The following is a 72,089-nucleotide window of genomic DNA, read 5'->3' as shown; positions in this document are numbered from 1 at the left end:
ACTCTGCAAGAGGTAGTTAGGAATCCCAAATCCCACCAACATCAATAGCATGTGTGACATCCCCAAAATCACGGCCAGAAAAGACCGATTTTGTTTATGCTTTATAAAAATCAGAGTACTTTATTTCATAAAAATTTTGCGGAATTTGTTCCCAGAAAAACATGGTAAATACGTTATTAAAACATTTTCGAAGAAATGTATTTATTTCATTTTAAAACGTTTGGGATGTCATCGTTAATATAGAAACATAAGCATAAACAGAACTTACAATTATTTACACTAGTGATCTACATCTCTTTAAATCTTTCAGTGTAATGTCACTTCATATCGTCACCTGTGATATAAATAAACTGAGTGGGTCAGGTTGGGAAACCTGGTGAGTACATAGGGTTTTCAACCCACAATAATATACTTATTATGTTTAATCATCAAACAATTAACCCAATTACCCATCCCAATTATCTTCTTTAATCTTAAGGGTCTACCCTAAGAATCAGCTATTTCTCGTTCATTCATTCTTAAGGAATAGGTACGAAGTCCATCGTTGTCAATGACACAGCTGTCAAGCACAGCTGCTAGTTCTATCACTTAGGCGCATCTGCCAGAATTGGGACATTTTCTATGAGGCGCTTCTGCCGATATTGACCTTTAAACGCTACTGTCTTGGTCATAAGGCTCCATATTAGGCGCAGCTGCCGATACTGTCCTTAGTGCGCAACTACTAGGACGTTTACCGTAGATCTAAATCATCTACGGGTTGTGGCGCAGCTGCCAGTGCTCATCTATAGGGTACTAGGTCCACTGCTACCAATGTATACCTATAGGGCACTAGGTCCGTACTACTAATGTTCCTCTATTTCAGCTTTTATCCCTCATCATTCATCTACCCATGTTTTACCCAACATATTTTGTAGATATAAAATATTTTATACAGTTTATATCATTTAAAACATGTATAAAAATCTTTCACCAGCATATACAGCAAGTATTCAGACAATATGCACACATAGCACGTAAGTTATAATAAAATACTTCATATCTATGTGTAAGATGAAAGGGACCATGCACTCACCTGAAAGGTGGTGACTCTGCACTCGGACAGCGCTTCGATACTCTCAAAACGATATTCCTTCGATAAAACCTAGTATCGATACCACTAGGGTTTAGTCTAACGATAACCGCGACAAATTAATTGTCTGACTATTATTATTATTATATAAGCGTTAATAATACTCAATATAACTCATAATAATAGCCCACATAATTATTTTAAGGACCTAATAACATTCCTATAATTATTTGAAAGCTATATTAAAAATTGCGTAAGCGTAGCACACTTACAGCGAATTTTATCGAAAACCGGAAATTAATTGGAGCAGCGTTTTGAAACCGCAAAACTCATTTTTCTCGGGACTCCGGGAGCCTCGGGGCTTCCCTAGGGTGATAGGGGGGTTTTCCTAGGGTTTAGGGGGGTTTGGGGGTTAGTGAGAGAAAGTAGAGAGAGAAACTTGTGGTGGAAGGTGTGAAAAATCCGAGACGCTTCACCTCCCTTTTATAGACCGCAGCCTGGGAGTACGCTGAGCATACCGAGGACCTTACGCGGGGCGTAACTTCGGATAAGATGACCAGGTGGCGAAGGCTCGGTGGTGTACGAGACCAAATGTTGGGCGTAGCAAGGGGAGACGCGTCACTCATCCGAGGCAGGTACTGAGTCAGCGATGGAGGGTCCAGATTGCGCCACGTCATCGGATTTGCAACAGACTTCACAATTTCGAGTCTAAACTTTAAAAATTCGTATCTTTCGCATACGATCTCCGTTTTTGACGTTCTTCATATTCACGCGAAGGTGGGAACGTACTCCACAACTTTCGTTTAGATTCCATCGGCTAATTTTGGCTCTATTTTAAATTTTATATTATTAACAGGCCAGGACAGGATTGGTCCGTTAGATCCTCATAACTTCTTCATCCGATATCCGTTTTCGCCCATCTTTTTCTCGTTACACTACTCTCAACGAGATCTTCGATTCTCATTTAGTTCGTGTTGGCTATAAATCACTCGATCTAATATTCGAATTTCGGGTTGTACACTGCTAGTCCGAAACTTCGAAAAATCATAACTTCTTCATACGAAGTCAGGTTTGGCGTTCTTTTTATTGATGTTCTTAGTTTAACATATTCTATGACTTTCCTTTAGATCACTAAGGCTAAATCTTGCTCTATCGTAAATTCACTATTAACCTTCCCGGTATCGTGCCGGTTCCATCGCGAAACTTCAACGGGTCATAACTTCTTCGTTATAACTCGGATTTCGGCGTTCTTTATATGTATGGAAACCTTGAGACATACTCTACAACTTGGTTAAGATTATTTATTCTAAATAATCCTTTGTCAAAAAGTCGTTTTCGACCCCTATTGCCTCTAAATTGACTAGCCCGGATTTGCGGGCGTTACAGCACGGGCCCACAATATATCCTCAAGGGTCTGCATACCATCCCAAGACCGACGGCCAGAGTGAGGGGACGATACTGTTTGACTTTGAATTTCACCAAGTTTGACTAGTTTGACGTTGACTTTAACTTTCACCAAGTTTGATCTTAAGGGTATTTTGGGTATTTTGGGTTTTTTATTTTGATTGATCATTTCGGTGGATAGGTGACTGTTTGAGCTGAGATTCAGAGTCGGGACCTCATCAGTTACTGTTCAGACTGTTTGTTCAGTCTACTAGTTACTGATATGCTAGTCTGGTAGATCTGTAGGACTACTTGTGATTCTATTTGCATGATTATTTGTATATGTTTATTGTCTTATATATGTCAACATATTGTGTTGGGTTGAGGTTGTATTGCTTCGTGCGGTAGCCAACAAACCATGGAGCATTCGATATATGAACTAAGGGCCGGGTAGGGCATACCAGACTCATACTGAGGGCTCATAAGCATTCCAGATACGAATTGAGGACTGGGCGGTATGTCAGACTCGTACTAAGGCCTTGATGGTATTTCATTCTAATGCTTGATCTGGTCAGTAAGAAAGCCAAACATAAAATGTGGGCCCCGAGGGCAAGCTAGAATTATGCTAAGGGCTCATTGGTAATCATGTCCTTTAGCTATGGTGTAACACTCCAAATCAGGTATTACCATTGAAGCCCTTGAAATTTTAAATGTTGCATAATAAGTCCCTTAAGTACGATGGGCGTACTTCATGGGTACACTTAGTGTACTATGTACGGATGTTCGCGGAGGGCCAACACATACGTTGGGCGTACCAAAGAGTACGCGGGGCGTACATGACGGATGTTCAAACCCTAATTTTTGGACTTGAGACCTATATAAGCATCCTTATCTCATTAGAGCTTCACCCTAATCAGCCTCCTTCGCCTTCAAACATCCCTGAAAACCCTAAAATCATTAGAGAGTGTGTTTTGAGCATAAGGAGTGCATTTGTGGCCATTTTATTGTCCATTCAAGAAAAGGGAGTTGCTAAGCAAGCTTGGAGTGGCATTGGGCTTCAAGAATCTGCATCTAGTTCACCTTGAAGAGCTTCTGTAGGTATAAAGCTTTGATCTTGCCATCTTATTCATTAGATCTAGCTAGGATTTTCTACTTGGTCCATTTTGTTAGTTTTGTACCTCCTCTTGAGAGTTAAGCAACTCCATAGGATGAAATGGTTACATCTGAGCCTTGTGAGCATGCTAGATGCATAAAGGTACTAGCTTGGGGAGTATCTAGACTCCATGCATGAGTTTGAAGCCTTATATGAAGTCCTCATGTGAGGAGTGAAGTTTTTAAGTCCTATATAGCATGAAAGCGCATAAAGTTGCCAACTTTATGCCCTAGGACGTCTTAATGAGCTCAGATCAGATAATGGAAGTTAGAACATCGAGTATTACGCACTTAATGGAAGAAAGTTCTTATACTATTTGTACGTCGGGCGTAAGATAGAGTATGAAGCGCATACAACTCAGGGACTCAATACGTTGCGCGTACCTGGGCGGTACGCAAGGCGTACGCACCTTAGATGGGCTTGGACTTGTTTTGGGTTTGTATGCTTTTGGGCCTTAATTATTCATTGAGCCTGGTCACGTTCTTGAGTTAGTGGGTTAGATTATATGTTTTTGGTCATGGATTCTATGGTTGGGCTTTATTGGTCCATGGAGCCCATTAATGATTTTGGACATGGACTTTAGGCCCATTAGCAAAGGAAGACTTTTTGCGCCATTGTGAAAGGACTTTGGATTTGGGTTCTTCAATTGGATTGTGTTTCGACCCTAATCTTTGGTAAGGGTATTATTATTTAGGAGGGGTGGTTACAGACTGTTAGGACTGTAGCTTTCGGATTCGGCAGATAGAGGTGAGTCTCCTCACCATTATTTGTTATGTGATATGCTACTTGGTTATGGAATATGTGATATGCTAGTTATTTGTGATACTTGCGTGAAAGACGTCGAGGGGTTCCCGAGGCACTTATGTGTAAGACCTTGGAGGGTTTCCAAGGCATCCTTAATAAAGACCTTAAGGGTTTCGCAAGGCATTTGGGCTAAGACCTCGGGTTTTCCCGAGGCACCTGGAGTAAGACCCTAGATGGTTTCCAAGGAATCCTTGGGCTAAGACCTCTGGGGGTTCCCGAAGAAACCATAGTAAGACCCTGGAGTGTTTCCAGGGCATCCCTATATGTTGTATGCATGGCTTATGTGATATTTGTAGCTGTTATAGCTAATATGATATGTGTTATGTGGATTGGGTGTAGGGTATGCTATGGGGAACTCACTAAGCATTAGCTTACAGTTTTTGGATTTGTTTCAGGTACATCCGAGCCTAAGGGCAATGTCAAGGCTTGATGGCGTGGCGTGTACTCTCTCTCTGGCGTTTTTATGGGACACTATGATGTTTTGAAATAAAATTGTAACTGATATGAATTTTGAAAACAATTGTATTTGGATTTCATGGTTTATGGAAAAGTGTTTTGGATAATCAAAAATCAAAATTTTCTTTGAAATTCCAAGTTGTTAAAAGTTGCTATCAGAGCCCAGGATTGGTGGGGAGAGGTGACTAGCCGACGTTTTTCTAGGCGTGTGGAGTGTCGTTGTTTTTCGGGGTCAGGGACCCCATCGTTAGCCGACGCTGGGTGGCGAAAATAGAAAGCACCCAGCGCACGAGTTCATGTCCTAATGTGGCGAAGGTGGGGTTTTCCTCATGTACGCTGAGGGATCGATCCCGAGAATCGTGGGGAGAGGTGACTAGCCAGGTAGGAGCAGCCGGTGTGGCTGAGATGACATGCGTCGAGTTTGTTAGGCGGCTCAATTTGGAGGCTTCACCACCAATTAAGGTCCAACTCCTTGTGAGGGAGTTTCATGACCTTTAGCAGACCGCCGAGACTGTGGCGGAGATCACCGCCATGTTTTGGGAACTGGCACTGTTAATCCTACAGTATGCTACATACGAGGATGTGAGGCAGAAATGGTATCATTCCATGTTGAGGGATGATATCTGGGAGTTTGTGAGTTTTACAGGGTGTAAAACCCTTAATGAGATGGTGGAGAAGGCCCGTGAGCGGGAGATGGTGTAACAACCTGTTATTTCAGGTCAATATATTGACTAAAAGTCAAATATTGTAATATCTTTATGAAGTAATAAAATAGCCTCAAAAATGAAATGTTCAAAAACTTCCGTTTGAGTATACTAAGTGGTAGATATCATAACAAGGTTTCCAAAAGTATAAAGAACACTAAAATCCGAGTTATAACGAAGAAGTTATGACCAATCGAAGATCCACGACAATACCTGTAAAACACTGTTAAGCATAAAATACGAAATTCCAAAAAATTACTTTTTGGCCTTAGGTATCTAAATGAAAGTCGTAGATATCCCAAAACCGTAAACATACATAAAAAGAACACCCAAATCTGACTTCATATGAGGAAGTTATGATTTTTCGAAGTTTCAGACATAGCGGTAGACAACTAAAAACTCGAAATAGAGATCAATCGACTTTTAGCCAACACAACCTAACCGAGAATCTAAGATCTCGTCAATGGTATTACAATTGGAAAAAGACTAACGAAAACGAGCATCGGATGAAGAAGTTATGGATTTTTAACGGACTTTTCCAGTCCCGGCCTGTTAAAAATATATTATTAAAAATAAACTCAGAATTAGCCGAATGAGTCTAAACGAGATTTGTAGAGTATATTCTCACATTCGTGTGCATATAAAGAACGTAGAAAACGCAGTGCCTACGTGAAAGTTACGCATTTTACAACATTGAGGCATAAAACCCGAGGCAGGTCTGAGGGAACACCCTGTGTTCCCCCGGGGAACGTCGTGCGTTCGGGGCACAGAGCCAGTCCCATCCGTCTGTCGAGTCAAGAGTACGTAAGCCATGACGACTCAGGGGAATGCCATGCGTTCGTGAGTGCCCCCAGCACTATAAAAGGGAGGCTAGGGCTCCGGTTTGGTTGTCATTCTCTCCCTATTTCCTCTACCGAACACCTCTCGAGTCCCTCTAAGATTACCTGGAAGCCCCGATATTATCCCTAGCACGCAACGCAAGTCCCGATGCTCCCGAGATTCCCAAGAAATCATCTTTTTCTAGTCGAAGTTCAGCTCGATTATTGTCTCTACTTCTTCAAGGTACCACTTCAACCAAGTGAGTTCATACCCCTATCACTACGTTTTTAAATACCTTTTTAAATGCTTTTAAGAGGAGCGGGGGGGGGGGGGGGGGGGATACAAGTAAACACACGGCTAAAATCATGTTAAACGTCAATCTTGGATATATTTTAATACTATTGTTTTAACTAACTTATGAAGTTTTCATCATGCAAAAAATCTCATAACACAACTTTACTCTCTTTGGAAAAACAACATGCTTTATAAATGAAATATGTTTGGTTTATAAGTTTTCACATCATAGAGTAAACATTTCAACGACAACATTGTGTATTCACAAGATCATATCAATCTCTATATATCGTTGAAAAGGATAATCAGTTCAGAAACAAATACATTCATTTTAATACGGGACTTAATTGAGAATTCGTGAGTCGTACATCTTCAATATACCTATTAAGGTACCGCTAGAAGTCTTGTTTATAACCAGAATCTCTCGTCCGGAGAACGTGACAAGTGTGTATAGATCTATACGGGACTAATGATCCCGCGCCCTGACTGTTAGCTACAGTCCCCGGGGTGACAAGTGTCATCTCATTTCGATGCCTGAAGAACGTCGCTACAGGAAAATTATGATAGGACGGTTATAAAAACTCTTTGGGTAGACAATTATTATGGTATTACGTTTTCACGGGAAAAGTAACAGTTACAGTTCTTTTCACATTCAAATACAATCTTCTTATATTTTTGTTTTATAATAAGACTATACATCATTATTTTAAGCATGACATATTTGCTTACATTCATGGTCTTGGTTCATTTAAGACTGCACCTCACCTTTAGGAAAATATAGTATTTTCCTGGTTCAATACATTTAATTTATACACATAACAACTCATGACTAAAATATCGGATTTTCTAGAAAATATACACGAACTTTCGAATCACATACATTTACTTAAATAACTACTTCTGAACTCACCAACTTAAATTTTGACACTTTTTCTTTGAAATAACTTGTATTCTCAGGAAATCATTAAACCAGGTTAGCAACTACTTTTGAAGATTAGCGCTCTGGCATTAATATCATCTTTTGGAATTCATCATACTGTATTTGACTTTTAAACATGTAATAGATACAATCATGTAAACTTTTCAAATATATGTTATGGTGGTGTGTACTTTCCTTACTATTCAATTGTTATGATACTGCACATGATGTCCTCCGCCCCCAAATGTTTCCGCCATCCTGGTTTGGGGATGTGACAGATTGGTATCAGAGCATTGTTTATAGTGAACTAAGTATATCAAAACCATTTTTTATATACAACTATAAACACAACCAGACAAAAACACTCTGACTAATATTTATACTTTTCAAAATAAATCTTTTACAAAAGTATACATGTATTCATTTCATAGCAAGATCAGTATCATAAACCTGTAATCGGGACGAATATAGCCTTATCAATTATATTTATCCGAGAGCCGACCAGCATATGCCAGGGGATGGCTATAGTGGACAAAAACTCTAAAACATACCAAACATACAATATTTAGAATCAAACATAACATTTAGAATACTATAGTAGTATTTTGTAAAGGAAATAGTTTAACCATGATGTTCAAATTATATGCTTTATTGTTTAGACAATTCTCATAACCCTGTTCTCGTACAGACACGATGGTCGGATTCCATCTACCAGGGGACCCTTACTACCCAAACCAAGGTAACGGAGGCTGGGTGGAAGATGATCCAGAAGAGGATCCCGAGGAAATTGTGGATGAAGAGGAAGAAGAGGAGGAACCCATGGAAGAAGAAGAAGAGTCAGAGGGGACCGATACAAAACCTGAAGTGTACAATCCCCCACAAGTCATCCGACCTCTGGCAATCAGGAGAGGTTTTCTAGGACCAACCCCCATGTGGGGAAACCTCATTCAACAATGGAGCCGAAAACAAGGAGTGCGCCCTCCATACGGGATGTGCCGAGACTTCTACGAGGTTCGTAATGGAGGTTCAACTGATAGGGCACTCCCAGTCATCGTGGATAAAATAGCTAATCAAATTGACTAGTTAGGGATCTCGATGACCCGGATTCAAGAAATCAATGCAACGGCACAAAGTAACGCTGTCGACATTCGTCATCTGGACGGGTTGCAAGAAAATACCCAACTCCACACCGATGTACTCCAAGTAATCAGATGTAGAATCTAGCTCCAAGCGCAACCCGCGTCGCAGGTAGTACTTTCCCGACTCCTAAAATTTTGTTATTGAATAGGATCTCGGCTAAAAATATTGCTTTTCTTTAACTTCTATATCGGAGACCTTTAAAAAGGTCAAAAATTTTCCTAACGCTATGATGTAACCCAACTTATATATATATATATATATATATATATATATATATATATATATATATATATATATATATATATAATGAAGTATTTCCTTTACGTGTAAAATTTCTTGGTTATCACTCAAAATCATAAGTTTATCTATTAATATATAAACTCTCTTTATCAATCAAACTCAAAATCTTGTTTAGGTCAAATCCAATTCATGAAATGTTTAAAATAGCTAACTCATTAACACGCAACTATCAATCATTAAAGACTTATTGTCTTCATTGTTATTTCTTTGACAGCATGATGCCGCCTCGCATATCTGCTCGCAGGGTAAACAACATAACACCAACTCCACCACCACCACCTCCCCAATATGACCCCAACATGGTGCAGCTTGCTATTACCCCAGCAGTAGCAGCTGTACTGTCACAAATAAACTCTAACAACAATGGAGGGCCCGAAAGTAGTACCCATCATCTTAACCATGTCACTGGTCATGGTCTTGTCAGGGAATGCACCTACAAAGAGTTCTCAAACGCAAAGCCAAAGATGTTCAACGGCACTGGAGGAGTCATTACACTTATGCAATGGTTCAAAAAGACCGAGATGGTATTTGAAATCTGTTTATGCCAAGAAGCAAGAAAGGTCAAATTTTTTGCTTGCACTTTCACAGACCGAGCCCTCACATGCTGGAAGGGCCATGTGAAATCCGTATCTCTTCCAGTTGCCAAAGCCATGAGTTGGGAGGACTTAAAGGTTCTGCTATTAGAAGAATACTATCCAAGAGGCAAAATTCAAAAACTGGAGCAGGAGTTATGGAACCTAAGGATGACTGGGTCCGACCTAGCCGCCTACACGGCCAGGTTCAGTGACTTGTCAGCCTTGTGCCCGGGCATGCTCAACCTGGAACCAAAGAAAGTCGAAAGATACATATGGGGGCTGTCACTCCAGATTCAAGGGCATGTTTTGGCTTCCAACCCAGTCACATTCAACAGTGTGAAGCACCTGGCACAATGATTAATCGATCACGGGGTTAAACAGGGTACCATCACAGTTGATGACGACCCACCAAAGGAGGTAGAGGACTGAAGGAAACCCTGGAACAAGAGAAAGGGGCAAACCCCACAAGAGAAACCCAAGAGGCAACAGTTAGTGATAGCTCACGTTGTTACTGTCCCTACCACCCCCACACCTCTTGGATAAGGTGTCTAAGTCCATAACTATATTTGGTATGTACTTGACCCGACCCGGGATGGTCCATTTGGGTTGCATGGCATCATGCATTTGGATAGACTTAATGAGAGAAATAACACTTGTGGTTTATTAATATATTATAAGTTCTAATATATTAATAGTATTATTTAATTAGTATTGATCAAGAACTAATTTGGAATTAATTAAGTGATCAAAAGATAACTAATTAGATATATGGGTTGATTATGTAAATCATCCATAACTTGTATAGTGGGCTAAAAGGCTCCATGGATTATCAAGTTGGGTTAAACCTATAAGATGCTCCATGGGAGTTACAAACCCATGGGTCATGGAAATGAAGAGTCACATCACATTAGGGTTTACATGGTGTAACCCTAAATGTGACACACTATATAAAGGACACAATACTAACCAAAATCGGCTACACTAAGAACAAGAGAGGGCAAGTCCATTTTACAAGTGTTAGACATTCTCTCAAAGTTATTCCAAACCTTTTGGTATTGTGTGAAGCATTTGAGGCATCACACTTGTGGTGCTAGGCTCTCAAGGTTTTCAAAGAATCAAATCAACTAAAAGGTATGTAATTCTAACCATCTTTTAGATTAAAAGTTCCCCATGTATGCAAGATAGGATTATGAACCTTGGAAATCAAATTTTGCATGTATTTTAGACAAACATAGATCCACGGTTTTTTAGGGTGGCATGTACACTTAGGGGTGTTAGAATGCTCGAAACCCATCAGTGGTATCAAAGCCTAGGCTTGTTTGTTAATACTTGATGCAAAATAGTGTAAAAATCAAACTTTTGAGCTATCTGCACAGGGGACTCAATGAGTCCAAGTGAAAATGCATCCAACTCGGCAAGTCAGTTCGTGCACTCGACGAGTTGGCCAGGCAGAGTGCACAATTCCAATTTTTGCTGTTCGAAATGGACTAGAAACATTACCCTAAACTATTTTTGTGTTGTTAAACTTGTTTTAGATGGTGTAATGGTTGTTCTAATCCATTTACAATGACTAATATCAATTTTTCATGATCTTATGTGTTCATATGTTCTTGAAACTTTGATATGAATATTCATGTTCTTATGAGTTTTTTGATAGATCATAGTAATTACTTGTTTAAATGTTATTCATGATCTTTATGTGTTTTAATGGAGTCCATAACTTGTCCTCAAGTGATGGATAACCAAAAGTCTTTTTGTGTTAAAAGCCATTAAAAGTACACATAAGTTATAAATGAAGAGTCTTCATTTTAATAACTCATAAGTTATGAATTGAAGAGTTTTGTTAAGTTACAAAACTTGCCCTCAAGTTTTGTAACATGTAAAGTCACTTAATAAACTTTATTTCCAACCCCTAGATTTTTAAAAGTTAAAAATCAACCCTTATACTTTATAATATTATAAGTTACTAATATATATATATATATATATATATATATATATATATATATGAGAAAGTCATCTTACCATTAGTAGGCCTCATTCACGAAGTCGGTCTATAATAGGGGTATAAGGTTGTTGCCTATAAATTGGCACCTTAATGGGTGTCCACTCTCACCTACCACTTCCTTGATTGGTGGAGGGTCGTTAGCCGAATGGGGTAGGACAAGGATTTATAAATTCTCATTAAAAGTAAGATGAATATTATAAACTAACTAAATGTGTTATTAAATTCCCAATCATAGTTACTTTAGGAAAATGTGAATAAGGTGCTAATCCATGAAAATTACACTTTACACTTTGATTAAGTCGTTAGTGGAGCGTGTGTGGTTAACTGGCACACTAACCTGGACTTAATAAGGTAGGTAAAGGGTGACTTAAAGTGTATTATAGGCCGGTGGAGCGCCTGTGGTTAACTGGCACATCAATTGAGTGATAAACTTTAAGGGTACTAAGTGATTTGCATGGTTACTTCACACCTCGTTTTGTGATCCTCGGTATCCCAGTCAAAAAACTTGGAGGGCACACTCGAGATTGAAACATGCCTTTGAAAAGTTCATTGAATCTAAAAAGAATCTAGGAATTTCTAAGAACCAATTAAAACCTAATAATTTATATTTCGGTTTTTGGTGGAAATTGGTGAATCCTCATTCACCTACCTTTCAAATATGTTATAGCTTAGATTACGGCATACCTCTTCTGAGTTATGATATATTGTGATTGGATCCTAGCCTTAATATTACATTTGGGTGTTTTACTAAGGACTATCTTTATATCTAAACTAAACTAATTCTCTTCTTTTTCAGATGTCTTCCAACAACACTGCTTCTGGCTCAAACCCTACTTGTTCCTTTTCCCTCATGAACCTATGTAGGAAGGTCATCTTCGATGGTTCCAACTTTATGGATTGGATCCAGAACATCAGGATGGCGACTCGTTACAAGGACAATGAATATGTCCTCGACAAGGAGCTAAAGGAGATCGATGAGTCCACTACTACTCTACACGAGATCGCTGACTTCCGGACTCATGAAAGAGATGCCACCAAAGTGGCATGCATCATAATGGCCACCATGACAGTTGAACTCCAGAAGTCCTATGAGGACTACTACCCTTTTGAGATGCACCAAGATATGATGGAAAGATACCATCAGAGTGCTCGTCAAGAGCGGTATCAAATAATCTCCTCCATGATAACAACCAGGATGAAGGACGGAGAATCCGTCACGAGCCACATGCAGAAAATCCAAAGGTATGTGGATCGTTTGCTGAAGCTTAATGTGAACTTCCCTAAGGATCCTGCAATAGATATCACTTTGCACTCCTTACCCTCGTGTTATGATCAATTACGCATGACATACCACATGAATAAGGAATAAGTCACACTCAGAAAACTTCAGGGACTCCTTAAGACCGCAGAAACAGGTCTTAAAGGTAAGTCGGTTGTTAACACTCCTACTCCTACTCCAAACTCCACCCCTGTCTTGGCAATCGGTAAAGGTAGAGGGAAGAAGAGGAAGAGCTATTCGAAGGGTACTAAGGCTAGGACCGTTGATGGCTCTTCTTCAAGTGGAACCAAGAAAGGTTTCGTCACTCCTTCTTCTGACCCAAAAGAGGTCGAATGCTTCTATTGCCATGAAAAGTCGCACTGGAAGCGGAACTGCCCAAAGTACCACCAAGATGTGAAGGATGGGAAAGTTAAACCCAACCATGCAGGTATTTACACTATGCTATCTAATAACTCACCCTATTCTAAATCTTGGGTCCTTGATACCGGTTGTGGTATTAATATATGTTCTGATTTGTAGGGATTAAGAAGAAGTGAGAATGTGGAGCACAGAAAGATAAACTTGATCATGGGGAATAGGAAAGCTTCACCTGTCACCAAGATTGGAGTTTATTGTTTGTTGCTAAGTAGTGGGTTTACTTTAGATTTGAATAAATGTTGTTATTCGCCAGAAAAAGAAATATTACTTCCTTTCATGATTTGTACAAACAAGGGTTTACCTTTTCTTTTGATAATGAAAATGGTGGAATAAATGCTTTCTTTAATAATGTTCTTTATTTTAAAGCATTACCTTGTGATGGTGTGTATGAAGTTGTATCTGTTGTAGATAATCTAGGAAATAATGTGTTGTGTATTGATTCTTCGAGTAATAATAAATTGGATAAAGCATCATTATGGAATTGTAGTCTTGGACATGTGAGAAAGAAACGCATAGGCCAACTCCAAAAGGATGGAGTCTTGGAGTCATTTGACCTAAAGTCAGATGATAGTTGTGAATCATGCTTACTTGGAAAAATGACAAAGTCACCCTTTACTGGTTCTTGTGCTAGGGGTGAAGGTTGGTTGGATCTGGTACATACGGATGTGTGTGAACCCTTCAAATCTACCACAAGGGATGCTAATCGTTATTATCTGACTTTTACTAATGATTATAGTAGATATGGATATGTCTATTTAATCAAGCATAAGTCAGAGACTTTTGAAAGGTTTAAAGAGTTTAAACAGTAAGTCGAGAATCAATTGGGTAGGAACATTAAGATGCTTTGATTCGATCGTGGTGGTGAGTATCTTAGTACAGAGTTCCTCGACTATCTTAAGGAATGTGGGATTATCTCGCAATTGACACTACCCAGGACACCACAGCTTAATGGTGTGGCTGAGAGGCACAATTGAACCTTGTTGGATATGGTTCGTTCCGTGATGAGTCGAGCTTCGCTACCAATCTCAATTTTGGGGTATGCCTTAGAGACTATCGCCCATATACTTAATCTAGTCCCTACAAAGAAAGTTGCCAAAACTCCTCATGAGATGTGGACTGCTAAATTCCCAAACTAGACCACATCAAGATTTAGGGTTGTGAGGATTTCGTGAGGCGTGAGACCCATGATAAGCTTGAACCTCAAAGTAAGAGGTGTGTTTTCATTGGCTACCCACAGAAATCCTTTCGTTACCTCTTCTACAGACCTAGTGACAATGTGGTCTTTGTAGCAAGGAGGGGTGTCTTTCAAGAGAGAGAGAAAGAGAGAGAGAGAGAGAGAGAGAGAGAGAGAGAGAGTTCATAAACCAAGAGTGGGAGGAAAATTGACCTTGAAGAAATTCAAGAGTCAAGTGGTGAAGGAACTTCAAACCCCTAGCACTCAACCTGAGGAGGAAACTCCTGTTGAGCCAATTGACAAGTCTGTACGTCTAAGGTGTTCCACAAGGGTTAGGAATGCACCTGAGCATTATTATGGTTTCCATATTACTACGGAAGGTGAGACACTTATCAGTGATGAGACATTGGTAAGTCTGGATGAACCTAACAGTTATGCGGAAGCCATGGCAGGCCCTGAGTCTACCAAATGGAAAGAGGCAATGGACAGCGAAATACAGTCCATGTATGACAATCAAGTTTGGAACTTGGTTGACAATGTACCAAGTCGTAAGACAGTTGGGTGCAAATGGATCTTTAAGAAGAAGACCGACATGGATGGTAATGTACACACATATCAGGCTCGACTGGTTGCAAAGGACTTTTCTCAAACTCCGGGAGTTGATTATGATGAGACCTTTTCACCAGTTACATAGATTAAGTCCATTAGGGTTCTGTTAGCCATAGATGCATTTCATGATTATGAAATATGGCAAATGGATGTCAAAACCGCCTTCCTTAATGGAAGTTTGGCTAAAGATTTTACATGAGTTAGCTAGAGGGTTTTGTCAGTACATAATACCCTAATAGAGTGTGTAAGCTTGAGAAATCCATTTATGGATTGAAACAGGCACCTCGGAGGTGGAATCTTTGCTTTGATGAGAAAGTCAAAGAATTTGGCTTTTCGAGGAGTGAAGATGAATATTGTGTCTATGTCAACGCTAATGGGAGTATAGTCAACTTTTTTGTACTGTATGTGGATGACATACTACTCATAGGAAATGACATCCCAACCCTGCAAGAAGTGAAGTCCTGGCTTGGGAAGTGTTTCTCTATGAAAGACCTAGGAGAGGCTGCCTATATTCTAGGGATAAGGATTATGAGAGACCGGAGTAAAAGACTAATTAGACTTAGTCAGAGTACTTACTTGGAGAAGGTGCTGAAGAGGTTCAACATGCAGGACTCCAAGAAAGGAGAGTTACCCATCCAGTGTAACGCCAGACTGAGTAAAACTCATAGCCCGAGTACTGAGGCCGAGATAGCAGAAATGAGTCAAGTACCTTATTCTTATGCAGTAGGTTCGATCATGTATGCTATGACCTGCGTTCGACCTGATGTAGCCTTTGCTTTGAGCATGGTTAGCAGATATCAGGGGAACCATGGCAAGGCACACTGGACTGCGGTAAAGAATATCCTCAAGTACCTGCAGAGGACTAAGGACTGGGTCCTTACCCTCGGTAGGAGTGATGACTTGAGAGTTTTCGGGTATACTGATGCTAGCTTTCAGATTGATAGGGATAATTTCCCCTCTTAGTCAGGCTGGGTCTTTACCTTAAACAGAGGAGCAATTACTTGGAAGAGTTCCAAGCAAGAGACAGTGGCTGATTCAACTTGCGAATAAGAGTATATAGCAGCAAGCGAGGCAGCAAAGGACGCGATATGGCTGAAGAACTTCATTGGAGATGTTGGAGTTGTACCAGCTATAAAGGAGCCAGTGGAAATTTTCTGTGATAGTGAAAGTATAGTTACCTTAGATAAGGAACCAAGGGATCACGGGAGATCCAGACACATCGACAGAAAATAACATTTCATCAGACATCGAATAGAATAAGGACTCCTCGTGGCAAAGAGGGTATCATCAGATGAGAACCTAGCAGATCCCCTCACGAAGGGACTGAGTCGGGTTAAGCATCTCCAGCATGCTCAGAGCATAGGGCTGAAGGATGATATTAGTTTTAGTAGTTAGATAATTTTGAAATTTGTAGAGTGTAATTGACAATTGATGATGAATAAAACTTGTGTTTATTTATGAGTAAAGTGTTGCTATATTTTTTCAATCATTTACTATATTTCTTTTGCATGTTTTGACTTCCAGAATAATTATGTTTGGTATACCATATTATTCAAATATCCACAGTCGGTGATATGTTGGAAGTAGGTGTGAATCAAGACTGTCATGAGATGGTTGCAGAGGTGTATGTGGTTGGACATGGCTACAACACTGATGAGTGCTCATAAGTTCTGAGTATTGGACTCAACCCACGCTCACTGGTATCACTTCATGGAATTTATCTCGAGTGATCGTGAGATGGTAATATCATATAAGTTTTCAAACCTAGAGATATGACTTGTTGCCTATGAGTTGGTTATGCATTGATCGTACGAAATCGCATTGGTAACTCGATGTTATAAAACGTACTTTTGTGTGTGATTCAACAAGTAGTAGAATAAGCATGTGAGTCGAAGTTTATCTGTTCCTTCTTGGATTAGAAGCGATATACGGGCCCCTCGATGATTTTGTTTTGACCTATGCACTGGGCCCGGTCAGAACTAAATTGATGTGTTCAATTAAGTTCTCTGTCAAACAAATCGGAAATCGGGAAACAAATTGTTGGACAATAAGAAAGACATTGCTCCATGGATTTGTCCGGCTGATATCTAGAACAGAGGATTATATGATCACTTAGCTTAAATGTCGCATCATCATCTTCTCAGTTCCGAGAGACCTTGAAAGAGTTACGATTGCTGATCAGTTCCTGAAGTCATACTTACATATATAGTTATTAGACTTATCCAAGTGGGAGACTGTCGGATAAGGTGTCTAAGTCCATAACTATATTTGGTATGTACTTGACTCGACCCAGCATGGTCCATTTGGGTTGCATGGCATCATGCATTTGGATAGACTTAATGAGAGAAATAACACTTATGGCTTATTAATATATTATAAGTTCTAATACATTAATAGTATTATTTAATTATTATTGATTAAGAATTAATTTGGAATTAATTAAGTGATCAAAAGATAACTAATTAGATATATGGGTGGATTATGTAAATCATCCATAAATTGTATAGTGGGCTAAAAGGCTCCATGGATTATCAAGTTCGGTTAAACCCATAAGATGATCTATGGATGCTTCATGGGAGTTACAAACCCATGGGTCATGGAAATGAAGAGTCATGTCACATTAGGGTTTACATGGTGTAACCCTAAATGTGACACGCTATATAAAGGACACAATACTCACCAAAATCGGCTACACTAAGAACAAGAGAGGGCAAGCCGATTTTACAAGTGTTAGACATTCTCTCAAAGTTATTCCAAAGCTTTTGGTGTTGTGTGAAGCATTTGAGGCATCACACTTGGGGTGTTAGGCTCTCAAGGTTTTCAAGGAATCAAATCAACTACAATGTATGTAATTCTATCCATCTTTTAGATTGAAAGTTCCCCATGTATGCTACATAGGATTATGAACCTTGGAAATCAAATTTTGCATGTATTTTAGACAAACAAAGATCGAAGGTTTTCTAGGATTGCATGTACACTTAGGGGTGTTAGAATGCTCGAAACCCATCAACCAACAAAGTCGTACATCGGCAACCTGCCGAAGTGCAATAGGTGCAACTTTCAACACCATGGACCCTGCCGTGAGATGCGTTGTGACAAGTGCAACCGGAAGGGACACATTGTCCGCTTCTGCAAGGAACCAACCCAACCAGCCGCTCTAGCCGCAAATGTGGGAGTTGGCCGTACTTGTTACAAATGTGGAGAAACGGGACACTTCCAAAGGGACTTCCAGAAAGTAAACAATGAGAATACTTGTGGAAGAGGCCGAGTATTCGCAATAGGCCAAGAGGAAGCCATTGCTGATCCCACGGTAGTTATGGGTACGTTTCTCCTCAATAACTCTTATGCATGCATTCTATTTGATAGTGGAGCGGAGAGGAGTTTCGTGAGCCACAATTTTAAAAATCTACTCAAACAAACCCCTCAATTATTAAGTGAAACCTTTATAATAGAAATGGCTAATGAAAAACAGAAGGCACTAAGGAAATATACTTAAACTGTACCCTCTCACTAAACAATAAATCCTTTCCAATCAACCTCATGCCAGTCTCAATAAAAAAGTTTTGACATCATCATATGCATGGGTTGACTAAGTTCTCATCGTGCGGATATTTTATGTTACGATAAGGTCGTTCGCCTTAATCTGCCAAATAGCAAAGCCCTCGTTATCTATGGCGACAAACCTAGCACCCCTCTTCGTACCATATCTTGCATCAAGGCTCAAAAATATCTATGCAAGGAATGCCACATGTTCGTGGCACATGTTGTGGATGTGAAACGAGGAGTAGAAGACATCAAGAGCGTGTCGGACGCCTGTGACTTTCCCGATGTCTTTCTTGAGGATCTTCCAGGAGTACCTCCCGCAAGACAAGTCGAATTCAGAATCGACTTAATTCCTGGAGCCACCCATGTGGCCAAAGCGTCGTATCGCTTAGCCCCCGCAGAGATGCAAGAACTATCCAGTCAACTGAATGAACTACTTAGCAAAGGATTCATCTGACCAAGCTTCTCACCTTGGGAGCACCAGTGCTTTTCATGAAAAAGATAGATGGATCATTCAGAATGTGCATCGACTACCGAGAACTCAACAAAGTTACCATTAAGAACTGGTACCCCCTACCACGAATAGATGATTTGTTCGATCAACTCCAAGGAGCAAACTACTTTTCCAAGATCGATCTAAGATTGGGATATCACCAGTTGAGACTTCTAGAGAGCGATGTTCCTAAGACGGCCTTCCGAACCAGATATGGTCACTACAAATTTGTAGTGATGCAGTTCGGAATGACCAATCCACCAGCCGTGTTCATAGACTTAATGAATCGGGTATGTCGTTTGTTCCTGGACAAATTTGTGATAGTATTCATAGATGACATACTCATCTATTCAAAAAGTACAGAAGAACATGGTATGCACCTGAGACAAGTCTTAGAGACACTAAGAACTGAGAAGCTTTACGCGAAATTCTCAAAATGCGAGTTTTGGATTAGGAAGGTGGACTTCCTAGGTTACATGGTCAGCAAAGAGGGAATCCACGTGGACCCTTCCAAGATCAAGGCTATCTGGAATTGGTCTGCGCCAACAACGCCAACCGAAATTTGCCAATTTCTAGGCCTTGCTGGCTATTACCACAGGTTCATACAAAACTTCTCCAATATTGAAAAACCTCTTACCTCCCTGACTCAGAAGGGTGTAACCTACAACTGGGGGAAAAGCAAGATACTGCATTCCAAACCTTGAAGCAAGCCCTGTGCAGTCCACCCATTTTGTATCTTCCAGAGGGGATAGAAGACTTTGTAGTATATTGCGATGTATCCAAACAAGGGTTGGGTTGTGTACTAATGCCGCGAGGAAAGGTTATTGCGTACGCCTCATGACAGCTAAAATCGCATGAGGTCAACTACACCACTCACGACTTAGAACTCGGAGCAGTGGTGTTCACCCTAAAAATCTGGAGGCACTACCTATACGGTACGAAGTGCACCATCTTCACAGACCACAAGAGCCTTCAACACAGATTCGATCAGAAGGAGCTCAACATGAGGCAAAGACGTTGGGTTGAGCTACTCAACAACTACGAATGTGAGATTCATTATCATCCGGGAAAAGCCAATGTGGTGGCAGATGCCTTAATTCGTAAGGACTACTCTGGTCGAAGAGTGAAGTCATTACCCATGCCGATCCATTCACACCTGTAAACACAAATCAAGGAAGCTCAACTGGAATCCTTGAAACCCGAAAACCTGATAGGTGAAGCTCTTAGAGGGATAGACAAGAATTTTGAGATCAAGAGTGACGTAGTTTGTTACCTCATAAACCGAATCTGGACACCGAAGTTCGGTGGGTTCAGAGAGATAGTTATAAATGAAGCACACAAGACTCGATACTCCGTGCACCCAGGTTCAGATAAGATGTATCTAGATCTCAAACAACTCTACTGGTGGCCAAACATGAAAGCAGAAATTTCCACCTATGTAGGCAAGTGCTTGACTTGTGCCAAGGTCAAGATAGAACATCAGAAGCCGTCAGGGTTACTCCATCAGCCCGAAATACCTGAGTGGAAGTGGGAACAGATTTCCATGGATTTCATAACCAAACTACCCAAGACACAGGGTGGTCACGATACCATTTGGGTGATCGTCGACAGGTCAACCAAATTTGCCCACTTCTTGCCAATCAAAGAGACCGATAAGATGAAGAAGCTAAAAAGGACATACATCCGAGAGATAGTGCGACTTCATGGAGTGTCGATATCTATCATCTCAGACAGAGACAGTAGATTCACTTCAAGGTTTTGGCAAACGCTACAGAAGGCCTTAGGTACTAAGCTAGATATGAGTACGGCTTATCACCCACAAACAGACGGGCAGAGTGAGAGAACGATCCAAACCCTAGAAGACATGTTGCAAGCATGTGTAATCGACTTTCGTAAAGCATGGGACATCCACTTACCATTGGTTGAGTTCTCTTATAACAATAGTTATCACACTAGCATCAAGATTGATCCATTCGAAGCTCTTTACGGCCGCAAGTGCAGATCACCTGTGTGCTGGGCGGAAGTGGGCAACACGCAGTTGGCGAGACGTCAAGTCCCTGATAGCACTCTCACTGGTCCGGAAATCATTAGGGAAATGATTGTAAAGATTGTTCAAATTCGAGAGCGACTGAAAGCCACAAGAGATAGAAAAAAGAACTATGCCGACAAAAGATGAAAACCCTTGGAATTTCAGGTTGGTGACCGCGTTCTACTGAAGGTCACACCTGGAAGGGCATGATACGCTTCGGGAAGCATGGAAAACTAAACCCAAGGTACATTGGACCCTTCGAAATTACTACAACGATTAGTCTGGTAGCTTATAGACTTCAACTTCCAATCGAACTTAACAAAGTACATCCGGTGTTTCATGTATCTAACCTGAAGAAGTGTCTATCCAGCGAAACTCTTGTAATTCCACTCCAGGAAATTGAACCGAATGAAAACCTTAACTTTGTGGAAGAATCCGTCGAGATCATGCATAGGGAAATCAAACGAACTAAGCAGACTCGCATACCAATAGTGAAGGTTCGCTGGAATGCTAAGCGAGGACCTGAATTCACTTGGGAGCAAAAAGATCAGATGCAACAAAAGTACCCGCATCTTTTCCTTAGTCCATAAACATTTACTTTGTAATTAATTTCAAGACGAAATTCCCTCTAACAGGGGGATGATGTAACAACTCGTTATTTCATGTCAATGTATTGACTAAAAATCAAATATTGTAATCTCTTTGTGAAGTAATAAAAAATAGCGTCAAAAATGAAATGTTCAAAAAGTTCAGTTTGAGTATACTAAGTGGTAGATATCATAAAAAGGTTTCCAAAAATATAAAGAACACTAAAATCCGAGTTATAACGAAAAAGTTATGACCAATCGAAGATCCGCGACAATACCGGTAAAACACTGTTAAGCATAAAATACGAAATTCCAATAGATTACTTTTTGGCCTTAGGTATCTAAATGGAAGTTGTAGATATCCCAAAACCATAAACATACATACAAAGAACGCCCAAATCTGACTTCGTATGAGGAAGTTATGATTTTTCGAAGTTTCGGACAAAGCTGTAGACAGCTAAAAACTCGAAATAGAGATCGAGTGAATTTTAGCCAACACAACCTAAACGAGAATCTAAGATCTCGTCAATGGTAATACAATGGTAAAAAGACTGACAAAAATGGGCATTGGAAGAACAAGTTATGGATTTTTAACGGACTTTTCAGTCCCGGCCTGTTAAAAATATAATATTAAAAATAAACTCAGAATTAGCCGACAGAGTCTAAACGAAAGCTGTAGAGTATATTCTCACCATTGCGTGCATATAAAGAACGTCAAAACGGAGCTCGTACGTGAAAGTTACGCATTTTACAAGATCGAGGCACAAAACCCGAGGCAGGTCTGAGGGAACGCCCATCCGTCTATCGAGTCAAGAGTACGTAAGCCATGATGACTCAGGGGAACGCCCTGCATTCGTGAGTGCCCCCAACACTATAAAAGGGAGGCTAGGGCTCCGGGTTTGGTTGTCATTCTTTCACCATTTCCTCTACCGAACACCTCTTGAGTCCCTCTAAGATTACCCGGAAGACCCGGTATTATCCCTAGCACGCAACGCAAGTCTCGACGCTCCCGAGATTCCCGAGAAATCAACTTTTTCTAGTCGAAGTTCCGTTTGATTATTGTCTCAACTTCTTCAAGGTACCACTTCAACCAAGTGAGTTCATACCCCTATCACTACGTTTTTAAATACCTTTTTAAATGCTTTTAAGAGGAGCGGGGGGAATACAAGTAAACACACGGCTAAAATCATGTGAAACGTCGATCTTGGATATATTTTCATACTGTTGTTTTAACTATCTTATGAAGTTTTCATCATGCAAAATATCTCATAACAAAACTTTACTCTCTTGGGAAAAACAACATGCTTTATAAATGAAATATGTTTGGTTTATAAGTTTTCACATTATAGAGTAAACATTTCAACGACAACATTGTGTATTCACAAGAGCATATCAATCTCTATTATGCATTCGTTAATATCGTTGAAAAGGATAATCATTTCAGAAACAAATACATTCATTTTAATATGGGACTTAATTGAGAATCCGTGAGTCGTTCATCTTCAATATACCTATTAAGGTACCGTTAGAAGTCCTGTTTATAACCGATATCTCCCGTCCGGAGAACGTGACAAGTGTATATAGATCTATACGGGACTAATGATCCCGCGCCCTAACTGTTAGCTACAGTCCCCGGGGTGACAAGTGTCATCTCATTTCGACGCCTGAAGAACGTCGCTACAGGTAAATTATGATAGTACGGTTATAAAAACTCACTGGATAGACAATTATTATGGTAATACGTTTTCACGGGAAAAGTAACAGTTACAATTCTTTTCACATTCAAATACAATCTTCTTATATTTTTGTTTTATAATAAGACTATACATCATTAATTTAAGCATGACATATTTACTTACATTCATGGTCTTGGTTCATTTAAAACTGCTCCTCACCATTAGGAAAATATAATATTCAGTTTATACACATGACAACTCATGACTCATTTTGTAACAAAATATCGGATTTTTTGGAAAATATACACAAACTTTCGAATGGCATACATTTACTCAAATCACTACTTATTGTGACATCCTGTAAATTAGGGTTGAATCTAAAAACGATCAGTTCATGTTGAAACTTTTCGTATCTCGACTGATTGAATTCTAATGCATATGTTAGTAGAAATATAATTTCATTTCAAATACAATAAGCTAGGAAATGGTATCTTATCTCAAATAATGGAAAATGCCGAACGAAATATAAAGCACAAACTATAACTCTAGTTAACGATTGAAAAAAAATTGAAAATTTGTATTAAATTTCTGTGAACAAAGAAAATATTCCAGACTCGTAGTACATGTTTCCCTGATCGTGGATATATAAAGAACGTCCAAAACGGAGTTCGTATGCAAAATGTATGATCATTTTAAGAAACCGATACCACTTACGTTATCCCAAATCATAAACCGTATTAATCCGTAGAGTTACTTTGCACGCCTCAAATGGAAATTTTGAGAGTGTTTTTGCACTCAGAGTATGCCATAATATTTTATTTACCACTCGAAATAATTTTAGTAAAAATATTTCTAAAAGTCTGAAAAATCAGACGTTTTAAACCAATTAGACCCGAAACTTTAAACGCAAATCTCTGGAGTTTTACAACTCGAAAAATCTATCTGTTCCGGTTTTAAGAATCCTTGAATTAAAATCTATAATTCCGCACTATCGTAAAAAAGTTTCCCGACATTGAGAAATCGGACATGCAAAACAAAAATCGTTTATAAGGAAAATTTATTGCCTAATGAAATATTAAATTTATTGTTTTCGGTAAAGTAATAATAATAATAATAATAAGAAACATCATAAGCTCTCTCTCTTACGTCTCTCTCCCCCCATATGTCTCTCTCACATCTTTTTCTCCTTTCCTCTCTCTTTTTTCTACCTTGGACTTTAGTTGAAAGTGAAAACCAACTCACCACTCAAATGAAGAACCTATAAAACTTCTTTCCCTCCTGATCAAAGCAATATACACGAAAATATATAGACATTGTTTCTAGACAATCCGCAGCTTTCTTTGACTGACACCATTAACACCACATCTTCTCCACCCTTAACCATCACACATCACCACATGTTAACTTCCATTGCCACTACTGGTGGTCTTGAACCACCGTGAAACACCACCATTGGCCACCCGTTGTCAACCAACAACCCCTAATCCCCTCTCACTACTAGAAACCAGAGCTTCTGTGACGGAATTAGCGACGGAACGTTTCTGTAGCTAATTAGCATAGGTTTTACGAGGGATCAGCTATGGATTTCAAAAAATCCTTCAACTAACTTAATTTCAGAAATTTAGTGAGGGGTTATCGAGGGCTTAGCGAGGGATTTATCTCACTTTTTAGACAAAAAGAAATCCCTTGCTAAACTGTGGTAAGTTAAAGGTTTTTAGCGAGGGAACAACCAGGGATTTGTTAAAAACATGAGATTTGTTTCTTGGGCCTCGCCAATCGATCGCTGAAAGGCCCATGCTTTTTTTTTCTTTCATTCGGAGCTCTTTTCTTTTTTCCTTCCATCGTTTTAATTCCATTCCGTCTAAAAGCCCTAAACACGATTTCCTCCCGAAACCCTAAATCGCAATGCGTTGACTCAATTCCTACCTCCGCCCTGAAAATCACCTCCACCACCGTCTACCTGCTCGCCTCTCTTACCTGCATCGCCTCTCATTGACGTTTACTTGAAGCAACGCCAAAGAACATCCTCGTGGCTTTCCTCTCGGGCTGTCTCCCTTCCTCATTGACTTGTGGTTTCCTGCCAACGTCGTTTGATCTGTTGGTTGCTAGAAAATTGTGGTGGTCATCCCATCCAAGCTCTTGTTCTTACAAATTTGATTAACTTTGAGGAATAGCGACGGATTGATCTGTCGCTGAAACTCTTGTTTCTAGTAGTGTCTTCTGTCCAGATAATCAACCGCCACCACTATTGTTGCTGTACTCTTCCACCTCCCTCTTCTCCCTACCGTTCGCCACCGTCAGAAGAGGACGACGGGGAAACCAAAGTCACCACTGTCATCGCCAAACGTCACCACTGCCATCATGGTTGTGTACCTTTTCAACTGCTCGCTGCCACCTCGCCACCGACCAACCACCCTTCGGCCATCATCTTTCGACATCATTACCACCTACTGCTGTCACCACTGTGCGTACCCTCCATCACTATCATTTTTCATTTTTTTTTTGTTGCTACTATACGTAAAAATCCAAAAGCAAAAACCAAAGACCTTGTTTTGTTTTATAAAAACCCCAGGCATATGCATATTCGTTTTGATCAATGAACAGATCTAAAACAAATTCATACTTTGATTTAGTTTTAATACATCCTACCTTCACTTAAAGACTGTTATGAAATTTAGTCCCAAACCCATTCATTGTTTTATTACCTATGCAATAAGACCCGTTGTTCTTTTTTTGTTTTTCCATGAACTCGTGGATCAGTAAGCATTCAAACTCCAAACACAAACTTTATTTACATTTAATTAAAAGAGAGCCTAAAGATGTGTTACTTTTACAAAACAGCCCCTCCCGTAACAAACTTTGATTCCAAATTATATCCTAGCCCCCTCGGGGTGGAATATGTTAACAAAATAAATCCAATACACCAAACTTTGATTTAAATAAACCATTTCAGTCCCTCCTTTGATTTATCTTTAACAAGTGAGTCCCATGCAATTTATTTATATTAACAAACTAAGTGTAAGACCCGTGTAATACACGGGTTTATTAAAAATAAGAATTTAATATCAATATTTAAACATTAAATTTAATATCAATATCAATTTTAGAGCTCTCATTAATTATGACATTTATTACATTATAAATATATCAATTCTTTTTCAAGGAAGCATTTATTTCTCTCAATATTATAACCGAAATAAGTTATGATATGTGAACAAATCAGAAAATTACATGTGGAAATAAATAAATTCTAAAAATCTATTAAAATGTCATGTGTCCAAATCAATGAGGACATGACATGTGGCAGAAAATGAGTTTTATTTATTAGTATAGATCAGTTCCCATAATTAATTAAATTACAAAACCACCTCCCACACTTGCGAATAATACCCAAAACTACTCTTGATTTTATTAGGTAACATAAATAGACCCGGTGATTCGTTTTAAGGGCATGAAACGTCACGAAACGGCTCCCACGATAAATTTCACCCTCGAGCCTCGTTCACGCTTCAAGGGTGAGTGTTTACGGCACCTATTTAATATTTTTACACTTTGGGGGAGACTGCATGTGCTATATATATTTATTTATCTTGACAAACACTTACCGATTACAAAACTAGTTTATAAATATTATTTCGTTAAATAATATTTTATTTACAAATAAACTAGTAATAACTATGTTTTATGTAAATATGTTACAACTGTTTCTAAATAATACAACTAGCCGAGACAAATGATTTCTGCATACAAAATATTATGATTTTATGACAAAATATGTTATTAAACTTATGTCATAAAAAGTTACCACATTTGTAGTATTTCAAGTTCATACCAAACATACATATACGAGTTATCAAACTCTTATCTTGAAATCATTTATGTACTGTGTACACTACCATGAGATTTACCACTTATTTGAACGAGCATTGCACATTTTTATGGATTTTCTTATCGAGTATAACTGGTTTTTCATGACAAACTCTAGTTACGGGCCTTATCAGTGAGACATTATTCATTACCCTAACTGCAAACAAACACTTAGAAGACCCACACCACTATAACCGTTAATCTTCGGAGCTGAGATACGTATGTATAGATCTATACGGGTAGACATCCTTACCTGTGGTTGCTAGCTACAACCTCAACCGATCAATCAAAGCGGTTGATAAATATCTAAAACAGTTTTACGACGTCCAATGAAGCGTCGTAGGGGTAGGTACAGTCACATAGCTCGGTTATAGGACTCACTATAAGCATTAACTAGATCTCATAATCTAGAAACCACGGATCCGGTTTCTCTGATTATCAAACATTTTGAGTATGGATTTACTGCAAACATTTTAAGTATGGATTTACTCACGGTTCTCTGAGTACGAAACATTTTGAGTATAGATTTACTCGCGGTTCCTTTGGTTACTAAACATTTTGAGTATGGATTTACTCACGGTTTCACTCATTACCAAACAATTTAAGTGCGGATTTACTTATGATATCTCTGTCTATCAAATATTTTAAGTATGAATTTACTTACAATTTCTCTTTTATCAAACATCTCCAAATATGGTTTAAACTAAAAAAGGAATACTTTTTAGTCTTTTAAAGTATCATTACTGCGGTTAGCAGAAAATCTGTAAACCCTCACCAACCTTGTGTTGATCCTCAAAATTTCATGTATTCTTAGGGTATCACCAAACGAGCTTTCAGTCCGAAGATTAGTCATGGATTCCAGGCGACCTAGTTTATCTAGTTTTTGTTAAATCGGCCTATCTGTTAAGGCAACTTTATTAATTTATTATTACGAACTTTGTATTCAAATCTTAAAGTGTAATGTAACTGCTATGTTGTTATTGTTGTAACTTGTGATGTAATTAAGTCGCACAGTCCGGCGTATTCTGCCGCCTCGGTCGGGGGTGTGACACTTATGAACTCACCAACTTTAATGTTGATGCTTTTTCTTTGAATTAACTTGTATTCTCAGGAAATCGCTAAACCAGGTTAGCAACTACTTTTGGAGATTAGCGGTCTGGAGTTAATATCATCTTTTGGAATTCATCATACTGTATTTGACTTTTAAACAAGTAATAGATACATCATGTAAACTTTTCAAATATATGTTATGGTGGTGTGTACTTTCTTTACTATTCAATTGTTATGATATTACACATGATGTCCTACGCCCCCGAATGTTTCCGTCGTTCTGGTTTGAGGGTGTGACAGATGGAGTTGGACTTCCACACCTAGCGGAAGCCTGAGTAGGCACAGACAGCAGTGGGTTAGGCTAAAAAGCCAAAGACCTCAGATTCATACAGTAAGGTCCAGCAAGGTCGGGGCCGGTGTACCAAGTATGGGAGATCGCATGGTGGAGCTTGCATAGGGTCGGGCATGGTGTATTATACATGTGGTCAGTCGGGCCACGTGAGTAGGGACTGCCCCAAGAAGCGCTTGATTTATTTTCACTAAAACCAGGTCGGCCACAAACAGGCCGATTGTCCGAAGTTGTAGGAAGGGGGAGGAGCAGTGGTGGCGCCTGCGCCCGTCACCATGAGGATTACAGATGGCTGCCCTACCAAGGTGGATGCTCCATCGGTGAAGAGTCGCACATTTTAGTTGACTACCGAGGAGGCTTAGGAAGTGCCAGACGTTGTGGCTGGTAGGTATTCTATTCTACTGCTCTATATTTATTTTCATTGCTTATGTGTGTATTGTGCTTATGTATATGGACCTTTTTGGTCAATGGTATGCCGGCTCATGTTCTATTCGACTCGGGTGCTACCCGGTCATTTATATCTCTTGCGCTTAGTAAGAAGTTTCAGGATGTGTTGGGGACTTTGGGTTTCCCGCTTGAGGTTGAGATTACGGATGACCGCACTGTGATTGTTACAAGGGTGTACCGGGACTGTGTCCTGAATGTGCTTGGAGAAAGGTTTCGTGTTGATCTAGTTCTGATACCGTTGTGAGGGCTGAAGGTAATTGTTGGGACGGACTGGTTGGGGCCAACGGGGCCATGATCGATTACAAGCGCCAGTTGGTGAGGGTTCAAACCCTAAGTGTGGGAGAATTGGTTATTCATGGTAAGTGGGCATCGTAGGGTCCAACCCTCTGTTTAGCTGCGAGAGTTAGGAGATTTTTGCAGTAAGGATGTACGGGATTTCTAGCATATATCTCGGATATGAGGGTCGAGACCACAACGGATGTGGGCAGTGTGCCGGTTGTACATGAGTTTTGGGATATCTTTCCCGAGGAGTTAGCGAGAGTGCCTTCAGAGAGGCAAATAGAGTTTCGCATTGATTTGGTGTCGGGTGCCGCTCCGATACCGGGATGTAGGAGCTATCTACGTAGCTTTAGGAGCTGCTAGACCAAGGGTTTGTCCATATGAGCAGTTCCCTGTGGGGAGCTCTGATCCTATTCGTGAAAAAGAAGTATGGATCACACAAGATGTGCATTGATTATCGAGAGCTGAACAAGCTAACGGTGAAAAACCGTTATCCGTTACCAACGATCGATGGTTTGTTCGATCAGCTACAGGGTACGTCTTGGTTTTCCATGATTGATCTTCGTTCAAGATATCACCCGATGAGGATTCAGGATGAGGATATATCGAATACATCTTTCAAGACTCGGTATAGGCACTATGAGTTTGTGGTGATGCCATTTGGGCTCACCAATGTCCCAGCAGTGTTCATGGATCTCATTAACAGGGTGTGTAGAATGATGTTGGATCGATCGTTGATCGTTTTTATTGATGATATCATGGTCTACTCTAAGACCAAGGAGCAGCATGAACAGCATCTGAGGGATGTAATGGATACATTGAGGGTAGAGATACTATATGCCAGGTACTCCAAGTGTGATTTCTGGCTGTGAGAGGTGCAATTTTGGGGCACATCATGAACCAGGAGGGTATTTCGGTAGATCCAGCCAAGGTTGAGGCAGTGATGAAGTGGGAAGTACCGAATAATGCATCCGAGATCCGTAGCTTCTTGGGTTAGCGGGGTATTACCAGAGATTCATCCAGGATTTCTCCAAGATCGTTGTGCCGTTAACCCGATTGACCAAGAAGAATGTGACATTTCGATGGGGCCCGGATTAGCAGTTGGCTTTTGAGACCCTTAGACATAAATTATGTGACGCTTCAATTCTAGTACTACCTGAGGGGTTGGATGACTTGGTAATGTACTGCGATGCATCGATCTCAGGGTTAGGCGCGGTACTGATGCAGAGGGGGCATATGATAGCTTACGTCTCAAGGCAGTTGAAGCCTCATGAGGTGAATTACCCCACCCACGACCTGTAATTGGGGGCAGTGGTGTTTTCCCTCAAGATTTGGAGTCACTACTTGTATGAGGTACGGTGAACTATTTATACTGATCATAAGAGTCTGAAGTATCTGATGGATCAGCAGGAACCTCAAAATGCGACAGAGGAGGTGGTTGGATGTGCTGAAAGACTATGATTGTGAGATCTTATACCATCTAGGGAAGGCCAACGTGGTGGCTGATGCTTTGAGCCGCAAGATGGCGGGTTCCCCGATTGGCAACGTTTGCTTGAAGATGATGATTTTCTCTCCATTGTTGGATATGATCAAAGAGTCTCAGGTTGAGGTAGTGAGGAAGGAGAACTGGAAGATAGAGCGGATTCGGGGTCAGTATCCTTTTTGTTATTCGGGATAGTCGAGGTCTTCTGACACATTGTGGCCAGGTGTGGGTACCAGTAACTGGAGGAATGAGACAAAAGATATTGGAGGAGGCACATAATTTCAAGTTCTCTATACACCTGGGGGCTACAAAAATGTATAGGGACTTGAGAATAAGTTATTGGTGGCCCTGCAAGAAGTAGGAGATCGCTTGGTTCGTAGAGCGGTGCTTGACCTGCAGGAAGTTCAAGGCCGAACATTAGCGGCCGCATGGCAAGGTTCAGCCGCTACCTATTCCCATGTGGAAGTGGGAAGAGATTACTATGGACTTCATCACGAAGCTACCGAGGACAACGAGGGATGTGGACGCCATATGGGTGATTGTGGACAGATTGACGAAGAGTGCCCACTTTATTCCGATCTCTGAGAGTATATCCGTTGAAAAGTTGGTGGATATTTACGTGCGAGAGGTGGTGGCTAGACACGGGGTGCCAGTGTCGGTAATCTCGGACAGAGATGTTCGATTTACATCTAGATTCTGGAAGAAGTTCCATGAGGAACTGGGCACTCAGTTGCATTTTAGTACGACGTACTACCCCCAGACAGATGGCCAGAGTGAGAGGACGATTCAGACACTCGAGGATATGCTTCGGGCATGCGTGTTGGATTTTGGAGGGAGCTAGGATACATATCTCCCGTTGGCAGATTTTTCATACAATAACAACTACCATGCCAGTATTGATCGACCTCCATTTGAGATGTTGTATGGTCGGAGGTGTAGGACCCCGGTTTGTTGGGGTGAGGTTGGACACCAAGTCATGGGGAGCACTGAGGTAGTGCTCAAGACTATCGGGCTGATTCAGCAGCTGCGTGACCGGTTGCGATTCGCGCTGAGCCGTTAGAAAAGCTATGTTGACCGGCGATGATCGGATCTTGAGTTCCATGTGGGGGACTTCGTGTTACTAAAGGTGTCGCCATGGAAAGGAGTCATCAGGTTTCGGAAGAGAGGCAAGTTGGGACCCCGATATATTTGACCATTTAGGATTACAGCCCGCATGAGCAAGGTGGCCTATCGTTTGGATCTGCCTAATGAACTTAGCCAGGTACACAACACCTTCCATGTGTCTCAGCTTCGGAAGTGTGTCACAGACAAGGCCACAGTTGTTTCTCAGGATGACAATCAGGAGGACAAGAGCCTCAACTGCATTGAGAGGCTCGTTGCGATTTTGGATAAGAAGACCAAGGTTCTTCGGAACAAGGAAGTGAAGTTAGTAAATGTCCAATGGCAGCACCGAAGGCACTTTGAATGGACATGGGACCCAGAGGATGAGATGCGGGTACATTACCCTGATCTGTTTGCATCTACGGACTTCGAGGGCGAAGTCTAGTCCAAGTGGGGGAGAATTGTAACACTCCAAATCAGGTATTACCCTTGAAGCCCTTGAAATTTTAAATGTTGCATAATTAGTCCCTTAAGTACGCAGGGCATACTTCATGGGTACGCTTAGCGTACCATGTATGGATGATCACTGAGGGCCAGCACGTACGCTGGGCATACCAAAGAGTACGTGGGGCGTATGTGATAGATGTTCAAACCCTAATTTTCGGACATGAGACCTATATAAGCATCCTTATCTCATTTGAGCTTCACCATAATCAACCTCCTTCACCTTCAAACGTCCCTGAAAACCCTAAAATCATTAGAGAGTGTGTTTTGATCTTAAGGAGTGTATTTGTGGCCATTTTAGTGTCCATTCAAGAAGAGGGAGTTACTAAGCAAACTTGCAGTGGCATTGGGCTTCAAGAATCTACATCTAGTTCATCTTGAAGAGATTCTGGAGGTATAAAGCTTTGATCTTGCCATCTTATTCATTAGATCTAGCTAGAGTTTTCTAGTTCTTTTGTTAGTTTTGGAACTCCTCTTGAGAGTTGAGCAAATCCAGAAGCTGAAATGGTTAGATCGGAGCCTTGTGAGCATGCTAGATGCATAAAGGTACTAGCTTGGGGAGTATCTAGACTGCATGCATGAGTTTGAAGCCTTATATGAAGTCCTCATGTGAAGAGAGAAGTTTTGTAAGTCCCATATAGCATACAAGTGCATGAAGTTGCCAACTTTACTGTCACACCCCCGGCCGAGGTGGCGGAACATGCCGGGCTGTGCGACTAAGTTCATGGATCATAGATAAATTGAATATACAGCACAAGTACAACAATAAACAAAACAACATTTCATTACATATTTATGTTTTCATAAAAAGTTCTTACAGATAGTAATAAGATAATAATACGAGTTCGCCTTAACAATTAGGCATAACAGTTCAAAAGTAGAAAATTAAAGTACTTGCGAGCCATGTTTTCCATCATCTGAGTGTGCTCGTAATTTCACTGATTTCCTGAGAATACATGTATTTTAAAAGTCAACACGAGGTTGGTGAGAGTCACAGGTTTTCTGCTAGCCGCAGTAATAATACTTTCAAAAGTCCAAAAGTATATTTTTCTTGTATAACAATAGTTGAAACAATGCTTGTCATGAGTCTTTAAAAGCCAATAAGTAATTTTATAAATAAATCTATGCTTTTAAAGAAAACGTGTTTGATATAACTTCATGAAAGTTTAAATATATCCATTGTATAAGTAACCACTATACTTAAAAATAGTTCTGAAAGCAACCAAACCTATGGTTGTAGTGAAAAAGTGAGATAGATTCGTGTTAATGTTTTTAGTGAGTTCTATAATCGAGCTATAGACGAAAAGTACCCCTCCCTACGACGCTTCATTGGACGTCGTAGTAACGATCGTAGACACATATCACCTGCTTCGATTGATCAGTCGATGGTTGTAGCTAGCAACCGCAGGTGGGGTTGTCGAACCCATATAGATCTATATATATGTACCTCGCTCCGAAGATTAACGATTATAGCAGTATGGGGCAGGCTAAGTGATTAAACTCAGCTAATGAATAGTAGCGTCTCACTCAAAAACCATTAACAAAAAGTTTGTGAATAACTCTCAGCCCTAACTTAATTATAGATAAGTACCGGGCATAATGAATTTCGTAGTATAGTATTTGTAAAAGTCGAGTATGGTTGACGTATTTATAAAAGTATAAATTACTCACTTTTATGGAGATATGTATTTTAACATAATGGTATTGTACAAGTGTGTAATGCCTAGTATTCAGATATGGAAGTCTTTACAACTTTTAAAATTGTAGCATGTATATCATATAAGGCATATGTATTTGCATAATAAATACTATTTAGCACATGTATTCTCCCCCAAGAATAAATAAAATATTCAAAAGGGGCCGTAACTCTCACCTTATCGAGTGGTAAACGAGTAGTTCTGAAGACCAGAATGTATTGCCGTGAGGTCGTGATCTCCGAGATTAGTTCGATTTCCTAGAAATTTCGATATATATTAATATTTGGATGTGATTAGGTATTATAACAACTTCTTGAATAATTTCTTAAGTTTTGCCAATTTAAAATTTATTAAATTTTAAAATTTAATTTATTATTTTTCCACAAGTATTTAAATAACCCAAAATTAATTAAACTTCAAATCAAATTTAGAATTTCTAAAATGTACGTATACACATTATTCATTTAATCTTGTATTTAAAGTTGGATTTGTTTTGAAAAGATTTGTCCATCTTAGGGTAAGTTTTAAACATTTTAATAAAACTTTCAGGATTTAGAACTTAATTTCAAATAATTCTAAATATGGAGAGACTAATAATGGACAATTTCAAAGTTGAGGGATCATATCTATTTAAATGGAATACATGTTTGTAAAGTGTCGATCAATTACACAAGAGGTGTTAACCTCCTGTGTTCATTCGATATCCATGCATAAACAAAGGAAAAGAATTACGCATGATTTTATGGTTCTTTGGTTGTTTATTATGATTGACGATGCGAAGAAAATAAATATACAAGGTGGTGACGGTAGGGACTTACAGTGGCAGCAACACAACAGTGGCAAAAAAAGAAGGTGGTTTGTTCGTCGGTGGTGGCAGGAGGGTCCCCGACAGCCTCCTGCTGCCTTCTGTTGCGTCTTCTTGGTGGAGAAACTCTCGGTGGTTGAAATCAGGAGCAAACCATGGTTGAAGGAGGTGTTTGATATTAGTGGCAGTGGGTGGTGGTGTAAGGAAAAAGGAAGAGAGGGAGAGATTAAGAGAGGGAGTGATAGAGAGAAGAAGAACTGATGAGTTTGTGAGGATTCAAGTGAAGCAAAGCCCTCTATTTATAGTATAAGTCTACACACACATGCTTACTAATGGCCATACCTCCACCTGTTTATTTACTTTTGGTGATACTTGCACACCAAGATGAAGAGTGAGGGAGAGGAGAAGTACGTGGGAAGCCGGAAGGAGATCAGATTTTTGGAGTCCATCACTCCCTGTGGGCCCCACATGGGGTCTCCATTTTATGTCCAAAACATGCAAAAACCGGGTGCCTCGGGATTCGTGCATCGAATATTTTTTCGAAAGCATTTTTAGATAGAGTATAATTCAAGGATTCCAGAACCTCAAACGGATTAATTTTTGGAGTTACGGATCTCCGGGAATTTGTGTTTGAAGTTTTGCGTCTTAACGGTAGGCGGTGTCCGTTTTCGCGACTTTCATAAATATTTTCGTAAAAATTATTTCGAGTGTGAAATTAAATAATATATTATATCCTGATTCCAAAAACGCTCTCGGAAATCCCGTCGGCAAAGCGTAAGCGCCTCAACGGATCGTTTTGGTTTACGCGATTAAAGAAACCAGTGTTTTACTGTCCGTTTTTCTTATAACGGTTGTATCTTTTGCATACGAACTCCATTTTGGACGTTCTTTATATTTTCGGAAACAGGGAACACGTACTATCATATTTTAGTGTTTGTTTTGCTCAAAAATGATTATTGCTAAATTTCAGTTTTTTAGACGTATTACCCAACGCTGCAGTTGAGCATTTTAATTTGGTTACCAGGTTACATGTTTGGGCATAAAAATATCATCAGATATTACATAATAATTGAACTTAACTCATTTATATTTCAATAGATGCAGTTAAAGCTGAATGAGTTAATTACAAATAGATTTTCCGTAATTTAGTCGTTTGAAATCCATGCCCTAAATTCCGGGATGTCACATTTACGCCCTAGGACGTCTTAATAAGCTCGGATCTAATATTGGACGTTAGAACATCGAGTATTAAGCACTTAATGGAAGAAAGTGCTTAATTTGTTTGTACGTCGAGCGTAAGATATAGTACGCAACGTGTACAACTCACGGACTTAGTACGATGCGCATACCAGGGCGGTACGCAAGGCGTACGCACCTCAGATGGGCTTGGACTTGTTTTGGGTTTGTAAGCTTTTGCGCCTTAATTAGTCATTGGGCCTGGTCACGTTCTGGAGTTAGTGGGTTAGCTTATCTGTTTTGGGCCATGGATTCTATGGTTGGACTTTATTAGGCCATGGAGCCCATTAATGATTTTCGACATGGACTTTGGGCCCATTAGCAAAGGAAGACTTTTTGGGCGATTGTGAAAGGACTTAGGATTTCGGCTCTTCAATTGGATTGTGTTCCAGCCCTAATATTTTGTAATGGTATTCTTATTCAGCACGAGTGGTTACAGACTATTAGGAGTGCAGCTTTCGGATTCAGTAGACAGACGTGAGTCTCCTCACCATAGCAATGGGTCTAAGGCACCAAGGTCGGCCCATTATTTGTGATGTGATATGCTAGTTGGTTATGGAATATGTGATATGCTAGTTATTTGTGATACTTTCATGAAAGACCTCGGGGGGTTCTCGAGGCACCTATGTGTAAGACCTTGGAGGGTTTCCAAGGCATCCTTAGTAAAGACCTCGGGGGGTTCACGAGGCATTTGGGCTAAAACCTCAGGGGGTTCCCGATGCACCCGGAGTAAGACCCTAGAGGGTTTCTAGGACATCCTTGGGCTAAGACCTCGGGGGGTTCCCGAGGCACCCAGAGTAAGACCCTGGAGGGTTTCCAAGGCATCCCTATATGTTGTATCCATGGCTTATGTGATATATGTAGTTGTTATAGCTAATATGATATGTGATATGTGGATTGGGTGTGGGATATGCTTTGGGGAACTCACTAAGCATTAGCTTACAGTTTGTGGATTTGTTTCAGGTACATCCGAGCCTAAGGGCAAGGGCAAGGCTTGATGGCGCGGCATGCATTCTCTATGACGTGTTTTTATGGGATACTTTGATGTTTTCAAATAAAATTGTAACTGATATGAGTTTTGAAAACAATTGTATTTGGATTTTATGGTTTATGGAAAAGTGTTTTGGATAATCAAAAATGAAAATTTCTTTTGAAAATATGGGTCGTTACATATGGACTCATTCCATGCTGTTATTGTTTATATGTTGGTAGTTTGGGGGAACTCACTAAGCATTGACTTACAGTTTTAGGTTATGTTTCACGTACTTCAGATGACTGTGGGAAGGTGAAGGCATGCCCGTACACATCCTCTGTTTATGATCTATGATTTTGGGAAACTCTGATTACGGAAATGTTTTGAAAACTATTTTGTAAACACTTTATGTTTTGGGTCGTATTTAAAAAGTTTAAATTTATCATGATTATTCTGGATGCTACATCCAAGCTCTTCTCACCACCTTCTTCTTCTTGAAGAACACTTCCAAAACACTCCACTGGACTCAAAAATGCACTCTTCTCACTTAGGGTTGCTTGAATACGTTTTTCATAGAGGTAGGTTGACGAAGTTTGAGAAATGAGGCTATAATGGGTAGAGTTTTCATAATCCTCACGTATGTCCTGCGCACGAGGTGTACGCCTTGCGTACACATCATACGCTCATCATACTACACTTGGGCAAAATAACCATATTGCCATTATGGGCCATTTTGCAATTCCTTTTCACTCCTAAGGGCCAAGATGCAATATTATTCAAATATAGGGTCAAAATTAGAGGTACCTCATTATTGGGATGTTACAGAACTCACTAAGCATTGGCTTATTAGATACTATTAGCATTTTTACAAGACCCTCTGGGGTAAACAAAGGGAACAATCCAGCTTGACTGTCGTGGCAACTGCATTACTCTTGAAAATTATGTTTAAAAGTCTTCCACTGATTATTTCAATAAATCAAGTTTTATGTAATAAAGTTTAACATGGATTTATTTGTGTTCATTTAAACTCTTAAAATGTCATTTTTATAAATGAAATTTTATTAATATTCAAATGGGGATCAAATCAGATATTTTATTACCGCAATAAAAGTTTTTTAATTTTTTGTAAAACCGATTTAGGGTGTTACAAGCGACCAATTCTAGCTAACTAAAGATTTACAACCATCGGTTAACTTAAAATGGGGTACATGTACCACCTACAACGACATCACTTGTTTTCAAGATTATGGCGAAAGGCCTGAACTTTGGTGATGGTATTAATCTAATTAGTACGTAAACAATGCATGACCTCTTAGTCACCGTTGATTTGAAATCTTTTTTGGATTTCAACCATGGATCTGCTCTATTGGTAATTTATCCTTGTTCTCGTTTACCGTTAGAGAATTATAAATATATGGATTTATTCTCCTCAAAATACAACGCTTCATGTCTATGCATTTTTATGCTAGTCGTTGGGCTGAATATACCATACACCATTTATGTAGATTTCTTTAACAATATATCATCGATCGTTTGTGTGCTTGCTAGCTACTACTCCTCTTTCTATATATCTCTAATGTAAAAATATACTCGTTCATTGCATCAAAGAAAATTCTCATTCATTATAACAATAATGGAAACAATATAATATGACATAATACACATCTGCTTGATGTAGATTTAATATATTATTATCAATCATTAAGTAAATTGTTACCAAGGACTAAGTTAAAGAAATGACAATGACAATATTATTAATACTTTGGAACAGAATCCATGAATAACAGAGTAACATACTCCACAATCGTCTTTTCTGGAAAAGTGAACCTGTCATCGTACTTATATATCGTATCAGTCATTCTAGCAAGATTAAGAATTGGTGCAAGAAGTTCCATTGAAACTTCAGTTGGCTTAAGACATCCCTTGTTAATATCTTTCCACTCATTTTCAATCATTTGCTTGAGTTCATGAACAGCTACATTTTCTGGCACCCCGAAGGTCTTCATATACGTATGCACTGATTCAACTTGTTGTGATCTTTCACCCTCAAACTTCATAAAGACATTTCAACTTGTTAAAAAAATAATATTAAAATTTGAAGATAAACTCTAACTTTAGTATGTTGTTTCTTGTTAGATAGCTATAGAATTGATTTATATACTTCAAATACCATGAGAAAATAACTATAATGGTTATTGTAAACATCTGCAACTGGATAATGAAGGGATATATTTTTTATTTTCTAAAAATAGTTGTTTCTATAATGAAATGTTGAATTACGAATTACACACCTGGAAAGTTGTAATATCATTATAAAGTCTTCCTAGTAACTTTGTAGCTTCCCCAATATTTGGACGACTTTCATACCAAGCCAAAGTTTGTTCACTGACAATATCTCCCATAACCATTAAAGAAGATTTTGTAAAAACATCATATGTAGAAGTAATTAATCCATTCCTCAAATACTCTTCGAATGATGGCACGTGTCTACGATATCTCCATTCAGCCTCTTGTAGGTAACCTCCAGCTAGTTCTTGAAACTAGCTTATAATGACATATATGAAATTTAAAAAAAAAAAAGTAAAATATATAAGTAGACACAAATAAATGGAATCTACATTAAACAAGGTGAAATGGTATCATACTGCTTGTTTTGAAGCATCAACCCTATCTGTTCTTCCCTCTGTAGATAGTTGTTTTTGAACTTCAGTAAGCTCGTTCAAGAGAATGTTGTAAAGTGGTTTAATATATTCTGGGAGTTGTTCCATAACATTAATTTCCCAACTAAAATCAAAGGCATGTTTTCATCAAATAATCCTTGTAGAATAATTAATGTAACTAAAGATATGGGATGAGTCACCATTTAATTTTATCATCATATAATTTTTTGCTATTGAACATAATGTTAAAGGTTAGGAGATCATTCAATAAGTATACCTGTTTATGGCACTAGTTAGAATTCGAAGCTCCTCAATAGTACCATATGCATCATATATGTCATCTAACACCAAAATTAGTTGAACCATTTTCGCTAGTACGATTCTAGATTGAGAGTAATCAGGATCCGAAAATATAGCAATTGCCCATAAGTAAACTTCTGGTATTCTATCTCTTACATAAGGAGTTATAGTCTTGAACTCCATGTCCTTGATCCACCTAAATGACAAGAGTATCATATAATCTCTCTTATTTCAGGATCATGAAGACTAATATGCTTTTAAATTCTAATAATTATGCCAATTGGAATATATAAACTAGTATTAACTTGTGTGGAGTCCATTTACGTGCATGTTGTTTTGGATTAACAAATGAGTAATGGTATTCATTACATCAAGAATTTCCCTTTTATCATTATTGTGACACGCTCAAAGTTAAAATCTACAATACAGTGATATTTCAACTAATGTTGAGAAACAAAGTAAAGACATTAATTTACTAGGGTATAAGCTTATTTATTGTTTAGAAAAATAGGGTGTTTAAATTACTTGGAATAGTGAGAGTAGTGAAAGCACTATCAAATTAAAGTATTTCGATGGTATTCTCTAAATCTCAGTTAGATATAACTTAGCAAAGTTCAAAAACAGAGAATGTAGAAGATATGATTTTCTTGTGTGTGTACAGGTAAAAACGAGAATGACCAAATAACATGAGTATAAACTCCTCTCTAAAAATTGCCAAATTGATAGTAACAGGAAATAACTTCCAGTCTGAAAACTGTCACTAACTACCTTAAAACCGAGTCAACAAACAGAGTCATAAAACCGAGTCTAAAATCTCAAATTCGGATTTCCATGTATTTTTCATAAAGCAATATTAACCCAAATAAAACATTTCCATTTTGACCTTGGGTCTGTATCTTGGACCCAAAATTTCCAAACTAAAACAAAAATTGTCACCAGCTCGACCCCGGGCAAGGACTTTGCCCCTTGGACCCCACTACCAGGGGCACTGTCATTGGACTCCCGTGGTTCAGGGGTTTCATCCCTAAATAACAATTTACTTTGAATATTGAATAAACACAAACAAGTGTGCACTCGCATTAGACTTAATTATTTTATATTTATCAAGATTGTATTGGTCAACAAATTAATCACATTACACTTAATTAACATTAATAACACAAATCACCAACATTTATTACCATGTGTAGCTAATGTAAAACATGTAAGGACGATTTTCAAACCGAAGAATAAAAGGGGTGAGAAGAAGTATGTTTTTGAAAGTATGAGAGGAGGTTAGTTGAATATCGTAGCCTAAGAAGCAATGTTGATAACGGTAAGATGTGTTATTCTGTCAATGTAAGGTGTTTTTAAATTTTTAGTATAGAAATCCAATTCTATTTTAGTTTTTCATTTTTGCTAGGCATCTTGACTCTAAGTTTGGATGTTTGAGATATTTCATAAAATTTCGTTTTGAAGGTAAGAGAGCCCATGGTCATTATGAAGGTCTATTTCGATATCCAATAATTTATAAACCGGCCCAAAGTCCAACAAAATTAATACATTATGTAGTTTATCTTCGGCTCCAAAAAGATATCGAGCATGTTATTCTAGTTCTCAAAAAATAAAAAATAAAAAATAAATCAATATTTCATTGAATTCTTTTTTAGTTTTGCTATATATAAAAGTTTGTAATTGCACTTCCTGTTTGCTTCTGTTTTTATGTTTATTTTAACTTTATGTATTTGTGACCTATCATCAGAATATACTAATGTTTTTGGAAAATAACTTTATTTATTATAAATATATAAAAGGATATAAATAAAACTTATTGATCTATTTAAAATGATATCACTATTACTATTATTGATATTGATTTTACTTATAACCTTATTTATGTTGTTTTTAATTCATTAAGAATCGTCTTCTAATTTAACATGGGATTTTAATCTAGAAGAAAAAAACAAAAGAATTCGTTAGATTAGATATATAATTAAAGCATAACATCCTTATGAACCCTATCTGATCAGGATACTCTTCATGGGTTTTAACTTAACTCGATCGGGGTTCGTTTATTCCACCGCCTCAAAAACTTTCATACCTTTAATCATCTTCTTAATCCTTCGTTGTCTCTTTCTAATTCGGTCCTTCCACCGCTTGGTTGTCCATTGAAACGAAGTATATTAACCTCAACAAATTATGAGAGATCGGAGCATATCAACGGGGAAGTAGAAAGAAGCAAGGGACATACATCTTCAAATCACCGTCTGATGAGTCGGTTGCTTTATTTAGATTTCTTTTTGCTTATTTAATTATCGATTTTATATGCCTCACCATTTCCGATTAATTTGTTCTGCTCTCAGTTCGTTTTGGAATCTTCGGTCTCTCTTCCTCTCCTTTTATCTCCTCGGTTCTCCTCTACGCCACTATAGAAAATCACGTTTCAAACTAGAAAGCCCTAAACTCTTTCGAATTTAACAGTGGGGGAGGCGTTGTCATGTCTTTAAATGAACCTTCGATTTTCTTGACCTGCAAACCTAAGAACAGGTTTCAAAGTACTCCATGGATGATGGCAATGGGCCCCTTGATGAAGTGTCGGCTAAAAGTCCAAGACTTGTCTTTTCCCTATAAATAGTCATGTATTATTCATTATTAAGGTTAAGAGTGAGACAAAATGTAGCCGCCACGTTGTGAGGTTTCTTGTAGAGTTAGATTCTTATTCTTAAAGTGTAATATGTTCATCATAATTGAATAAATCGAGTGATCATTCAACATATCTTCGTATTTGTGTTTTTTCTTATTTTCCGCATCTTGTTCATCAAATCAGAATTAGGGTTTTATTCCCAACAAGTGTTATCAGAGCCAGTAGCGAGGGTTCTATTCTCTCAGGGGAACAATTTCTGGGGGGGGGGGGGGGGGGGGTTGTTGGGGGTCAGAAATGACATCGACCAAGTCCTCGTAAAATGGCGTGGAGTGCCGCAATAGAATGTCTGGTCCTGGAGGGCTGAATGCGCTGTATGGGTAAGGTTGCGCCCTTTCAAACACCAATTGGTTTTAGATCAACCGGTAGCGCTCATGCTCAACAAGTGGTATCAGAGCGGGTTTTGAAGATCTATTGATTTTTGAAGTATCGGTTCTTGATTTGATGATTTTCTACACAAGTTTTTGAAGAATATTGGTATTTTGGCGTCTTGGAATCAAAATTTTCTTCAAGATACTCTTCATGGAAATTTATGTTTTTCTTCAACTGTTCATATGGTATTTTCTTTAATCTGATTCGCTCTTCTCTTCATATTGGATTAGTTCATCGATTTTATTACTTTGTTTTGACCCAATTGGATATGTTTGTAAATTCTTTCAATTTGGCCCAATCTTTTGGTCAATTCACTGTTCCTGGTCCATATGCTTAATCACAATCCAGTTTTATTTGGCCCTAATATTACATCTGAGTCTCCGTTTGCGTATATCATTCGTGATTATCAATTTCAACATCCGTACCGTGATTATCGACCCATGAATCGATTCCTTTAGCTTTCAGTTTTTTTTTAATCGATTGGTGCTCATGAGTTTCTGGGTATGTTGATGGACCATTGAAGAACGTTTGCTGTTTTGATTGAAACACAAGTTCGATCTGGAATTGACTTGTGTAAATTAATTTGGTGATTATCACGGAACTCAAATCACCAATAAGAGATTAGCTTATGATCAGATTTTACAATTAGAATACAGGTCTCGGAGTCGGTACCAATTTCTCAGAATTTGGTTTCAAAATTGTGATGTTGGATGGCGTCAATCAGAACGATATGGAATGGTTTTTGTGTGTCTGTTCGCTTTTGCAGGTCAAAATTGGTATTGCAAAATCTTTGGTGTGAGTGAACTCACTGAGAACGAATGTAATCGGATTTTGGAGTTTATCGGAATGAAATCGTAACAGGTACTCAATTGGAAGAACACCGGTCAAACGAAAGTCAAAATTAAGTTACTTGTGAACATTTGTTGACTATGATTCGCAATTTACCTAGAGATTCATGATCTGTTGATTCGAAGCGAAAGGGTTAAAAATCGAGAATGGAAATATGGGATTGCACTCGTTCTTCTCCCACGATCGTTCAATTCGGAAGCAAACCTGTGATTGGGTTCGTGTTTGAAATTGGTTCGCTTTGGGTGTGATACTTCGCGTTCAGAACTCAGGGCTCGGTATGAAGGCTTGTGCTCGAAATGAACCTGGATTTGTGTTTGTATCTGTGTGCTCGGAACGAACGGTGGCACTATTGGACTCGGACATGAACATAAGGAAGAAAAAGAAAGGGTCGATCGACGTTATCAGATGATTGGTATCGTATCTGTGGTTTCGCTTGTGACCTTTCGTTTGAAATCATTCGTTTGGTCCCTGCAACTTCAAGAATTTGACGATCTGGTCCCTACACTTTTCATGCCTTGGCAGTTTTGGACCATTTCCAGATATTGTTACAAATAAAGGGGAATATTGATGCAGAATTACCATTCCAGCCCCTGTCTTTCAGCAAGTGACAGTTTCTGCCCAATATTCATAGAAGTTTGCAAATTTGAGGGCTGGTGAATAGTTTTGGATTTTCTATCGCACATATTTTTTTCGTGAACAGAAAATTAAGGATTCCATCAAGTCTTGGCGATTCGGAAAGTCGTTTTTTGCAATAAAGTCAAAAAAAAATCGACTTTTTTTTTATTTTATACTTCATTGTGTATATCGTTTTGTCGCGGGGGAGCATAGTGTTTTTTATCCATTCAAGATCATTCTCATGACCATTTGAAGGCTTTATAATCACGTTTTTTTATCATAAATCAGGGGAGAATTTGGTATGGCCATTCGAAATTGGATTTGTGACTTTTCAAATTTGAAGATTTTTGATAAAGCTTGTGGTAGAATTATGAAGGTAGATTTTACAGTAGCAGTTCTTCATCGAAATCTTCTAAAGCTTTTGTAGAGAAGTATCATTTACAGTAGAAGTTCTTCATCAAGCTCTTCTAAGGACTTGTTATATCTCCGACTTCTAGTATTTTCTCGATCAAGTGGCGTTACGAATCTTAACATTTAGGTTGTTACATGATAATTTTTTGTGGCTTATATCATTAGCTTATTTGAAGATCATTCTGACTTGGAGGGGAGCTCTTCAATGACAAGAAGTGATTTGGTTTCTTTGTTCTGAAATGGTTTTTTATGACGAGTTTGGCTTTATTGAAGATCTTTGGGATTACATCAGAAAATGAAGTTTAAAAACATTACTTCAGTGCTTGGTTTATATATATATATATATATATATATATATATATATATATATATCCTGGAACCCGTGGTTGAAGACTATTGAAGAATCAAGATTCGTGGATTGCTTCAAATATTCCTCGTTGCAAGATCTTTTATTATTTGCGAGATGCTTGTTTTGGAAGTTAAAGCATTGTCATACATTCCATACTTTGAGGGGGAGATTGTAGGGTTTCAAAATACTCCACGGATGATGGCAATGGGCCCCCTTGATGAAGTGTAGGCTAAAAGCCCAAAACTTGTCTTTTCCCTATAAATAGTCATGTATTATTCATTATTAGGGTTAAGAGTGAGGCCGAATGTAGACGCCGCGTTGTGAGGTTTCTTGTAGAGTTAGATTCTTATTCTTAAAGTGTAATATATTCATCATGATTGAATAAATCGAGTGATCATTCGACATATCTTCATATTTTGTGTTTGTTCTTATTTTCCGCATCTTGTTCATCAAATCACAATTAGGGTTTTATTCCTAACAACATGAAATAGAATTTGTTGTATACGGTGGATTAGACCTTGTTTCTTTTTACTTCAAACCTGAATCCACTGGTAAGTACCTTTTATATCCATTCCATACATTGATTATGTGTAGAAACTAATTCCAAAATTGGATTCTGAATTCGTATTTTGTTACGATTTTGAAAGGGATTGAGGTGGATTGTGTAATTGTGAAGGAAGCTTACTTGAAATGAAGAATATTACGGCTTAGTACTTTTTTTTCTTCCTCGTGGTTATCAAATAATGGCATGACAATGATTATATTCCAGGTAACATAGTTTTTAGCTTGAACTGAAAAAAAGGCAATCAAATCCATTACTAAACGTTTTAATAATCTGAAATGAGTTGGATATTTTGCTATTGTTTGTTTCTATTTCTGTAAATTTTGATTTTTTGTAGGTTTCGATTTATTTTATCAAAGACATTTCCAGGTTTCGCTTCCAATGAAGTTGATTTGTAACACCCGGAATCTTGAGGAATCATTGTTGAGAATAAATATTTTTTTCTTAGGATTGGACACGACGTGTTGGAGGAGCCAACAGGATGTGTCTAGACATGAAGAAGTGTGACTTTCATTAAGGTCAACACGGTGTCTTGCCTCCTAAAACATGGCGTGTTGACGACCGTAATGAAAACCCATATCTTCTGGGGTTTGCCCCTATTTAAAGGAATAAGGAGGCTTGGATTGTCCATCCTCAGGCTCTCAATCCCTTAAAGAAACCGTAATCATCTTTCCCTCCCATTTTTTAGCTAGCTTGGTGTTTTTGAAGCTAAAGAAGGAAGATGGTGGAGGTAGGAAGTAAGGATCCAACAAGCAAGCCCTCATTCTTCAATTTGGCACTCTTATTGAACCTTGTAAGTGTCTAAGACTCGATTTTTATCATTCCAAGTTGTTAAATCTTGAGTTTTGTCCCTTTAACTTCTTGTTCTTGAATAATGGAATGTTTAGATCTCATAAAGCTTGCAACCTTATGAGTCTCCAGGTCAAGGTGACTTAGTAGTATTTTGGATATGGATTATGATCAAGTTTTGATGTCATGCACAGAGATTAGGTCATAAATCCCCATTTTGACCTAATATGGGTTCAAGATATGCATTGGACATGTATGTCTATAAAGCACCAACCTTTGGGATGGTTTTAGTGTTTGAATCACTTCTGGAAAGGATGGACTTCAAATTTTAAGGATTAAGTGTTTGTTGGTTAAGCTCTTGCATTATTAAGCTTTATGGATTGAGTTTTGAACCTTTTTGGGTAGTCCCACTGGAAAAGTTGGAAACTTTATCCTTCTAGACCAGATTATGGACTAGATCTGAGCTTTGGAGCTCTTGGAATCGGAGAAAACAACTTAATGTTTTAAGTTGTTGAAACTCAGTGAAACACAACGTGTTTTCAAGTCAATACGGCGTGTTGGCTGGGGTTTTCCCGACTATTTGGGTGATGGCGGAACACGGCATGGCGAAGGGGCAATTTGGCATGTTTGGTCAACATGGACTGTTAACTTTGACTTTGACCAGAAGTTTGATCAGGGTTGATCATGGGATATTTTGGGCCATGTTTGGGCCTTTTTGGATTATTAGGTTTGGGCTTAAGTCCTAGTCAAAACTAGGTAAGGGGTAAATTGGTCATTTACCCTAGTAATGGTATGACGGTTTGAATGGGAATCCAATTATTAATTGAATGTTATTTGATATTGTTAACTCAGGGATCTGTTAGCCAGTAGCCACGGTTTATCTGTGTGAATTGGCAATGTGAGGTGAGTTTCCTCACTAGTTTTAGCGAGTCGAAGGCACCAATTCCGACCCATGGTTTACATGTTAGGATGGTAGATGTCTTCGTGACTCTTGCATGTTTTGTATAATGATATGCTTACCGGGCAAGGTCCAATGCCAGGCGAGGCCTGATGAGTAGATTGTATGCTAGTCATTAGTATTTTTTTTATGATTACCGGGTGAGGCCCGATGCCAGGCGGGGCTCGATGATTGTATGGTATGCTATAGTCTTTGTGATTATTTCATGTGCTAGTAATGTTATATGTTTATATGATTATATGGTTATATGATTATGTGTTTATCGGGTGGGGCCCGATGATTGTATGGTATGCTAAAGTCTTTGACTTTGACCAGAAGTTTGATCGGGGTTGACCATGAGATATTTTGGGCCATGTTTGGGCCTTTTTGGATTATTAGGTTTGGGCTTAAGTCCTAGTCCAATCCTTTTATTGTGAAAAGGGGTGGAGAAAATAAAAAAAATCAAACGATTTACAGACTTGGAAGTTGTTTTCGGAATCGATTTACTACTTGTGATACTTGATCTCACACACACACACACACACACACACACACACACACACACACACACACACACACACACACACACACACACATATATATATATATATATATATATATATATATATATATATATATATATATATATATATATATATATATATATATATATGGATTAGAGCCAGATTAAATTACTTGGAACAACTTTTAATCCCGAAATCCTACTTTCACACACTCTCTCTCTCTCTCTCTCTCTCTCTCTCTCTCTCTCTCTCTCTCTCTCTCTCTCTCATTGTATGTGTTAAGTTCTATAATTGGTAATTTTGAAAGTTCTTCAAAACCGAGCGAACATTGATTGCCAATGGGCTTTGGAGTGTTCTTTCATGAACCAAATTATCTAATTTTCTTTATATTTAATTCCTTATATTTTGATTTACCGGTACTAATCTTTATTTGAAGCATACAAGGTAGCAGGTAGTTGTCATCATCTGTATGACTTTCAATTTCTTCGACTTTTAGTGCTGTTAAAAGATCTTATAACTTACGTAATATATTTTCCATTCCATTGATGTATTTTCATTTGTTTTGTGTATTAACTTATAGCATCCTACTTATTTTTCTTTTACTCTACCATTGTAAATTGTAATTACAGATTTTTCTTTTTAACGCTTTGTACCTTTCACTTAAATGAGATTCTTTTTAACAACTCATTATTGACTTTAAATTGGTCATTTGTTAAATGATTTGTGTGATGAAACATTTATAGACAAATATTGCACTTTGATTATAGAATGGGTTAGATTTTTGGAGTTGTTTTCGCAGCCATGTCACTAAAATTTCACAAATCATTCTCTTTTTTTGGAAGTTTTGCTCTTGTTCTTTTTTTTTTCCTTTTGTTTTAGCTTTTTTTTGCAGATGTTATTTGGCATTAAATTTGGAATGAAGCCTGAAGAGGCAATATCCAAAAGGAAAACTCTTTTTCTATTTCTTTAAACATTAAAAAACATATAAACTGATAGATGTTTTGGGTTTCTTAGTTATTATATAATCCACATCTAACCCATGCAAAACATGAGCACGTATAATAGTTTACATTAATTTTATTGTTGCACTAGTATCTAGCCGTGCCTTACATTTTAAAAATTTTAATCATACTATATCATCTGAATATATTAATTTATTAAAAATAGGGTTAATTTTATAAAATATCTAAAGTTTTTATAAATATTTTTTGTTCAAATTAAAAGTTTTATCTTTTCCTAAATAAAACCTACACATTTTCAATTATTTTTCTTGTTTATTCCCATATTAAGTTTCAGTCAATGGGCAATAATTGCAGGTATTTTTAGGAAATAAAATCGGTTTGAACCGTACAATCATCAAATATACGAGTTTTTTAATATTATTAAGTTATAACTCGTGGAAACCACGGTCGGTATATTTAAAATTTGTATATAGATAAAAAAATAATAAATGTAAAAAAAACAAGATATTGTCGATTGTAAGTAATTATGAATTAATTTGTTTAGCAAAATAAACATAATAATATTATTAAGATATGATTTTATATTTTCAAAATTATAATAAAATCATAGAAAAATATCACATGTTAAAGAGATATTCTAAAAAACTCACACATGTTATTTTTAGGTTTCATTTATTAGAAGATGTAGATTTATTATTTTTTTTCTATAAACCTACAACTAATTAAACTTTCCCGAATGACAAATGAGTCAAATCGACGTTTTTTCTAGCATGTCACCATTATATGCCTATATATAACATTGACAATTGTTTGTAGGAAGCTTTGATATGTGACGTTTCTATTGTGGGACGGAAAAGATCATAGATATGCAAATGATAATATTTCCTAAAATACGAATGTAGGGTTTATGTGGGGTGAGGCGATTGAGGTTTTGATCACCCAAGGTGGCAATCCAACTTCTTGTCAATCCTATTGGTTGGCATGGTTGTTCCCTAAAAGAAGACAAAGAGACTAAAACAAAAAAGGTAATATTTATAACTAGGAAGACCGAAAGACTTAAAAGAAAATTGTAATGGTTGTCCATATGACGATATGAAAGTTGTGATAGTGTCATGATTTTAATAATGGGACGATGGTATTGTAGGCGGTTAGAGAGCCACGGTAGGATGACCAAAAGACTAAACATGAAAAGGTTAATGTAGGAGGATTGAGAGATTAATTGTTATATATGGGAAGAAGGAGAGACTTATAAGACTAACAAGACTAAAATAGTAATGGGAATGGTTATATGTGCATGGGTCATGGCTATATGTGAGAAGACTAAGGGACTTTGGTTCTCCAAAGGAAATAAATGAGATTAAAACCAAAGGCTAATGGTTATATGTGAGATTAACAAGGATCTAAAAGGCGCGCAAAGGCAATGTGGTGTCAAGGGAATGCAACGTCATCCTGAAAACTAGCATGCCAATGATATTAGCGATGTCGCATGCCAAGGCACATTACATCAAGAGTTATTTTCAAGACACGTATTTTTTGTTAGACATAAAACTATAAAGACACGTATTTTTGGTTAGACATAAAACTATAAAGTTTTGTTAACTTTTTATTATTAGGTTTTGATACAAATTTTCTAAACACTTGGTATATTTGATATTAATCTATACTTTATATGATTTCTCTTTTTTTATATATATAAAATTATCGTCTTAAGTCATGTCTTCATAAAGTTTGAAGCTTGGTCATGTCACAACCCTACACCTGATACCATTTAGAACCGAAGAATACCGAGAGACTTAAAATAAAAATGTGATGGTGATATGTGCGAAGTAAAATGAAAAAGGTAATTGATATATATAAAAAGACGAAAGACTTTGATCATCACCTAAAGAAAACCGAGACAAAAAACTAAAAGTATAATGGTTAAATGTGGAAAGGCCGAAAATACTTAAAAGGAAAAGCGAACCGCTACTGTATGTAAGATTTAGACGACGAGGTCCCATATACAGCTATTAGTTGTTTTCGAAAGCTCTCGGTTTTCCTAAATACAACCATTATCCCTTCCGTCGATCTTTCCACATATAACCATATATACATCAATGACTTTTACCATCTTAAAATAGAAACAACATCAAATGTCAAACATCCTACAAACTGTTTTCGGTGTTGTATATAATCATATTACGATACAACACTAATGTTTTTTTATTCAATTAAGGAAAGCTGGAAAAGTTATAGGTGTTTATTTGTCGATAAGTTTGATGATGTTCTGCTTTAAACAAAAAAACATTTACTATAAAAACCTACTAGTTTCCAAAATTTCTATTTGGTATGCTTAACAGATGTTAATCTGTAAACCGGATACCCAAGCGAAATAAAAAAATATGGAAAAAGTTTTAGGTTGTAACTGGAAAAAGAAAATTAACCTTTTGCCTAAAACTGTAAAATATAAAATATTTAGATCTATTATAAAATCAACCATTATAAATATTGTTATTGCTTTTTTACAAATAATACACCAACAATTTTGTTAATACTTTTATATTGACAAAAAAAGTTAGTATTACGATATTTAATGTATTTTAAAGTTTATTGATAGTTTTTGTTTTGTTTGATTAATATAAAACTAGATATGTTGTCCATGCTCCGTATGAGCCGTATGCGTCTGATTTGAGTATTGTTTTTGTTAAAAGATGTTGGTTGAATAATTCGACTGCTAATTTTCACAGACGGAGAAGGATAGATAGAAAGCAAGAAAAAAAAATTAAATATGAGGATCAATATAGAAAAGATATACCAAAAGAAGAAAATGACAGATGACAGAATGTACTGGACCGTTTTTTGTGTTTTTTATGAAAAAATATAAAAGTTTTGACAACAATGACCAAAGTGTCAAAATGGCTAAAGAATTAAAGGGTCGTTTGGAATTAGCAAGTTTTAAAAAAAGGACCAAAGTTGTCAATTCTTTAAAGTTTTGTGGCCAAACTTTAAATATTAAAAGATTTCGTACAAAATATAAAAATTTTGATTGCAATGACCAAAAGTGTCAAAATACCTAAAAAATAAGAGGCAAAGTTAAACCATACAAAATTACTATTCCTCTCTCTCTCTCTCTCTCTCTCTCTCTATATATATATATATATATATATATATATATATATATATATATATATATATATATATATATATATATATATATATATATATATATATATATATATATATATATATATATAAGTAAAGTGACACTCACTGTATAAAAGTAAATTAAAATGAAAAATACAAAAACAGATAAAACTGAAATAAAGAAAACCGAAATCAAACCAAATTAATATTGAAAAATCAAAATCAAACCGTCGATTTTGGGTTTGGTTTTTCAAAACCGAAAAATTGGGTTTGGAATTTTGTAACCGACCGAATATGTAAAACCAAAACAATAACCGACTCAAGGAACGGAAACCGACGTATACATTATATAACTTATTTAATACATTTACTATATTATTAATAATTATTGTATTATTTAGTTAGAACTAGAAGCATAAGTTAGTGCTTAAGCATGAGTTTGTATATTTAATATATTATTCATATAGCAACTTACGGAGTTGAAACCGAAAAACTAAAAAGCCCATGTATTGAAACTAAAGAACCGAAACCCATCAACCCACATGTTGAAACCCAACAACCGAAAAACCGATCTAGGAAATGGAGTTTATGTATTCCTAACATTACATGTTTAAGGAATTTCTAAAAGCATTAGTGATTTTTTAGATTTTTAGAGAAATATAAATCAATAACTAGGAATTTTTCTTTGGTTAATTCGTAACTTACTTTGTGAAGATGCACAGTTCTTCCTTGTGTAGTTGCTGAAGGTAGTTGAAGTGAGTATTTGCAAGCTTTGATAGTGAATCATATGTGGAACATTCTTTTTCATAGTTGGAGAAATATAACCTTGCTTCTACAATATGCATCCCTCGATGAAAAGAACTCCTCAACGCATGCCTCACCTGTCGTGCAAGATTACCTTCAAGAGTGTCTACAACATCTACAAGCTGAGCTTCTGTGAAGACGAAAGCTTCATCTAAAATAGATTCTCCTCTTATTCTCAGTTGTGTAGATTCATAAAAACTTAACATGCCCCTCACATCAGCTGTAATATATTCCTTGAATTTACCTGAGCTATGGTCTTTGAACTTGTTAAACACATCTGTGCAATCATATATAGCAAGCAGTTTTAACAAGAACAAATCAAACAATATTGCTTAAAATCATGTTTAACAATTAACATATCACTACAAGTAGCATATACCACAAGACAAGTTATAACCATGTTGTCTGAAAACTTGGAAGTTGGTCGAAACTGTATGAAGATCAGCTTGATCATAATCTTCCATGTTCAGCTCCTTGAAAAGTTTGTCAAGTTGACATTCAATCTCTTCCCGAAACATATATCTCAAGCCAAGACGGTAGACAGAATTGATCAAACATAATTTCGCATTTGAATCCATGTTTACATTAATTATCAATCTTCTCAGCTCTTCTTTTGGCTCGTCAATGGCTTTAGCGTATGCTTCCAACTCCTAGAAATTAAAAGGAAACCACACGTAGTCAAATTTAACGAAACGATACAATAAAAACCCCTCCTTACATGAGGGTATGCATGGTTAATTTGATCCGTATTTAATGCGAAGTACGTACTCTTACCAAATAGTCAACAGTTAACGACAATAAACGATCATCCCAGATAGGAGGAGGGAAGTTGGCAACAGGACGCACTGGATCTGTGCTAGTTTTGCCGTTTTCTTTCAGGGTGGTATTAGATTCATTTGCGGCCATTTCTTGAAGGTGTTGATATAGTTTTGGGTGAACTTGTATGTATCATGATTGTAATACTATGAGTATTTATAGACTATAACGCCATTGAATTGCAGTTGAATATCAATAATCAAAATCAAACAGAGATTGTGTTTATGACTTTTCAATTTGGTACCACAAAAAGTTATGTGTGGTGGGCCTTTTCCTATGTTCGATAGATACCTACTTTTGTTCATATTCACTTTATCTTTCATAATTTAAAGTTATCATGTTTTTTTCATTTTCCCACGTCATTAGCATTTTGTCAAGGAAAAAAAAACCTTAAAAGCATCATGTCTATCTATCATAAACGAGCCATTTTGAGTTAGAAATGGCATTCCAAAAGGAAATATATGTAACAATTGGTTGTTATGGACTAAAAGTTTTTTAGAGCAAATAAAAAAAAATGAATGTGATATTCTAGAAATCATAATTTCAATCCATTTTTTTTGACTTGATTATGCAAAAAAAAAATTATATTGTAGTTTGTTACGAGTTTGATCCCTCTAATTAATATTGATGGAAATGAGATTTTATGTTATCATAGAATACATTTATCTGGTAATATCATCATAGTGAATATAATTTTTTTTAACTCTATTGTAAAATTTACGGAATACATATTGTAAAATTTACTAGTTTGACTTGGTTATGCAAAAAAATTATATTGTAATTTGTTACCGGTCAAACCTTAAGATCGTCCATCCTCTGAAATCGTGAAGAGTACTCTTGAAATCTGGTCCAGTCTAACACCTCAGTCCATCTCTCACACTGTCAACTGAAGGCCCTAATCTTCACTCTGGCTGACGAATCCTCATTCTCACTTCCAATATTACAGCACCACTGAACTCTAACCAAACACAAACCATGCGAGAAATGCAATTCTCTTGAACATCCGATGACCAACCACTTATACATCTAACACCTGCAACGGACTCCACTATCTTCATGTTACCAGTCTTTCCCTAGCAACGGTAGTGCCTTGAACTCCAAAGTTCATCCATAGACAATTGTCGACCATACCTGAACCATGATAGATCCATTGAACGCTGACTTCACTTGAGAACTATCGTTCTAACCCTGACCGAATATCCTCTAAATAATACCCCGCACATATCCTAACGAAGATCTGGAATGGTAACGGTACACGCAGAACTCGCTCCGCAAGATGCATCCCTCAGTGGGTTCATCAAGGATTTTTCGACATGCAGGATGGCATATATGATCCTTGATAACCCAAACACTAGCAGAAGACTGGCCCGAGATCTGACCTATCCAAAGTCACTCACAATTCCAAAGCGATACATATTCCCATCATCTATCTATTAGCAGTAGAAGATGACATACCCGCAACATCTGGAGGAATACTGATCACCTTCAGCTGACATGATCAACCCTGTCACACCTGTAGCAGCCTAAACCACTGGAGTGACAAACTCCCTTGTGTACTTTCTCGTACATGGTGCACTGACTCTGGCCCTGCTAGCCTTTCACCCGATGATCCGAAGTCATGGGTCTCTTCCCGGGACCCTCTACTATACGCACCTGACAGGGACCTCTCTTTTCAAAGTGCTCCAATTTGACCTCGCATCTACAACGTCATGGAAATCATATCCTTCAGGGTCTGACACCCTGTCACGCTCACTAGCTCGCTTGCGCATGGCTAAGCTGCAACAATTGGAACATCCTTTGTCCCCAAACTAGGTCACATCTTCCCTGAAGCTTCTCAGATTCTCCAAGACTCTCACCGATTCGAGTATGGATCATGTGCTTTCAGTAGTACGGGCCCAATACTACCTTCCACACCTATCCATACTTTCCTCAGCAATCCTCCCGAATCCTCCAAGTCACTTCCTCAAACTGGTACACCCAAGTCTCACTTAATGTCACTACTAACCCACTGAAACGTATCCTAGGCTTTCCTAGGTTCCCAAACTCACTCAGTCCTCAGCTGCTGAAAGATTCCCAGTAATGTCAACTAGCTACCTCATGAATATAGCCACATGCAATAGAGATCAAATAATCCTTCGAGTAAAAGGCTCATCCCTAGAACGGTTGGACTCAAACAAGAGCTGCGCAATAGGGTCAAATCTATCCCTCTGAGATTATCCATTCTGTGTCACATGTGACTTAGCATGTTCATTTAATAGCTAACCCACATCACAAAGAGACCCACAAGCACAAAGCAAACAACATTCAGACAATGGAAAATCTAACCATCATAATCCAATCAAATCGTTATATTCTCTAATCAGGAATCTGTACATGCAATTCAAAGACTCATACAATCAGGCATAACCTAAACAGGCTATCCTATCACTGACTGATCAGTACTAGCATGCAAGTCTACAAGCACATACAATAATCATATAAGGCATCCTCCTAGATCCTTAGCCCTAATCTAGCATGCAGTTCTCATAACAATATCATATCATAAGATAACATGTATGGGTATCTTGGGGAAAACTTACTTGAGCTCGGCTGATTGCATGCATCACACACCTTGTTCTTTTCAAAGTTCTTTTCTCTTTCAAATTCTTTTCAAATTTCTTTTTATAAAATGATTTTACTTTGAAAATTTTCATACCAGGTCCTTAGTTTGAGTTCAGACACACCTGGGAGTGTGCACGAATCCCTCAAACTAAGGCTCTGATACCAACTTGTAACATCCCAAAATCCAGGACCAAAAATTTCATTTTTAATTAAGTTATTATAAAACCATAAGTATAAATTTATCAATAATAACATTCCATGTCAAAACCAAAGTGTCAATAATCAAAACATATTATCATAAAACCATATAAGAGTGTAATCCCAAAGATCTCATGTGCGGAAAACATAGTATGATGCGCTGCGATCAACCCGACTCTTTTCCTTTGAAAACGAGTACCTGAAACCAAAACTATAAACCGTAAGCACGAAGCTTAGTGAGTTTTCTCATCATACCACATACCATACATAACACATATTGCCAGGCATATCTGGGTGCCTGACCTACCCCTTCAGTCCTCTCGACCGGTAACCTTGCCTAGCATACCTGGGTGCTGGCCTACCCATTTGGTCCTCTCGACTGGTAACCTTGCCTAGCATATCTGGATGTTGGTATACCCCTTCGGTATTCTTGACCAGTAACCTTGCCTAGCATATCTAGGTGCTAGCCTGCCCCTTTGGTCCTCTCGACCGGTCTTTGAGGACTATTTCACCCCTACTACTACCACATAAAATCATAGCATATAGCGTAAGATGTCTAACATGACTGGTCACTAACTACCCCTTCGGTCCTTTCGACCAGTTCTGGGGTCTATCCTACCCCTCCTATCATATATCACATAACATCATAGCATACTAGCACGTACGCATAACGGATAACACATACCAGACAATTATCACAAAGACAATTATCTCATCTATAACTCATACTAGTGGGCCGGCCTTGGTGCCGTAGACCCACTTCTACTGGAAGCTAACTCACCTCACACTGCTGAAGTCCCGCAGACTCAATCCCACACTGCTAAAGTCCCGCAAACTCAATCCCTGCTGCTGGTTGACAGATTCTCGAACTGTCAATATCAAACATTACCTAATTAATAATTGGGTTCCAACACATGTCCATAAGTCCATGTTGGGGTAAAAGATTGCTTTACCCCTATCTTGGCTTGATTCAAGCACAAGGCCCAATCCAAAGGCCCAAAAGTCTACTATGGATCAAAGCCCAACATATGGCCCTATTTTCCAAATTGGGCCCAAACCTTTATAAGGTCTTACCATAAGGCCCAACCATTTGGTCCAGTCCAATATTCAACATTCTAATGGACCGATATTATATAATCATAAAGGCCCAATTATGGCCCATTTATGGCCCAATTTTCCAAATTAGGCTCAACCCCTCATATGGGCCTTACCCTAAAGCCCATCCACATATTTTAGTCCATATGATTACTCTTGGATAGCTCATTAATAACCCAATTACCAAAGCCCAATAAAAAGGCCCAACAATAAACCCAAGCGAAATTAGGGTTTCACATAAAATGACGATTAAGGTTAAGTGTTTCTCACTTAACCCATTAAGGACTTAATCCATTAAGCCCATCACTCTTCTGAATAAATCATATGGTGTGATTGGGCTTAGTACACAATTCCATTCTAATTTCCCAAATATGGGTCCCAATAAGTCCAAGCCCATAAATCCAATATTAGGGTTTTCTAAACCCTAATTAGGGTTTCCAATCCCATCTTAGCCCAATAGGCCCAAAACCAAGTCCTTAAGCCCATTAGGGTTTTCCTTAGGTCAATTAGGGTTTATTACACTCATTAGTCACATGTTTGGGCTTTTGGGTCCATTAGGGCTTCATTGGGTCCATTAGGGTTTAATAGGCCTATTAGGGTTTTAGTCCTTTGTCCAAACATCCAAAAAGCAATCCCAACACAACTAAGCACACCGCCACCCGACATGGCAACCGGTGGTGGTTTGATTTCTTTCTTTTTATTATCCTAGCTCCGGTTACAATGTTACAATGAAATACCAAATATACACACACATACATACACTAAAGTACACCTACCCATGGTGGTCCATGGCGGCAGCCACCACCTTATGGTGGTGGTGGTGGCCTTTCTCCCAATTTTCGGCCAAAAATCACACATTACAATTGGAACACACATACCCACGTGTTTTGCTTGCAAAGCGAACCCAACACCCACCTGTGGTAGGTGGCGACGGCAGCAGCACCCTAGCGGTAATAACGACGTTGACAGCGACGACAATAGGCGACATATTGTGATGATAGCCACCATGGCGGGCTGCCGTGGTAGTTCTCCGCGACCCTACTCGACAGAACTTCCCCCACGGCGCACCCACGTCGCACACGAGCCTTGAACCAAACCATCATTCATCAAGGATAGCAGGAAATGCCATGAGTTCCTCCACCCACAAGGCGGCAGGCGACGGGATAAATAGAAAAAGAAGAAGAAGAGCAAGGATTTGGAACAGCTACAATAGTCGTGGTGGTTGATTTGTGACCTCATCAACAACGGTGGCACCGGAGGAAAGTGAGATTGCGACTTCGTCGATCATTACAGCCACGGTGGCAGTGGAGGTTGCTTGGCAGTTGGCTCGCGACTTCGACCATGGCTAGGAGGCAGTTGATCGGTCTTTAGCATGCTTCGGGTTCGTCGGCATTCGTCGGGGGGGGGGGGGGGGACATCTCTGGTGGCACACGATTCCAACAACGGGAGGTGTGGCGGTGCCAGCTAAGGGGTCATAATGGTAGCGGTTAGTGAAGAAACGATTAGGGTTAGGGTTTGACGGGCGGTGAGGTTATATACCCCCATCCCATTCCAAATTTTCCCATAACGACACAATCGGTCCCTCCTTTCCCCTTCTCTTTTAAAATAAGCCCATAGATTACCATTTAAACCTTGCCTCCTTAAAACCTTTACAATATAAGTCCAACTTTTAACAAGTAGCCCCTCTTTCTACATTTATTTACAAATGAAGTCCAAAATTTACTATTTAGCCCCTTCTTCCATAAATCCTTTCATATTAGGCCCAAATTATACCAAACACCCCCTGTCTTCTAAAAATCTTTACAAAGTAAATCTCGTAACTTACACATTTAACCCCCAACTTCTAAATTGTTCCAATTAACTCCTCGAATCCAACACCATGCTTTATAATTATTGATTTTAGGGCTACTATTCATTCAATAATTTATTTTATTTATTTATTAAATAAACGGGGTGTTACATTTCATTTCATAATAAGTTGTATAATGTGTGTTAGTTTAAAAACATCACCAAGTTTTGGTAGAGTTTTCGAGATTTATGAAGTTTTAGCACATAATCCCAACATATAACATGGAAAACACACATAAACATGCATAAACACATAGATCTAACACAAAGCAACTTGTATCCTCCCCCAAAACATAGTAAAACCCGAAAATAGGGGGTATGAACTCACTTTGGGTTGATGGATTTGGTTTTTGAAGAAGATTGGAGGAGGTTTCAGTCCTAGCAAGCTCTTTTGAGTAGATCTCGAACTTATGGGGTTCTAAGGAACATGGATCATGAAATGGAGTGTTAAGAGAAGTAAGTTTAACATGAACATGAAGTTAAACACCTTGATGAGAAAGTAGCTTACCAAGAATGGTGATCCTTGATGAAGAGTTCTTGATCTCACACAAGCACACACGAAATTGAAGAGAAAGTATGGGTGAATTCTTAGGGTTCTAGAGAGATTCTTTGATGTAGTTGTAATGAAAGAAGATGAGGGTGGTAGGATGCACCTTGGCCGAATTTAAGAAGAGAGAAATAGAGAGAATGGAGTGGTTATTACATGGAGGGTTTGAGCTCTAGAAATATGGGATTTGTTGCTTGGATTACCACTAAACATTTGTGAGGTGGCAACACCCTAATTATCCTCTCATTTTTTTTGTTTTAAAACCGAGAATGAGAGAGGGGTAGGAGAAAAGATTAAACATTGTGCTTAAACTTGGTAGCCATCAAAAACATGTAGCCGAATAAGAATTTTTTTTTTCATCCCATTGGGCCCTCTTATGAGTTCACGACCCAAAATGGGTAAAAACAATGGGTTTTCAGCCCATTACAATTATTTATGTGGGTCTTGGCCCAATAAGGCCCATGAAAACGAAGTGCGACATTTTAGGCCCATTAAGGCCCATAAAAAGTATTATGGCCCAAAATGTAGTTTAATGAATGCAGGTCCAATTAGGGCCCAAATGAGGTTTCTTAGCCTAGAATATTTCAAATTGAGAGTTTATTGGCCCAACAGACCCAATAAAACGATCTTGGTCCAATCTGAATTTGAACCGGAAATTAGGGTTACAACCCCCAAAGTAGAGTGTATGAAAAGTATCGAATTAGGTTTTGGGCTTCACGAGTCAGTTTTGATTTGAATTGTTGTTTTTGAAATAAATAATGTGTATATCCTTAAACTTGAAGTTACAAGATACATCGAGAATTGATTACATATAGACAAAATTTCCTAGCCAAAATGTTAGTTGTGAGAAAGATGTTATTGAGTGTTCTTGAATCTATGAATATGTTTATCAAACACAAACCCGGAGAGAGAAAGAGAGAGAGAGAGAGAGAGAGAGAGAGATGTGGGTATTTTCTTTTTTCTTTTTTCTTTTTTGATTTATGTAATAAAATAATTAAAAGGGGGAAAAATCACCGGCTTATCCGTTCCTTTTTGGCCAAAAGATGTGAGTTTTGATATACCAACCATTCTTGTAATTTTGTCTATTTTTCATTATTATTTATGTAAATTACATCGAATGGTCCTCTGATTTATAGTAATCTCATGTTTAGACTTCGAGCTTTTTTTTTAAACTTGGAGAAATCCTTATTGTTTCAATTTCGCTCCCTAATCAACATACAAAGACAATTTCCCCTTAATGTTTTTTTATTATTAATTTATATTTATCAATTTATTCAGAAATAAAGATATGATTTTGAGAAAATACCGCTAATAGTGTAACGACCCAAAATTTAAGACTAAAAATTTCTTTTAACAAAACATTACTTTAAGCAAGATTCATCATTTCAGAACATAAATAGAGTATTAGTTTTCAAAACACATGATCATTATCAGAATAAACATTCCCAGGCTGACAAATCTATGGTGTGTGCCATGCAATCACCCCGAGCTCCTCCCTCCGCTACCGGAAGTACCTGAACGCAAAACTGAAAATTATAAGCACGAAGCTTAGTGAGTTCCCCACCCTACCACATACCAAACATAGAAAATAACATACATAAATTGTCAGACATATCTGGGTGCCCGACCTACCCCTTCGATCCTCTCGACCGGATACTGCCTAGCATATCTGGGTGCTGGCCTCCCCTTCGGTCCTTTCGACCGGATACTGCCTAGCATATCTGGGTGCTGGCCTCCCCTTCGGTCCTCTCGACTGGATACTGCCTAGCATATCTGGGTGCTGGCCTCCCCTTCGGTCCTTTCGACCGGATACTGCCTAACATATCTGGGTGCTGGCCTCCCCTTCGGTCCTCTCGACCGGATACTGGGGAAACTATCTCCCCCTACTGCTACTACAATCACATATCATACATAACATATAACATACATACTGCCAGGCTATTCTGGGGTGCCTAACTACCCGGTACGGCCATTCTGGGGTGCCGACCTACCCGTGTCAAGCCATTCTGGGGTGCTGACTACCCATGTCAAGCCATTCTGGGGTGCTGACTACCCATCGGTCCCAACAACCGATCCTCGGGGACTGGTCCCCTCCTACTACCTCTACCGCATAACATAACAGGCCAGCATGCAAACATATCATCACGTACTGTCAGATGATTCTGGGGTATCTGACTACCCTTCGGTCCTAACAACCGAACTCTACTGCTATCACATATAAAGTATCATGCTAGCATATAACATAACAGGTAGTAGCAATAAAGATGATATCACAAAGACAATCATCCAACATACAACTCCTACTGGTGGGCCGACATTGTGGCCTTAGACCCACCGCTACTGGAAGGTAACTCACCTGCACAGGCTGAACTTGCTGATGCTCCCACTATCTGCTGCCTGACCACTCACTGAACTCCGACTCTTCTAGCTTTCCGAGCTATCAATATCAATGCAACACTTAGCTTAACTGACCCATGACAGTCAACCAAGTCAACTCTAGTCCAAGTCAAAGTCCTGGTCAAATTCAACCTTCCAGGTCAACCCTACTCGCCGAGTCCACTTACTGACTCACCGAGTTCTTATGCTCAAAGTCCTTCTAATCGCGACTTGACTCGCCGAGTCAGCCCCTGACTCGCCGAGTCTACCGATTCCCGAATCCTGACCTGATCAACTCACTGAGTCCTGGCTCGACTCGCTGACTCGAGTCTTAACTCGAAGGGTTTGGGACCACGCGACCTGACTCGTCGAGTCCAAGAACAGACTCGCCGAGCACAAGGCAATCTCCAACCAACTCGCCGAGTTGTTCATCCAACTCGCCGAGTTCATGCCCATCTTCATCCGACTCGACGAGCTGTTCATCCCACTCGTCGAGTTCCTCCTCATCTTCAAGATACTCGCCAAGTCCAGTTGGCTAACCACACATGCAGAGGACTTTCGAGTCATGCAGGGAGTCCAAACAGTAGATCTACCCTTCCCAAGCCCATTCCTCACGTAAAGTTGCAAACTTTACGTGTAGAGAAGGAGATCTAAGCAAAATGCACCATAAACTAAGGCTTAAGACCAAGAGGCTCCATAATCCACTCAATGACTGATACTTTACGGGATTCTAAACCAAAACAAGCATGGATCTGAGGTAGCAACCTCAGATCTGGACCTCAAGCTCGAGATTGATCTTAAACATGGCTTAAAAGCCCCAAAACTCATAACCAAGGAAATATGGAGGAGGGAAACGAATTAATACCTTCAAGTGCTCTGAAATGATCCACAAACTTCGGATCTAAAGCCACTCCTTGATGCTTCGAAGATTCCCACTTCTTCTTCTTCCTTTAAATCACTCAAAAATGGCCAAAAGCATGAATGAGCACAATGGGGCTTAGGGTGCGGCGTTCTGGATGTGAGGGACAGTAAAGGAGCCCTAGGAAGAAGGATGAGGCGATTAAATAGGCTCCAAACCCCGGATTTAGGGTTTTCCTCGCATAGACCCTACTCGCCGAGTCGCCTTGGCCGACTCGTCGAGTTGGTCACTTAATCCTCGACGCGGATCCCGCTCGGACTCGCCGAGTTCCTCCTTGGACTCACCGAGTCCCTCCTAAATTTAGGGTTTCCTTTACTTTCTTGACTTTCAAAATCTTGGGTGTTACAACTCTCCCCCACTTAAACTAAACTTCATCCTCGAAGTTTATCATGGTCCACCGCCTGCTATCTAACTCCAATACCCCACCAATTGATCCAACACCAGCTGCCTACCTTCGCTGGTCTTCCTCCTGATTATTCTGGCTGACATCAATCCTTACGGATATCCATCTCGAGTCAATCCTGACCCTGAACATTCTGGAAACACAATTTACTCAACCGACAATCCTTCTGGTACTCACTTAGTACTGCAACTGAACCCATAGGGGTTCACCCCTTCTTTCCTCACGCGATTCCCTTGTCTTCCAAAGGCAATGCTCCAAAAACGACTATTTCTTCTGTCACTGTGAAGATCCTATCTTCACCAATTCATTATTCCCGCTAACTCCAATACGGGTCATCACCGCTAGTACCCCTGACACTCCTCTCTGGTCATAACTTGGTGTCGAGCACCCCTTGACTCAGCGAACTGAATTCCACCATAACCCGCTTACCCGCACTTCTACTGACTGAAACACTAAACTGCCTGAAACACCGAACTTCCTGATGCACTGAACTGACTGAAACACTGAGTTCCAACTCAACTGTGGAGTCAAAGGATTCCTTACTTAGTCGCTCCCACGACTTCTGAACGAAATCTCTCTCTAGAACTAGTTTCCACTAGTTATCATGTCACTGATGCTCTAACAACCTTCCGATCCAATCAGTCGGACCCATACGTCACATCCTAACATCATCCATTCCACGACTAACAACATGATGGCTCCCAGACTGACGGTAGCCCTTAACGTACCCGAACCCCAACGGTCTACTGCTACTCTGATCTCATAACTGATGTGACGATCTATAGCCAAATTGCTGACTTAGCCATAACTGAACCATTTGGGAAATCCGAATTCTAACCCGTGGATTCCCATATCCTCACTGCTGCACCCGAACGGGTGGGAATTACTGCTTCCCCGCATCCAACAACGCGCTCATGCTGCCTACCAATTTGATAAAAGCCACGGCTACACCCGCGGACTCACGACTCTCCAATACTATCTGGCTGCTAGTGAATGCTACGGCTACCCCCGCAGACTTACAACACTACCACTTCCGACTGCTAATACGAAGACACCCATGAGCCATTAGCTCTCAAGATCCTCATTCCAACTCCCTCGAGTCATACGGGCGATCCACAACCTGAATTCCCAACCACGAAGACTTCACCTCCGGCGGTGACAACTTCAAGTTGATATGACTTCAAATTCTGGCGAAATCGAGTCGTAGAGCTCCTTCCATCACTGATGGTGCCCGAATTCCCCGATGTTATGGCAGATGGCTACGGTTCCCAGGTATTTCTCACATTCTCATTACACTAATGTCGAATATGATTCAAATTAGAGGAAAAACCATTTTATTAAACTGAATATGTATACAGATTTCGGATTTTTAGGTTTAAAAATTAACAGTTTCGTTTTTTGGAGATGATCCATTCTGCGTAGGTGGACGTCACTCCGCAGAGTTTGCTCCGCGGAGTGATGTCTTTCTTCGCGGACTGTTATAATCGAATAATTGGTCCCTCCGCATAGGTTAGATGTCACTCCGTAGAGTTGCCTCCGTGGAATGAGCTCTAGCCTCCGCGGAGTGATGGTTTTTGACAAAAAAATTTTTTTTCTACTTTTAAGTATGTTGCTATTTTTTTCATAATGGATTAATATATATATTTCTACTTTTATATATTTGTTGTGTAGCACGAAGATCTCAATCAAAAAGCGGAGTTAACTTTGAAAGAAATGGTTGGGACTATGATTAAAAAGTATTTTCCGCGCCTAACACAATCACAACGAGTATTATTCGAAGCTTCCCCCTTTGGAATATTTTTAGGAATGCATATCCCACATGGTGATCCATTACTTGTGCATATGATGATGTTGTACGAAGTAAGGTCTCAACCAATATTTGAAATGTGGAGGTTTCTGTTTGATATACAGGGGATCTAGTTGGATTTTGATGAAACTGAATATATTCTGATTTGTGGTTTAAAAGTTGGTCCTTATGTGGATTTACTCTATGACGAAAAGGGTCGGTCAAATTCACAGCTCCGTGCTCGGTTGTTCCCAGATATTTCAGATTCACGTTTGCGACTGAAAGATTTAGAAGACTTTATTATGTCCCCGAATTATTCGGCACTACAAGATGAAGATGCTGTGATGCTTATCCAACATGTTTTTATGTTGAAGGGTCTACACGGACAGGATGTTAAAACGGGCATTCCTGCAGCAGTATACAAGCTTGCTGATAATATAGATGATTGGAACAGATATTACATTTAAAACAGGAATGTCCGCAGTAGTATGCCATGCATTAATTATAATTAATAAATTGAAAATTGCAGGTTTACATGGGGTACGTATTTTTGGAAATATACTTCACGTATGATGTGTGGAATGTTTGAGAAAATAGAAGAGTTTAGACAATTCAAGCAGGCGAATCCCGAATCGAAGAAAGGATACAAGTATACCGTTCCTGGTTTTATGCTTCCGTTTAAGGTTAGTTTCTAATGCATTTTAATAGTTATGATTGTTTAGTTTTTTATACAATAAAATTTTGAACTTCGTTTTGTATTATATAATAAGTTTGTATCATGAATTTTTTTTCATAGATATGGATTTTGGAGACGTTCACAGAGGCAACCATGTTTTATATACGCACGCCGATAGAATTGCCACGGATGAGGGCGTGGAGAAGTAAAACACCGTTAAATTGGGAACAATGTTGTCGAATAATTAACGTGTCTATGGTATGGTTTTTATATTAAGAATAATTTATATTTACAAATTTCAATGTATTTTCATGTTAAACTAACCATCTGATTTTTTCAGCCAAACAACAAACCTATTAATGTCGTGGCAAACCCGGAGGAGCTGATGTTGCCGTTTTATGTTCGTTATGTCAATTGGACTCTTAACCCTGTAGAGTCTCCCCCACGACAACATAGTCCTATTCCAAATAGTCCACCTCATGTTGACTCGGCTGCTCAAAGAAGGATGTACAAGTCCGAAATAGAAACATCTACAACTGAATCTGCCACAAATGCTTCTTCCTCACAACATCTTGAAACTAGTTATATGTCAAACAACACATCAAGATTGACAAATGTGACAACCGTCAAAATTCGAGTCGGTTCTAGATTTGACTAGACTTAGTTGCACATATAGGCACCACACGTATTAGACTTAGTAACTAGAAGCTAAGTTATAACCTACTAGAAACTTGGAAACAATTAGAATCAATGGATAGTGTACTTAAATTTCACATTGATATATGAATTTTACTACTACTTAACTGTAGTGACTATCCTTATTCAGGCCACTCTTTGACTCGAACACCTTTTCATGAATCATATACACACATTATGCACTTGACCTAGTAGTAGAAATTAGGTCGGAGTCTCATAGAAACTTAAGTCAAAGTTGTAGACTAGGACTAGTATACTTGATTCCTCAATTTCGCTTGAATCTCGGAATCACTACATAGAATGCCAATAAACCGATAAAAAAATATTACAAACATTATTTCTAACTTGAATAAGAGTTATGCCCTAAAAACTCATATTTATAAACTTTAACCTTAAAAATTTCTATAAAAATAATTATGAAACTTATAATATGATCTTATAATAATAAAAATTATGAGAATGCAATTAAGAAAAATAAAATTTAAGTCATTAGTATTTAACCTTATTTCTATGCAAAAAAATCAAGGTTTTGTGAATAAAAATTAAAATAAGGTGCATATTTATAAAAACTTGATATTTTTATAAAATAAAGTTATAATTTTATAAAATTAAGAGAGGGAGACCCTTTCTCCACTCCAAAGTCGGACTCCCTCCTCCCAAGATGTCTCTCCTCTTCCCAACACAAAATGATTCTTCTTCTCTCTCACACTCCATCTTCCCTCATTTTCTCTCATTTCTCTCTCACACTCTCACACACATTTTTTCTCTTCCTTCCACTATGAACCACGAAATTTTACAGCCAACATGTCCAAGAACACTCAAGATACTCAAAATCTTCATCATCTAATGGTGTTCATTAAGATAGAACACGATTTCCTTTCATTTCCCTTCAAGTTTTCATGGATTTTCTTGCATTTCTTTGTTCTTCTACACCATTCTAATGAAAGATCATGAACACATAAACATACACACACAAAAACTCATGGTTTTGATGATGATGGTGGTAGAATTTCACCCAAAAACAACATGCATGTTGTTAATGGTGAAATCCAAGGAGTAAAACCTAAGTCAAAATCAACATAATGCCATTTTATACAAGTTTTGGGTAAAAATCACCACATGCATCCAAAGTTTTCTATCAAAAATGATTTTTGAACATTTCAAACTCATGAATGGTCTTCAAAACAACATGCATGTGATGATCTTCAAGCTTAGATGCTTGATGATCAAAGTTGTTGTTAAAAAGCTTTCAAATATGTTAATGAAAGATTTATTTCTAAATAAATATCTAAAAATCATTTTCTGACCTAATCTGATTTTTCCCAGATTCTCATCAACAAAATAAGATGCTCTGTAAATTTCCAGAAGATAATTCATTTTTCTCGAATTATTATAATTGATGCAATAAAATATGGAAATAAATCATATAAAATAATTCCAGAGGTCTATAAATCCGGAATAAATTTGTGGACGACCCCTATGGTGAATAATGACCTCTAATTAAATTTCATCAATTTATGTTACTGTTTAGTATGATTTTCCGTTTTCTTTTTGTTTGGGTATAATAAATCACAAAAACACTTTAGGAAGTGTGAAAATTGTATCTAACAATTTTCACAGATCTTACCTGTGGTGGGAGACTCAGAAACATAATTTCAGAATTTTTTTTCATCATGCCTTCCTATTTTTCCCAATTTTTGGTAACTATAATGGCCTAAAAATAGGAAAAATAGTTCTGATTATCCAAAATTCATGAAATTTTACCAGAACATCATGCTTTACAGTAGGAGGTTACATAAAACTTTTGATGATTTTTCTCTACTGTATACTATTTTTCTTCTATTTTCTAAGGTTAAATACACTTAAATATACATAAATACCCAAAACCGGATTATACAATATGAAAACCACTTTTGGTATTTTTTCCAGATTACTTACATTGTAAATGATGTTACAAAAATTTTTGGTAATTTATTTTAACTGTTTATTATTTATTCTTCAATTAATGATTATTTAAGGGGGTAAAACAAGGAAAAATAGAAATACCCACTGAAAAATATCTTTTATATTTTTCCCAGTCTAATTATGTATAATAACAGTTAAAAAAAAGTTTGGGGTAATTTTGGAAACTGTTTTCTATTTATTTCAATTTTTATTAGAATAAATGCTCAAAAATCATAAAATTGGGTTAAACAGTTTATAAATCGATTTTTATATTTTTCCCAACTCAATAATCTTTAATAAAAGTAATAAAAAAAGTTTGAGTAATTTTGGAAACTGTTTTCTATTTATTTCAATTTTTATTAGAATAAATGCATAAAAATCATAAAAAATGGTTAAGGAGTTTAGAAACCCATTTTTATATTTTTCACAGTATAAGTATGTGTAATGACAATACTATAAAAAGTTTGGGGTATTTTCTTAACTGATTTCTATTTTTCATGAATTTTTATATATTTAGAGAATTAAATATATGAAAAATGGTTATGCATATCCATAATCCATGAAAAATTATCTAGTAGTCTTTTAACACATTTAGAACCAAAATCTGAAGTTTGGTAATTTTTATTAACTGTTTAGTATTTTTCATAATTTTATGGTTATTCAAGAAACTAAAGTGGTGAAAAATAGATAGACAAATCAAAAATTCAAGAAAATTTATCTTGAGGTCTTTGACTTCAATTAAAACTAAAATGCAAAGTTTGGAAAATTTTAGAACTAAATTTATTTAGTTTTGAATATTTAATCATTGGAACACCTCTAAAATGTTAAATATTAACATTTCAATAATGGAAATTTTCCGATTAAATTGTTATATAACAATTGATTCTTTGAAACTTAATTTCCACAGAAAAATATTTATAATTTATCAATATTCAATTGTGACTCAGTATTGGCATAATTCTATTGTAGTAGTAAGTATACTAGTGTTACATCTCGATTAAAGACTCACTAGTAAATACCAATATTGTAGGAATCGGTAGTGGTACACGTGGAACATAGTCAAGGCACCATTTGCATCATCTCAATGTATTGTGAGTATTCACGCACTCCCCTATTTTCAGTTTTTATGTTTTGGGGTGGAAAAACATGTCCAGAAAAACTATTATTTGCATGTTGTATTTAAATTGATTTGTATCAAACATGATTGCTATTGTATTGCTATGTCTCTCTATGTATGTCTATGCAACACGAAACATGAGAACTTATCGTACTAAGGCCCTTCCCTTATCTCTAACCATTAACTCTTTGAGCCAATGGTCATTATGGATAGCGCTATTAGGAATTGACAACTCCTCACTCGCCCTATTGCTGGAGTGCATGATACCATATTCATCTATGGAACGATAAGCATAGATCTCGATAGGGCTTCGGTCATAGGTTTGGTTGAGACTCATTGTTTGCTCATACACATACAAACTCGTTTCTCGTTATAGCAATAAAATTGTTATCAATAATAGCAATCAACTGGTTTCTCATTATAGCAATGAACTCTATTTCTCATTACAACAACGAACTTTTACTAGTGGAAACTTATATACATGTTTTAGTAATGAAATTGTTTGCTCCTTGTAGCAACGAAATTGACAGCTCATTTTAGCAATGAAACTTGTTTACTCGTTTGAGTAACGAACTTTATCTTCCATGAGAATATGAATGTTGCATCTTATTCGGGCAATATACTTTATCTCTCATGATGACAAAGAATTTTGCTTTTACAAACTTATTTACTCATTTTAACAATATACTTGTATTATTGGAAGCTTTTATCAAAACTTTGATTTCAACCCATGGAACCAAGATTATTTTGTTTATTTGTGAGTACTCACCAACTATTTTATAGTTGACGCTCGTTTTACATGTTTTTTTCAGGAATTATCGAGTAAGTGGCACTTAGGGACACTTCACTATTAGGAGCATTTGCATGTGTTGTATTCCAATTTTCATTGTAATTTCTTTTCAAAGTTGTTCAAACCCATTGTAAAATTTTAATGATTTTTAATACTATGGTTGGTGTTGTCTTTTAACTTTTGCTATGAAACCCTTTATACTGCCACGCCTCGTGTTTCCGCTTTAGCGGGGTGTGACAACAAAGAAGAAGAAGAAGACGAGCACAAAGGCATTAGTGAAGCGTCTCATAGGCGTTGTGGCAGAGTTAACTTCTAAAGTAGACCGTGCATTACAGAAAAAAGATGTACCAGACACAAATGTTGAACCAGACAGAGGGTTTCAAGAGGAGGAAGAGATGATAAATGAAGAGGAGGAAGAAAAATATCAACATCATACATATTTTGACTATGATGATATCGGGACTCAAGGTTTGGAGGGGGAATTTTGGCCTACACCTACGCATGTTGAGCAGTCATCGGACGTGGGTGAAGATCACACAAAAGAAATGACTCCCATTGGTAGGCCGCAACGAAAGAGGGGTGTTCCATGGTTTCAGCGGACTCCGTTCACAGTGGTACAAAACTCATATTTTAAATTTGATATATTTTTAAAATATTAATGTATTGATAATTATTTAACATGTTAATTTTTTAGTTCCAATCCACACCAAAAGTGAAGAAAATCACCAAACCAAAGAAAAAAAAAAGTGGTGAAGAGTCCTGAAAAACCAAATGAAGACATTGTGAATGAAGAGAGTAATGATGTTTCAAATCATCTCCTGCTCGACAGTGTTGAAGCTGCCAGTACGTTGAGTTTTTGGAAAGAATGGAATTCGATCTCTGCCAACCTAATCACTAAGCATAGGCTGCATATGCTCACACTGGATGTCGACGTTTGGTCGAGGTTACTTGCAGTTACTGACACTGGGTGGTTACTTTCTTCGGTAACATTCGTTAAATATAATTTTTAACTACAATTTTAGATGATAATTTATATAAAAAACTGTAACATTTTTATCTTAAAATGTACAGCATATTGCGATATGGGGTGCCTTGCTCATGGAAAGACGGCCGACGAA

At 38.0% G+C, this 72,089-nt stretch overlaps 1 protein-coding gene across 3 annotated transcripts; it reads right to left on the bottom strand.

Annotated features, from left to right (window-relative positions):
- Positions 1-38,950: 38,950 nt before the first annotated feature.
- On the bottom strand, positions 38,951-54,122 carry LOC145046071 (10-epi-juneol synthase-like). 3 transcript variants are annotated; one of them, XM_078994363.1, is made up of 7 exons: positions 53,928-54,122; positions 53,539-53,809; positions 53,061-53,436; positions 40,160-40,378; positions 39,868-40,006; positions 39,514-39,762; positions 38,951-39,273 (listed from the first exon to the last, which is right to left on the bottom strand). In XM_078994363.1, exons 1-7 carry the CDS (start codon positions 54,063-54,065, stop codon positions 38,977-38,979), a joined length of 1,689 nt encoding a protein of 562 aa, XP_078850489.1. In that variant the 5' UTR covers positions 54,066-54,122; the 3' UTR covers positions 38,951-38,976. The 3 variants fall into 3 exon arrangements, with proteins under 3 accessions (XP_078850489.1, XP_078850497.1, XP_078850491.1); XM_078994371.1 differs by having other exon boundaries at positions 53,557-53,809; XM_078994365.1 differs by having other exon boundaries at positions 53,934-54,121.
- Positions 54,123-72,089: the final 17,967 nt, after the last annotated feature.

Source organism: Lactuca saligna, chromosome 1 (assembly GCF_052625555.1).
Source record: "Lactuca saligna cultivar CGN05327 chromosome 1, ASM5262555v1, whole genome shotgun sequence".
NCBI classification, from domain to species: domain Eukaryota; kingdom Viridiplantae; phylum Streptophyta; class Magnoliopsida; order Asterales; family Asteraceae; genus Lactuca; species Lactuca saligna.
The sequence above is the reverse complement of the archived record's forward strand: the minus strand, read 5'-3'. Positions and strand labels throughout refer to the sequence as shown.

What these genes read in the sequence shown, in the direction of transcription:
- LOC145046071 (XM_078994363.1), bottom strand. Translation starts at nt 54,065, where the DNA reads ATGGCCGCAAATGAATCTAATACCACCCTGAAAGAAAACGGCAAAACT. An exon ending in CTGTTGACTATTTGGTAAGA is followed by an intron (nt 53,810 to 53,927) that starts GTACGTACTTCG and finishes TTTAATTTCTAG; the next exon opens with GAGTTGGAAGCATACGCTAA. An exon ending in TGGTTATAACTTGTCTTGTG is followed by an intron (nt 53,437 to 53,538) that starts GTATATGCTACT and finishes ATGATTGCACAG; the next exon opens with ATGTGTTTAACAAGTTCAAA.